Source organism: Sciurus vulgaris (assembly GCF_902686455.1).
Source record: "Sciurus vulgaris genome assembly, chromosome: 9".
NCBI classification, from domain to species: domain Eukaryota; kingdom Metazoa; phylum Chordata; class Mammalia; order Rodentia; family Sciuridae; genus Sciurus; species Sciurus vulgaris.
Window position 1 is genome coordinate 118,594,540 of NC_136469.1, and position 72,089 is coordinate 118,666,628.

Sequence of the window (72,089 nt, forward strand, 5' to 3'; positions counted from 1 at the left end):
ACATGAAAAAGTGCTGGTAAATTAGACCATAAATGAGGCTCACCTCAGGTAATATAAATTATCTCACACTACAAATTCTTTCATGATTCATTTATCTCTGTAATTTTCTTTGTCTTGAATGCACACTGGTTGAAAATTTTGCCTCTGAATTTTACAGTCCTTGAGATTTATATCCAAAATTTGTTATTACAAATTCATATTACCTCTTTCTTCTGTTAACACTCAAAATGTAGTTCTATAAATGCATCTCTGCTAAAGTATGTATATTCAGGTTTATACTGCATCTCCCCCCCCACCTTTGGTTTCAAGGACACTGAAATTATAGACACCTTGCAGGCAAACATTGTGTTTTATGCACCTGAAAATTGCCATAGTGTTTGTCACAGGAGCATGACTATAGTTTTTACATTGAATGGGATTGATCATGTCACAAAATACAACTTCTTTTCTCATGTTTCCCATTAAGACCTGTAACTCCTAATCCACTGAAATATGTACCCTATAAAGATAGAGAAAGTTTGTTTTCAATTGTCTTACAAACATTTCACATATCAGGAGAATCATATTTTAACAATTTATCTAATTAATTTATCTTAATCCAGAGGATAATGAAACTGTTTTTCTTTACAATTTCCACTGGAGAGTCAAATGGTAATAGCCTGAACTTGGTCCCTACATTAGGCCTCAAGGTGCTTGGGAGACTGGGATATTATTTCTTTAAGAATTTACATACCAAAAGGAATGAAGCCCAGAAATTGAAAACAGCAGCAGATTAGAAAAAGGAAGGAGTAGGGGTTTTCTGGTACCTGGCAAGGATCTTGAAGGAGACTTGTTCAGGAACAGGAGATATAGATGCCTTTTTCTTCTTGTAGCAAAGAAAAAACTCACTTTCCACATCCCTTGCTTCTGATTATCTGGATGCTCCTGTAAGAAACGTTTCCATCAACTTGCATGTTGTCACATTAAAGATAAGCACTCAGAGAGCACCCGATCTCTGACAGAGAAAACATCATGTGCCATTTAGAATAAAATAAGGAAAGATGAATATTGAAAGCTCAATACCATCCAGATAGGATATAAATCTGTTTTACTTCAAATTCTGCTGAACAGAATTAACATAGGGCTATATAAGTCTTTTCCTAGTTTACTTGAATGACCTGCTCTTTTACTTTATCAGGTTTTTTTTATGATCCATTTTTGTTTGTTTCTCTTTTACAATGTATTTATCAGTAGGACTCATTTATTTTCCTATTACTTAACTATGTACTTAAAACAGGGTTATTAGGGAGACACAAGTAGGAAAAATGAACAATCACTGAAAAGATTTTTGAAAACAAGGTGTCGTATGTATGCTATACGATACAAATCATCATGTGGTCATATTTTACAAAATTAAAATTGGATGCAACTAAAAATAAAATACTGATCCAGATACTACTCTGTTGATCTCAGAGTATATAAAGCAGTGGGACAATGAATACAATCATGAAATTATTCCATTAAATGTTTTAATCACATCCCTCCCTGACTATTGCCATTAAGTCCTTTATTGCGTTAAATCCGTACTCTCTGAACCTCAAGGGATCCAAAATGTTATAGAAAAAAATAGCTTTCTTTCTAATTCTAGAGCATGGAATCACAATATTCTTTTGTTTATGTCCTTTGATTAGTTCAGTGAAAGAAGCAGAAAAAGTTTCCTCACTATATGACTTCAAGAAGTAACATATTCACAGGGAAATCGAATATGAGGTGAGGTACAAAAGACAGCGAGAATGGAGGACTCATGACATTAAGGAATGAAAAGAACAAATTAAATTAAAGGGAGGAAAGAAATGAAAATGTACAGATTATGAGAGACAGTTGTGTGCAGACTTCTATATAAAAAAGAAGTTGAAAGGACACTTCAATATGAGAAGATTAAGATAGAATATGTCTTGTTCAGCATATTCTATTATAACTTGAGGTTTGAAAAATAATAACTTATAAGAAAAACTGAGGAGATACCTAGAATAAATGCAAGTTAAGCTATTTAACGTATAATTGTAAAAGACTCATCCGTATTTGTGAGCCTCAGTTTAGCAGTCTGCAGTATTACAAAAATATTTGGCATAATCAGATAATTGTCTTTGCCTTTTGATTTCTGAAACAAAGAGGATAACATTGAACTTTGGTCTATCATTAAAGCAATAGAAGTCTTTAATAGACTTTCAAGTTCATACGGCATTTACTTTTCAAGATTTTAATTGCTGTATGGCTACAAGAGATGTAATACAATTATAAATTTTTGCCTTGTGTTCAAAAACACTTCATTCTAACTCCATTCTTAGTATGAAATATGAAAACTGATGTTATATATTGTTTTATTGGTATGACCAAAATGCCTAATAAGAACAACATAGAAGAGGAAAAGTTTATTTGGGACTCATAGTTTCAGAAGTCTTTGTCCATAGGTAGTCTACTCACTAGCTCTGGGTCCAAGAAGGGGCACCACATCATGTCAGAAAGGTCCAGTGGAGGAAAGCTGCATGGCTCACGGAGGAGTCAGGAAGTAGAGAGGAGAGTGGAGGTGGAAAGGGCTGCAGGAAAGAGGAACCCTTCCAGGGCAGGTCCTCAGTGATTCAATTCCTCCAGCAAATTCCTGCCTGCCTACAGTAAAACCAGGGTACAACTCTTGCAATCCAGACATTTCACCTCTGAATATTCTTGCATTAACACAGGAAATTTGGGGGCACATTTCATATTCCAAATATAACATGTATGTATGATTTTAAAACTGCCTTCTGGGTTTCTGATATGTGCATTTTACTAGCAGTCTTAGTTTGGGATTCTTATGTTATCAATGCACTTCAATTCCAACATTTTCTTTTGATAAAGATGGAAAACAGAAAAGGAATTTTATATTATTCCATCATGCTATAAGATAGTTAATGTAAAATTCCTCACTCGAAATTCAGTGCAATAATATAAAAATTTTGCGTTTACTTATTTAGTTGCTTTGTCACTTGAACTTGGTATGTGCTTTTATCCACATCCCTGTCATTTGTTACTTTTTAAAAAATTTTAGCAAATATTCAGAAATAAAGCTTACTCTCATTTTTTCTCCGCAATGATGTCATATTTAAATAGTTATTTGGAAGTTTTCTTTTTACTACATGAAAGTGCATAATTATGAAAGGATTCTAGTTTAGTGTCTTTTCTATACAAGAAGACTAGGGTTCATTCATAAATGATTAAGTTTTGAAAAGCTGAGTGGAGGTTTTGGGGCTCTTTTAAAAGTTGCTTGTCTTATTCTTTAATGCCTTATGAAGTACTAAAATTGACCTCATGCCATTTGAGGCAGGAAAAGGCTTCAGTATGAAGATTCCCAGCCTGGAACCATAATTTAATTATTAATACTTCATATGTAAACTCCACTTTGTTTAGAGAAAGCAAACAGAGGATAAAAGCCTTTAATAAACTTGTAATATATTTAGAAACACTGACAGTAACAAAATTACTATATAAAAGGAAAGGGGAGTCAGAAAAAAAATGTTTAAAATAATTATTTATACGTTTGTGAATGGGCAGGTTTTCAACTGACCTTCCAGATAACAGCACAATTCTTGTTCAAAATATACTGGTTGTTCTCAGCTACATGTCAGTGACTGGAGTAATAAAAGATGCTACACAATATGGCTTGTGTCATTTTGTGCAAACTAATTTGTGGTCAAAGGAGAGTCACAAAGCATCTAGCTGGAATATAATTATTTGGTGATGATTATATAAAGAGTCAGTTAAGGCTATGTCTGTGCAGCCCAAAGAGGAAAGAAGATTTTATAATTTTCAAGCTTATTAGATTGAAGTAAAGTGGAAAAAATCAAATTGAATTGTGTTGGATAGCATTCTTTTTTAAGCAATTACATAGTTTATCACATCCATGCTCTATTATATACCAAAGTCACTTGCACACATACTAGACTTTGGGATATTATTATTATTATTGCTCAACTAAACTTTGGACAATTGAACTGGTCTCAGCTTTTCTCTTAACAAATTTATGCTAAAGTGTGCATTTTGAATACCCAAGTGAGCATACTACATGTTTTTAAACTTTAAAATTTACTAAAGTATGTTTTGAATAATGTTTAAAACATACTTCAGTAATATGCTAAGATTGACCAATTCAGAGTACACTTTTTGGCTTCACTTATTGGTCTGGCATGGAATTTAAAGTGCTTTTTTAAAAGGACTGTAAGAAAATTGAATCTGACCTACCCTAAATTTTTTTGATATTTTGAAACATAATTATCACTTTCTTCCCTCCACACTTCAACTGCTTTCAAAGAAACATCATTAACACTTGCACACAGTCTTCGTCCTTGTAAGAAGGTAGAGATGGTAAACCTAATCAATCAGGTGCACATACAAACATATTCACTAGAGGATAAATTATAAGATAATGCATAGATACCAAAGAAGGGAGTTATTGTGTCTTTTCATTAGATATTATTTTTTTCCCCTGAAGGCATGAAAAAAAGACCAATCATATGAAGATCAGGGTGAATTAGGATTCATGCAGGGTCCAGAAGTTATCTTATTTTAACAGAAAAAAAAATAATGAAAGGAACTGGTTGAACAGACATTTGTGGATAGTAAATATAAAATCAGAAAAATGACATTCAATAACATGAAACACATAATTTCAGAATGATCTTTTAAGCCTGGAGAAACAAAGAAAAATATTCATATGGTGGGATAGTCTTATTTTAGAAGGTTGGTGGAGAGGCACATGGAGGTTTACAGATCACTGAAGATAGAACTCTGCTTGGACAATGTTGTCACCACACCAGCTTGGGGAAGGGACTCTTTGAACAGGGGCTGGACTTCTGAGAACAGTGACTGCTGACGCCTCTGAGGAGGGTACGTTGTTTTTACTTCCTGGATAACAAACTACCATAAACTTAGTAGCTTTAAACAACCCTCCCTTTCTATTCTACATTTCCATTATGACAGAAATCTGGCCAGGCTCAGGTCCTCTTTCAGCCCACAGTGTCACAAGGCTAAACTCTCCCCTACAGACTCAGGGGAAGAATCTCTTCCAAGCTCATTCAGGCTCTTAGCAGAACCCAGTTCTTCTGAAAGTCGGTCTGAAGCCTCATTTTACTGGCCGGTCAGGAACTACGTTTAGCTTACAGATTGCCCCTGCATTTCTTAGCACTTGGCCCCTTCACTCTTTAAGTTAGTAATAACCTGCCAATTCATTTTTCTTCTTCAAATTCCTGACTTTCCTGTCTTCCTCTTCTGCCACCAGTTAGAGGAAATTCTGCTTTTAATTTTTCCTTTTATTAGATTAGGTCCATTCAGATAATCTCCCCTTTTTAAGGTCAACTATGGCATATAACATAACACAATCACAGGGATAATATCACAACTGCAAATTTTAGAACTAGGGCACGGAAATGATGGGAATTCTAATAGTTTCCAGAGACTGTATAAAACACCAAAGCATAAAAATAGAAATCTTTTTCTCTCACAGTTGTGGTGACAAAATGTCCCAAATTGAGGTGTTGTCAATGTTGCATCCTTCTGAAACATTCTAACAGTGTCTATTCCTTGACTTTCTCTTAGTTTCTGGTCCTTGTTGTTACTTGGCTTGCAGCTATACAACTCCAGTCTCTTCCTGGGCCATGACGAGCTGTCTTCCTTATGTCTTCTGTTTCTCCACCTTGTTTACTTCCTCTGTGTGTATCTGTCCTTGTGACTTCTCTCCTTTTTTGATAAGGAAAACATTCAAGTTGTACTGAGTTCCCTCCTTACTATAGTGTAGTCTTTCATCTTAATTAGTTCTACAAACACCCTATTTTTGAATAAGGTTTGGATCAGTGACTCCCTAAGTTCCATGTCCTAAATCACTGGTCCTCCAGTTAATGCTCTAGGGAGGTGGTGGGACATTTGAAGGTGGAGCCTTATGGGAAGTCCTTAGGAAATGGTGATGTGTTCTTGAAAGTTGTGTGTGGGATTCTATGTGTCCTCTCAGTTTCTCTTTTTGTCAGCTTGCTGGTTTATGAAGTGAACAGTTTCCTCTGTCATATATTCCTTATCACCCTCACCCTCACTAGAGATCCTAAGGCAAGAGGCCACTTGATCTTCTACTAGAAGCTTCAGAACTGTGAGCCAAAAAAGCCTTTTCTGTTTTTAAGGTAATCACCTCACATATTTTGTTAGAGTAACATGAAGTTGACTAATGCATTACACAAGTACCAAAGGTGTGGACTTCTACATATCTTTTGCTTTGTTTGGGGGAGGAAAGTCACCAACACAAAATAGAGACTATTTTTAAAAATTCCATGCATGACTGTCAGGGAAGAGACTGGATTTGTAGATATGAAAGAAGCTAAAAAGTGGAGGTCTTGCCAAAGAGAAAGGAAAATATTGTCTGAATGAAAAGATGGTTGTCAAGTGCAGAAAAAACAACTCAGCACACAATTCTATTTTCCATTAGCTTGTACCCCCTTTGCTCCTCATGAAAACTCTATTGTGTATCTGACCTCCTTGAAGTAGTCATGAGGACAACAGTCCAGTCATTTTTCCCACCAGATAGCTCATTGTGTTAAACTGGGTTTCTTTCCTATCACCTCTTCTCTCCTGAGAAGTGGCTTTCATGCAGCAAATATTCTGATCTGAGCCTGGTAACAGTCTGTTTCCTATTTGCTCTCTGACTATAAGTTGAGAGATTTTGATCCACATGCTCTCTGCCATGATGTGCTACCTGCTTCACCCCAGGCCCCAAAACAATGGTGCCAATTGATCATAGACTGAAACTTCCAAAACTGTGAGCTAAAATAAGCCTTTTCTCTCTATAAATAAATTGTCTCATCTCAAGTATTTGTTAGAGTAACAGAAAGCTGACTAACACAGAAAATTGGTACCAGCAATTAGAATTGTTGCTATGACTATATCTGATGATGTGGAATAGAATTTTAATTGGTTTATGGGAAGACCTCAATAAAGTTTGTAGGAAAAAAAAACCTAGAATACTGTGAAGTGAGGGCTCAGAATATCAGAATGCAAATAGACATATAGAAAGTATAGGTTATGCAAATGAAGTTTCAGATAAGATAGAGTCTATAGGAAATTGGACTAAAGGTCATCCTTGCTATACCATGGCAAAGAATTTGAATGCCTTTTGTCCATTGTCTAAGACTTTGTGGGAGACCGACCTTAAAAATGATACACTAGTTTATCTGGCAGAAGAAATTTCCAGGCAGCAAGATACTGAGGTTGTAGCATGGATATTACTATCTGCTCTTAGCCAGTTGCAGAGAGAATCAGTAACAAAAAGTAGTAGAATAGAAAGATTTGAAAACATTTGCAATCTGTTCAGAAACAAACAAACAAAAAAACCAAGTGTTTCTGAAAGTTTGGCCTAGAGAGTTGCAATTACTAAAAAGATTAGCAATATCAAAATGAAACCAAATGCTGTGTACTATAACAATAAGAAGGATGCTTGGAAGACATCTTAGAAATGGACAGGGAAATTGGAGCCATCATAGGCTCAGATACCTGTAGATTGAAATTTGTTTCAAAGTATTTTCAGGGTACCCTCCTTGCCCAAAATTGCCTGTGTACTTATTTCTTCATGTCCAGTTAACAAGGCACTCAGTGGCTGTTGCAGCCATGGGTGAAGCATGCCCAGGTACATCTCACACTGGCAGCTGGCACTGGCATCGTACGCATGATGGTGGCTTTTCAGGATACATAATTTTAGAATTCTGGGGTCATGGAGATGTGCCTTCACAGGGGTCATCAAACATTAGTCATATGTCTGTTACAGTCCCCTATCATTATGCACAATATCATGTCCTGTATCCATCACCACAGGACCAAAAGCAATGAAGTCAGCTGATTATGAGCCAGAATAAAGCTTTTTCTCTGAGTGAGTTATTATCTCAAGTATTTTTTACTTCAGTAGAAAGGTGACTAAAATCAAATGTGGCTTGTGTTGGCTCTGATTCATCATTACGTAGGAAAACTTAGCAGAATAGAAAGAAGGGAGAGAATAACTTATTAATTGGTACAAGTATAAAGAGCACTACAAATCAAAGTATTTTTTTCAGCATGGGTAGCTCTATTCTAGGGGGGCAGTACCCCATTTCTTGCTAAAGGAAAAAGAACACTACAAGTCAAGGTAAGAACTAATTTGTTTTATTTTTAAATGTTATTTATTAATTTTAGTTTCACATGCAGTGGACTATATTTAGACATCTTTATAAAACATGAAGTATGTCTTATTCTAATTATGATCCCAGTGTGTGGATGTACATGATGTGGAGTTTCATTGCTGTGTAGAGAATGGAATGAATCTAACCTAACTTTCCTATGTTCATATATGAATTAATCACACTAAGAACTAATTTAAAGACCAACCATGAGGATACTTTGGTATGTTTGAATTTAAAAAAAGAATAAATAGTATGTATAATGGATGACTAAGAAACATATACCTAGGAGTATATGACTAAGAAATATACCTAGGAGTTCTTAGTAAATACGCATAAGGAACTTGAATTTTACCCTAAATGCTATGAGAAGCATCGGGAAGATTTTAACCACAGGATTTATAAAATATAATTTATATTTTTATGAACTTAGTTTGGCGACTATTTAGTAAGGATAAATATTCATCTTAAATCCTCCATTCTGTTCTTAAAGTTACACTCTAAGTAGAAAAATAATTTTTAAAAATTTTCACCTATTCTTATGCTTTAGATATGAGGTGTCCCCCAAAAGCTCATGTGTGAGAAAACGCAAAAAAGCATAGAAGTGAAACGTTTGGGTTATGAGAGTGGATTAATCTAATCAGTGCATTACTCCACGGATGGATTAACTGGATTAACTGAACGGTAGGGCGTAGCTGAAGGAGGTGGGTCACTGGGGTGTGCCTTTTGGTTTTATATTTTGTCCCTGGTGAGATCCATCTGCTCCCTGGTACCATGTCCTGAACTGCTTTCCTTTGCCACACCTTTCTGCCACGATATGCTGCCTCATCTCAGGCCCAGAACAATGGAGTTGGCCCTCTAGGAACCAAAATCTCTGAAACTCTGAGCCAAATAAACTCTTCTTCCTCTAATTGTTCTTGTCAGGTCTTTTGGTCACAGATGACTAAAACACCTATAGTGAAAAGAAAGTTGAAAGAGAAAGAAACAAGAGTATTTTCAAGACATTTCCTTCGTCCTGAAAAAGAGCGATTTCACATTTGTGTAGCATACTCATATTATTGATAGCAACACTCTTAACTTTATGAGCTTGACTGAACTTGAAACAGTCTTCATCCTAACAGCCAGCCTTGACTTCCATTTTCTTAGAGCATTTATTTTAGAAAACGTGCCATTATAATTCCTTTTAAACCCCTTTGAGATGCAAATCATCTATAACCCAAAAAAGTCTTTCCAAGGGAGCTGGGAGTCATCTCTTTGAAATATAATCATCAAGAAAGATAAGACCCCTATCTCTCTGTGAGAGGACAGGAAGCAAGCTTTGATAAAAGACAATTAGTTAATACAGATAGCCTCAAAATGTTGACCCTTTTCAGAATTGTGTGAATTATAAGTGATGAACCCTTATTCCTGAAATATTGAAAAAGTCCTCTTTGCTTTGTTAACTGACTGGGTAGTTTTTCTCTTATGCTGTAACTAAAGAGATATGATTGAATGGGGATTTTTTTTCTTTCCCACTGTGTGGTGCTGAGGTGGTAGAAACTTTCCCCCCACACATTTTTATTGGTGCATTATAGTTATAACCTACTGAGGGATTTGCTTTTACATATTCATACATGCACACAATATACAGTAGAACAATTTAATTTAGCCAGTATCACTCCCCAATACTTCCTACTCTTTCTTTCCCTTATTATTTTGAAGTTGTTATTCTAATAAATTGAATATACAAAAGAAGAACAAAAACTAGTAATCTAGATTATTGAATTGGACAACTGGGTAAATTATTATTCACTCAGTATAATAAAGAAAAACTTAGGGAATAGATTTGGACAAGATAATCAGCATGTTTCCATTGCCCATTTTAATTTTGAGGGTTTCATTTGCTGTCCAAATATGTACAAATATGATGTAAATCATATTGACAATTGGATGTGTAAATCAAGATTTATGGGGAGAAGCCAGCAACGGGAACATAATTTTTTAATTACCAGCCTACAGATGGTATTTGTAACAAAGAGATGAAATATGATCCCCACAAAACAAGGTTTAGATGAAGGAAAACAATAACAAAGGAAAATTCCTGGGATATTCTTTAAAAGCAAAGATTCCTCAATAGAAAACTTGTCTTTAATAAAGTCAGCAACATTTTTCTCCAGTGTATGGCAAAGCCAGGGGATTATTCTAATACTGTAGAACATGAAGGATTGTGCTTGGTCCAATATATCCATTTTAACTATCATCAGTCAATGTAAGGTGTGATATACTTTGGTGCCAGGAACCAGGCAAGAGGTGAGATTATATCTTTTTGATTTGTCCTCATGTTTTTAATTTTTATTTAGGATAAAGATTTTTTAAGTTTCCTCATCTAAGTAATGTTTACTTTAGAAAGTTCAACACCTCATGTTAATAGTGATATTATTCTAGATATTTAGATACAATAGAATTATATCAACCCCTGTTTAAGGTAGTTGAGTTTAAGTAATTTAGAGAAAGGCTGTGTTATAGTTTAGAATTCAGACCTGGAGTCAGATCACCTGAATTTAAGGACCTGTTTTGCTTCTCATTAGCTGTGTAGCTTCAGCCAAATTAATCTTTCTGATGAAGTTTCTTGACTTTTCAAATGGGAATATTAATAGTACTTCACAGCTTTGCTATGGGATTGAAAACCTGACACTGAGAGCTACTTGTATTAGCTGTTACCATTGGTGCACACCATGCAAATATGAGCACTTCAATTGTGAGCAAACACACATACAACTGTTTTGTAAGCTACTAATATTTCTAAATTTTTCAATCTTTGGGCAACCAGAACTATACCCTTCACCATAATGGGTATTCCTTGTATCCTTTTTCTAACTCTCCCTGTCTGCATGATAAAGTAAAATGTGAATCAAATCTAAATTTTTTACTGTACCTCCTCCAACTTGAACATTGCTATCATAGTATAAGCATTGCTTTTTGTTGATCTTTTTCAAGTTTATTATTCATTAATTGTTAATTATCATTGATTTCTTCCTGATAGTCTGAGAAGAAAATTTCAGATTTTCCTAATATGTGTGGACCAGATACTATGCCAGACACTAGGAATGTGTTGATGAACAGGAGATATGGTTGCAGAGACTGGAGGCGTTCTTAACCTACAGTGTAATAAAGAGGCATTTTCAATGTGACCTGAGAATTGATTTGATGTGGAAAGTTTGGGGGGTTATGGGAACCAGTAGGAAGGTCACCTATTTGCTGAAACAACAACAAAAAATGGTCAATTCTTTCATCTTATTTGAGTTCTTCTAAAAATGAAGAACATGCAATAAGGAACTTTTTTTTCAAATAGTTATTCCACTATCATTTATATCACTCTTGTTTCCTTGTTTGATAAGTGAACCATAATAAGTTCACAGCATTCAATGTACTTTTCTGTACTGATTTTTTTATCTCCCAATTCTTTGAAACACAATAAGGTTGTTGCTTGTAATTGTACATCTTTAGAATTTAGAAATTATTTATTTACTCCAAATAATTTATGAATGATCTGTTGCATACCAGAGTCTGGTCAGATAGAATACAATGAACTCAATGACTTTTATAATTGCTGTACCATAGGAACTCTTTCCATGCACAGAGTACTGCAGATTATGTGTCATCTAGCAATGGGACCACAATTATCATGGATAGGAAGAAGGTCACTAAAGTTGACCTTTGTTGTAGGAAGTGCATGTCTTCTTCATGTGTGAATTACTGAAAAAACTTATTCTCAACTATTTGAAAAGCAGATTAATGGTGTATAAATATTATTAATATTTTGAGGATAATTTTATTACAGTATCTGCAGGTGCTATTTCAGGATGGAAAATACAAAGTGATGGAAATGCTGAAAGCATGTTCTAGGAAAATTTTCAACTGGAGTGTGCCTTATATGTGTATAGAAATTAAAATCATTGGAGGTGGTAGAATGATCACATGAATGACCTTCCTGTGCCTACGTCTTTTGCCATAAAATCTTTTACTCTCCTGCTCTGACATTGAGGTTTGGCCATGTGATTCCATTTGTCTAAATACTTTGAGCAAACCTTACAGAAGCCAGCATATGTGAATATATGCTTTCCCTTTTGCAGAATTGAACCTGCTCACTTTTGTTCTTTACCAAAATGTTTTAGTCAGTTTTTTTCATTGCTGTGACCAAAAGACCTGCCAAGAACAATTAGAGGTGGAAGAATTTATTTGGGGCTCATGGTTTCAGAGGTCTCAGTCCATAGATGGCTGACTTCATTTTTTAGGACTTGAGGTGAGGTCCATGGTGTTGGAAGTGTGTGGTGGAGAAAAGCAGCTGCGAACAATTGCACCATGAAGCAGAAAGAACCCCTCACCACAGACAAAGTGTATACACCAAAGGCATGTCCACAACCACCCCACCTCCTCTATCCACACCTCTAGCAGGACCTGCCTATAGTTAGCACCTAGTTAATTATTATCAGGGGATTAATTCACTGATTGGATCAAAGGTCTTTTAATCCAATCATTTCACCTCTGAACATTCTTGCATTGTCTCTCACATGATCTTTTGGGGAACACCTCACATCTAAGTTGGAAGGCATAGCAAGAATGTGGCTGGCCTAGGTATAGCGGGAAGTACATGCGACTGAATTGAAGTTCACCAACTTTCCCAAAAAAGAATATCTTACATAAACTGTCATGTAGTTTATTGACAAACATAGGAAGGCACACAAATAGAATGGTAGACAACAATTGACTTTCCCAGTTCTCCTGTTCATCTCAAAGTGGTCTGAGATAAAAATCTCAGCATGGGACATAAATACCTATAGCAACTATGTTGCAATTTTGGGGTGCATGATAGTCACTGGCATTCAGTTAGAACCTAAATACCACTTATGATAAAGGATTATTTCATTTCTTGGTCACTGTTTTATCTGTTCCCCTGAGTCCACTTTCTATTTTGAAAGACATAAGTCAAGTTCTGGTACACTTTTAAACCCTAAAGGATAAGTAGGATGAGCCAGTTAGAGGTTTCTCAAAGATAGAATCACATGATAGTAGGTCCTGCAGCAAAGAATAACGAGTGCAATTGAACTCCTGTCAGAAGTAGAACATTATTCTATCCAGCTGGTTGATGCTGCTGGGGCAACAGAAAATATTCCAGATTCTTTTAGCAAATTATTGTTTTGAGATCCTTGCTATTGTGAATGTAAATTCCTGGCTTGAACCCGGGCGTGGTAATCCACACCTGTAATCCCAGCGACTTGTGAGGCTGAGGTAGGAGGATCATGAGTTCAAAGTGAGCCTCCACAACTTAGCGAGGCTGCAAGCAACCTAGTGAGACCATGTCTCAAAATAAAAAGTAAAAAAGGGCAGAGATGATTCAGTGGTTAAAAGTTCCTGGGTTCCATCACCAGTACCGAAAAAAAAAAAAAAAAAAAAAAAAAAGGAAGATCCCGGCTTGAACATAGCAGCAGCTTGGCACTCTTGTAATTTTTGTAGTTTTGTTGTTTAGGAAGGAGCAATTCTTCTCTTTAATAATAAGCAGCATGTCAATCCTGGCATGCCATTCTTAACCTTCCTCATTTCAAAGAGGAAGAAGAGGATCATCCTGAAAAGCAGAAGGGGACATTACTTATTTAACATATATAAATCATGGTAAGGTGAAGAGGAGTCTTTACTCTCTAAAGGGAATTTGACAAGTGGTAATGGATGACACAGTGGCATGTGTGAATGTCAAGACATCATTCTAGAACTCCAGCCTATTTTCCCCACCTTTTGCATTTATCACGTCTTTGGAGATTTATAGTCTCTGAATTTCAGATTCTGGAAGTTCAGTGGCTATGACCATGAATAAGATGCACTGGTATACTAGATATTAATCTCTTGTGCTCCTCTGGTGTCTGTGTTCAGATGATAACACAGTCACTCTGTACCACTTCTCTTTAAAACTCTTTTAATTACTTTTAAAAATAAGTTCTCAGGTTTGTTTGGATATCTGCTCCAGAATTTTAGTAGGTCCATTCTTTTTCTTAGTGATCTGAGAGATTGCAGTAGATAATGAGAAATGTTCATTCTTAAGGGGGAAAAATACTTTCTATTTAAAATGTTAAGAAACTGGTATTTTTCTGAGATGAGGGAAAGGATTACTGTGAACTGCAGTAAAACACAGTAAGGTGCATTAAGTCAATTTTAATATACAGCAGATGGAGAGATATAAATTCTGAATGATTTTAGGTGCACTGCCTAAAACATAATATACTCATAGTTTTCCAAGTAAGATTAAAGTTTTGTAATATTTCTTTAAAAATATTCTAGAATCAAACTGATTTAGATTCTGGTACTATCACAAAGATAGTTTCAACTATTCAATTTATTTTTACTTTTTGTCAGTTATGAACTACATATTTAAATTTCTGTGTATTTAATTCCCATTCTAAGAACCTTCATTTGGCAAAATTAAATATATAATCATACCATTTTAAGATAAATATGGAAGTATATGCAAATTTTTTGCATATTTAAAACATATGATATTTATTAATAGATTTTGGAAATGTGATATAATGACAATGTCCTAAAATTCTATTTCTTCATGAACTTTTATAATTTGAACATTCTAACTTTTGTAGAGAAAAGTAACATCTAAACAAAACAAAATCTAAAGGAATTCACAAAAGTTCATAGAAATATTGCTGTATATTATTTTCCTCATTTAAAGGGAAAACTATTTATCAATGAGTTAGGCAACTTAAATTCTATGACTTTGTATATTGTTTTTATATTTTATATTGGAATTGGTTTTTTTTGCTAGAATTATCGCTATCATTCTTGAGCAACTTCTGAATAGACTTTCAATCAGTATTTGGAGTAAGCTTTATTCATTAAGAAAAACTGACTTAATCAGATCAAAGTAATTTCTATTCAACTATTGCTTTATTTTAGAAGGTAATAAAATTCAGAATTGCTGTTATAGAAAAACATCCCTACTGCAGAGTGAAAAAAATGACAAATGCTCATGTGCCCTTCAATATTTCAGCATCTCCTGTTTTACTGTGTTTTGTTTTTAAACTGGCCCTTGTATACTTAATTTTGTAATGAAAGATTGGGGTTCTGCAAACTTCATTTTTGTCTTTACCAGCTGTTAGGTTCTGTGAACCAGAGAAATGGTGAAAAATGAGAAGTCTTGAGGAAAGAGAAGGAATGTGATCCTTTCTGTTTCCCAGAGAATAACCCCAGCTGTGCTTCTTCATTGTGGCAGGGTATTTCTTTAGAGTAACAGCAGTTGATTTCAGCTTGCATTCTCCCCACGCCTTCAGAGTTAGCTTTATCTCATCCTCTATGAGTTCCTAGCAGCCAACTAGGTTCCCCTCTCCTGAGGTCTACCAAAATCACAGACCCAATTTCAGTACATAATATTAGAAAACCTGCTGAGCAGTATCCATCCTCAGAGAGCCCTGGATGCCCATTTTCTAGGGTACCTCTTGCAATTGTTCAAAACTCTTCTCTTTTTTCAGTTTATTTCTTTCAACTACTTCCTGTGAAATGCCATAGCATACTACTTCTCCTCTTTTGGTTCTCCAACACCTATTTGATTTTAACTTTTTTATTTAGTATAACTGGAGTGAATTCTGTCCTCTGATTGGAACCTGGCTAAAATTATCTGTATGAATTAAGAAATTGCCTATGAAAGGTCTAGCTGAGAATAAGAACATCATGCAATCATGAGTGAACCTTAATGGAATAAGAATCAGTCATTCATTTAATTACCGCTTGGTCACAAATAAAATTTACAAAAACAATTCAATTCAAGCCATCTTCATGGGGGTAGGGGGAAGGAAACTTCACCATAATTGAGACCATACCAGATTAGCAGAAAGAGAGTTTATAGTAAAATGGAGTATTAGGAATCAAGGACATGATATAAGGAAGATGGATTTTTGAGAGAAAGGTACAGAAACAACAGATACTTACATCAGTCCAGTTTCTCAATCTTAATCTTAAAATGAAGATTTTGCATGTGCTCAGCAAGTGCTCTATCACTGACTTACACCTCCAGCCCAAAGATCTCAATCTTAAAAATATATTCACCCCAGTTTATAGAGAAATATAACAAACAAAATTACATAAGGAAGTTAATACATGGGTGGTATCTTGAATCATAATTTTGTTAACACTACAGAGATCTTACACAAGTTGAGGGAGTTGTTATGGTTTGGATGTGAAGTGTCCTCCAAAAAGTTCATATGTGAGACAATGCAGGAAGGTTCAGAGGAGAAATGTTTGGGTTGTACGCATCTTAACCCAATCTGTGAATTAATCCCAGGTGGGATTATTTGAAGTGGTAGGGTGTGGCTGGAGGAGATTGGAATTTGGGTGTGACTCTTGGTATATATTTTGTATCTGGAGAGTGGATCTCTCCCTGCTTCCTGATCACCATGATGTAAACTACTTCCCTCTGCTACCCTCTCCTGCCATGATGTTCAGCTTCACCTTGAGCCCCTAGGAAGCGGGTAGGCCTTCTATGGACTAAGACCTCTGAAACTGTAAGCCCTCAAATAAACCTTTTCTCCTCTATAATTGCATTGGTTAGATCATTTAGACACAAGCAACAAAAAAGCTAACTAAAACAGGAGTAGTGCCTCAAAGTAAATGAAAGGATGGGAATGAAAATTTAGCTGTTCCTCTATGCTAGGTCCTACATTCTAGAAGTTTCCTTCATACATATGATTATAATTGGGTAAAAATTACTTTTGGATTACATCTAGGACTATTTTAAAGCTTAAATTTCTTCTCAGGAGTACATTACTTTGATAAGAGTAATTAAACTCAAATGGAAATTCAAGAATACTAACAATACTTAGAAAAAGAACACTATCTATTGAGCATTTTTATAGGCATTCTTATGAAGTGCATTGCACATTTTATTTCATTTATCTTTATAAGAAATTTATTATTGTCACTGTTTGCATAGGAGGTTAAGATATATGAAATAACTTAAAGATCTGTAATTGACTGAGGCCTGATTGAAACCTAAGGCTATTTTGGATGGTTGCTGTTTGTTTTCCAAACTTTAAATTATATTGTTAAAATGTATTTTGTAATTATATGACTGGGAATAAGTGGCTTTTTCTTAGTTTACGAAAATACTGTATGATTATTTTCCTATGTGTTACCAGTAGTTTCACTCATTCCAGGAAGTACCAGCATTTCTGACAAATGGTCCACTTGTAGTCCTATTTATCTAAATTCAGCCTTGTTTTTAGGTTCTTTCGTCTGAACTCAAAGATTTTTTCTCATTTTCTAAAGTCGGTACTTCTGTAACATCCGAAGGAACCCTTTGTTTATGACACTATATTCAGAGTAGCATATTCAGGTAGCAGCTGTCATGAGTATCTAGCCATCTCTGCAAACCAACCAAAGAAGTAAGCTAGGGTTGCCCATTTATATTTTGAACACAGGTGTCCTAGTGGACCAAATTGCAAGTATCAAAACTAGGTTTTCTAATTTTAGTTAGGATTGTTTAAATATATTCATCAATTAAATACCTATGAATGTAGAGTATACTGGAAACTATGAATTAAACAGCAAAGAATAGAAGTCATGGATTCAAAGAGCTACCATTCAGTTCACTAGATAACAATGGCAAGCCTGTTTGCAAATTAAATGCCATAACTTCCTTCAGAGATGCAAGCAAATGATATAACATGTCAGTAAGATGATTTCCCTTATTATTTGCAAACCTGGGTCTTTTTCAGCAAAATTATAGTTACATTTATTTTTCTTGAAGAAAATATTTTTGATCTTGTGGATAATTGCCACAAGGGAATAATCACTCTAAAAGGGAACTGAAATCCCTTTTATTTGTATGTAAATATACTCAAAATAATTGGCTGGACTGTCTAATGTTTCCAGCTAAGGTAATGGTGACATTGTTGCACCTTTGGCACATGGAGATGCACATTCACACATATCAAAATCAGCAATGTGCAAATGATATGAGCCATTCTTTAATTTTTTTTTTCTTAATCTTAAATAGACATGTTTTAGGAGTGTCCATAGGGAATAGTTGTCCATGCAGACTTAATGGTGCTATTATAACTACTGTCACTACTCTAGAGAGAAGAATACAACATGCTTCTTCCCTATCCTAATTTGGAAATATAAGACATGGGCAATTCATGATTTGTGTAATGTTTTGAATGTGAATCTTCAAAAGGGTTAATTCAAAATTTTATTTCAAATGATAAAACAAGTTAAGATTAACAATAAAATGATTTCAGGACATTTCTCTCAACTGTAAGTAGGAGGTCAATGTCATGCATTTTTCATCAAAGTTTTAATGTCAGTCTGCGTGTCTGTGTGTGTGTGTTTTATTATTTTATAAATTGTAATCCAAACACTCTTTGGAATGGCTAATGAAAAACTATATTCCAGCAAGGTAAGCAGCACCATGAGAATCCATTCACTGGACTATCTTTGTTTACATTCCCCAGACCAGGCACTAAGACAATTGGAGATTCCTCAGTCTACTTCTCTGCTTCCAGAACCTTGGAATTTCTTTTTAATTAGTGATAACTGCCTTATGTTTCAGGATACAACTGAAGCACCTCCTTTAGAAACCATTTTTTTACTTTCCTCAGCTAAGTCTAAAATAGTCTTTCTGTTGACCACTAGTCTACCTTGTATATATAATAACTACCATATTCAAAAGCAATTATTTGTTTAAATATCTCTCTTCCTGACCAGTCTTTCTACTTCTGTAGAGAATGAACAAATCTAGTCCCTATCCATCTTCTTCCCCAGCACCAGGGCACTGCCTGGAATACTGAAAACATCCACTGAAAATGGAATACAAATTCAAGTGAATCAAGTCTTGGTGAGCACATGCTGTATATGAAGCTTTGGAGTATCTTTGCAACGTACAAGAACTATCATTACTTTTCTAAAAATACCAGAAAAGTTCTGGGTATGGTGACACATGCCTATAAACCCCCGTGGTTTAGGAGGCTAAGTAAGGAGCATTGCAAGTTTAAGGTCAGCTTCAGCAATTTAGGGAGGCCCTGAGTCATTTAGTGAGACTCTTTCACAAGATAAAAAAATAAATAAATAAAAATGAGTGGGGATGTGGCCCTGTGGTAAATTGCCACTGGTTTAATCCCCAGTAGCAAAATAACAAACAAACAAACAAACAAAAAAAGACCTGTAAAAGTGATAAAATGAAATGCACTCCCATAAATTCATGATAATTTACTTATCTCATTTTATAACATGCTTGATATTTTCCTTCAATAAATTCAATTGGCATACAACATTTTTGCTTTGATCTGTAGTATGTACCTAATTTGGATCCACTATCACTTAAAAAGACTCATTGTAATAAATCTGCTTCATTTTCACTTTGGGGATCAATAAAAAAGAATATCTGGTACTATACTCTTTTATTCCTGCAAAGAAAACCAATCAATCAATCAATCCTCCAAGGACACATCCTCAAACACAGACAGTATGAAAGGGAAAAAAATATACTGTACCTGAAAAGATTTAAGTCACAATTCTGATTTATTTCATCAGAATCAGGGAAATTCCTACTGATATCCTGTTATAAAGAGTTCATCCACGTTGACTTCCCATAAAAGACTGGTCAGGTTTGGGTGTTCCTGCTAATGACGCAGGGCATCATTTTCATGTTTTCTCTTACCAAGTGGAAGAACTTGTGTAGAGTGAGGTAGTAAAAATCTTTCTTTCTACAAGAGCTATTCAAATAAAAAGGTAGATTCTCTGTCATCTGTTAACCCTTGCCAGCCTCTCTGCCTCTCCCCCAGCCCATCCTCAAAGTTCAATCATCTGCAACCCAGCAGGGTAACTACAAGAAGAAATATTCAATCTACTGAATTTTCCCTTTAAATAAAGAATAAAGGTAAAATATCTAGGGCACATGCAATCACAGTTTTTTTGTTTTGTTTTGTTTTGTTTTGTTTTTGTTTCCCTGCCTTCCTTTTGGACCATCTAAATTAGTTTTTTTAAAATCTGTCCTATTTACACAAATTAGAAAGTAAGCAATAAATGGTAAAGGAAAAAACTTTGCTGCTGGTGAGTTCTTGTAAAGGAGACCTGGCCTCAATTCCAGGCAGAGCTATGGGCAAAAGCAGAATTCCTGTACAGTTTTATTTCATTTGGTTTGGTTTGATTTTGTCTTTTTTTTTCTTTTTTCTTTTTTTTGGTCAAACAACAGAGTGTGACTGAATCCTTTCAAAGTTCTCAGTAATGCAGCAAATATTTCGAATTCCATAAAATTTGCACCCCAGCTAGGAAATATTTATGAGGAATGTACAGGCAGAGGAGGGAGCGCATCTGTATATGAGCTCGTGGAAAAAAATAATGCCTAAGGAGGTACAGAATTCTTAAGGTGATCTCCCATCCAAGAAGTCCACCCAACCTCAGTTACTCTTCCTTTTGCAGATCTGTCTGAATCTTACTCTCTCCAGTGCTATTATCACAGTCTGAGCTGTTATGAAACTTTTCTTCTTTTGCCCCTAAACCTGCCAATGGTATCTCACATATTCAAGTCTTTCCCCATTGCTGTCAGTATTACTCTTCACCTTCCATTTCAGTATTTCTGAAGTGTTGATCCAGGAGGATATGGCACTATGTAAATACTCTTCAGCATCGTGAATAAAATTCATGTTCCTTGATAAGGTAATAGATATCTTTATTATCTAATCCCTACTTCTTTTACCTCTCCTTTCTTCCAAAAATACATTTTCAATGAATCTAGATTTTTTTTTGCTGTTATATTTTTATTCTTAAATAACTTGATTTTTTTTGAATTGACACGTCCTATTTGTACATACTTATGTGCAATATAAATTTTTGATCTTTCCATCTTCTAAAATTTTCTTTAATTTCTTTCTTTAGTGTTCTGTAGTTCTCATTCTAGAGGTCTTTCACCTCTTTTGTTAGATTGATTCCCAAGTATTTTATTTTTTTCGAGTCTATTGTGAATTGGGTAGTTTTCTTAACTTCTCTTTCTGAAGATTCATCACTTATGTATAAAAATGCATTGGATTTATGAGCATTGATCTTGTAACCTGCTACTTTACTGAATTCACTTATGAGTTCTAAAAGTTTTCTGGTGGAATTTCCGGGTTCCTCTAAATATATAATCATGTCATCAGCGAACAGGGATAGTTTGAGTTCTTCTTTCCCAATTCGTATCCCTTTAATTTCTTTGGTTTGTCTAATTGCTCTGGCTAGAGTTTCAAGGACAATGTTGAATAGAAGTGGTGAAAGAGGGCATCCCTGCCTTGTTCCAGTTTTTAGGGGGAATGCTTTCAGTTTTTCACCATTTAGAATTGTGGCGGGCGGAACACGGGGCCCAGGGTTACACCATGTGCATCCAAAGATGGCGACTGGCAGAGAGCAAACGATATCCTGATTATGCCTGGAGAAAGGCAGAATGCATTTACAATTGGCTGTATTATAATCAATTCAGCTGCCTAGCACGTGGACAGATATACTTTACATGTATGCTCGAGCTCGTGATTGCTTGACCTTTAACAGGATTGGATGGACATATCTGGTTACAATTGCTTATGCATGAGACTGCTTATATATTGAGGGTGTTATTTGAATAAATGGGAAGCTGCTTCATGAACTTCTAAAGAGTATGTGTCTTCTGTCCCGCTGGTGTAGGGCTGTAAGTGGGAGGAGAAGCGGCTTTCCATAAGTGGAGCCTCTTGGAGCCTCTGGACAAAGAAGCCGTGGTTTCCTGTAAGAGAAGCTGTGTGGCGAGCTGCTTGAAGCAGCCCTGTCGGCAAGCAGCCGCAGTTTTCCGCAAGTGGTGACCCACCCGGGGAAGAAGCCATGGCGTTCCAGAAGGGTTGGCCCGGACTAGGATCAGACGAGGATCGAACTGGAAATTGGTGAGCGCTCAGGTATTAAAAAAAAAAAAAAAAAAAAAAAAAAGTTTCACTAGCGTAATTAACGAGAAGGTTTCCCTATTTGAGGAAACGGTGGCCTTAAGGTTTTAACAGAAGAGTCCCCTAGAGAGGGATTATTAACAGAAGATTCTCCTAGAGAGAGAATATATTGAAAGGCTGTCCCAAGAGACAGCGAAGGACATCCCATAACAAATATGTGTAAATTAATATTTGTGTTACCTTTTCTTGTTTGGTTTCTGTTTATTGTTTTTGTTGTTGTGACATTAGTTCGTTTTTGTCTGACTTCCAAAAAACCAAAATCTCAAAAACAGTTAAGAGAAGGGGAAAAGATATTAGAAACTGTAGAAAAAGAACAATCAAATCAAGCTTCTGAAAGAGAAAGTAGATATTCAGTCCTCTGTGCCTCCGCCAGAGCAGTATTAACTCCAGAGATGGGAGTACAGCCAATACCAACTTCGGCTGTCAGCCCATTACCAAAAGGAACAGTGGGACTAGTTCTGGGGAAGAGTTCTTCTGCTTTAAAAGGATTAAATATTGTCCCTGGAGTTATAGACCCTGATTTTACAGGCAAAATAAAAATCCTTGCTTCTTCACCAAGAGGTGTAGTAATAATAGCTCAGGGTGATCGCATAGCACAATTGTTGGTCTTACCCAGTTGCTATGATCAATATCCATCAAAAAATATTATTAGGGGAAATAAAGGGTTAGGTTCTACTGGCCAAAATATGATCATGTTAACATGGGGTTTAAAAGATAGGCCTATGACAAAGTTAGTGATAGAAGGCAAAAGTTTTGAAGGCTTATTAGATACTGGGGCTGACAAAAGTATTATCAAAATTACAGAATGGCCAAAAGCCTGGCCACTTCAGCAGGCAGATCAGACTTTAAGGGGATTGGGTATGGCTTCCAATCCTAACAAAAGCGCAGCCATATTAAAATGGAAGGTGGCTAACCAGGAGTTATGTTCTGATACTGCCCGACGTAATGCAGTTGTGGGCAATCCTCAATGGAATCTAAACATGCTGACAGGCCAAGGACCATATGAAGGGCAAGGTAATCAGATTAATTTCCACCCTGGTGTGTATCAACAAATTAACCCTCAACTTTTAATCTATCCTTATATGGATGATATTTTGCTAGCTCATAAGGAAAAACCTGTCTTAGAGCAATGTTATAATTCCTTACTAAAGTCACTTGAAAGATGGGGCTTACATATTGCCATTAATAAAGTACAAATCACAGACACCAAAAACTTCCTGGGATCTATCATAAATCAAACTGTGGTTAAATCCACAAAAATTACCATTCAGGTGGACGAGCTTAGAACTTTAAATGATTTTCAAAAACTTTTGGGTGATATTAATTGGATTAAACCTTACCTTTATTTACCCACCTCAAGTTTGGGCCCCCTATTTGATATTCTTAAAGGTGATTCTGACCCTCTTTCTAAGCAAGTGCTTACCCCTAAGGCTTGAATAGCTCTCAAGCTTGTTGAAACAGCTATGGAAAAGGTTCATCTTGATTGTATTGACCTAACTAAGCCTTTATCATTCATTGTCTTGGCCACAAATAAGTTACCCACAGGAGTGTTTTGGCAAAAGGGTCCTATTCTATGGGTTCACATGAATTATTCCCCTAACAAGGTCTTAGCCTTGTTTACTGAATCTGTGGCAGAATTAATCCTTAAGGCGTTAAAAGTATCTCTTTCCACCTTTGGATCACATCCCTCGACTATCACTACTCCATATATTACTGATCAGATACAATATCTTATTAATAATTCAAATTCATGGGCGGTAGTCTTTACTAGTACTTCTGCTGTGTTTGACAATCATTTGCTATCTGATCCTCTTCTCCAATTTTGGAGTCAACATCCTATAATTTTTCCTAAAGTCACCCGAAAAGAACCTATTACAGGAGCTACCCTTATATTTACTGATGGATCAAAAAATGGTACAGGTACTATTACTGTAGATAATGTTACAGAAACATTGTTGTTTAATACTCTATCTGCACAGCAAACAGAACTATTAGTAGTTATAGAAATATTCAGAACCCACCATGAACCTTTTAACCTATTCTGTGATAGCAAATACGTTGTTAATGCTGTTCAAAATTTAGAATTAACTGGTATGATTTCCCTCACCTCCACTATTACTAAATATTTGCAAAGTTTACAAAAACTTATTTGGGACAGAAGAAATCCTTTTCTTATTGGGCATGTTCGGGCTCATACTGGCCTTTCAGGTCCTTTAAGTTTACACAATGATTTAACAGACATGGCCACCAGAGACCCACACATCTTTAATAAGCTCGAAAATGCAAAAACTTTTCATTCCAAATTTCACGTAAATGCTTCCACTCTACACACATGCTATAAAATTACTAAGGCAACAGTTCGAGACATAGTCAAATCTTGTGCTATATGTGTTACATTTATTCCTAACCCCTCGTTAGGAGTAAATCCAAAAGGGCTTCAGCCCAATCATATTTGGCAAATGGATGTAACTCATTATTCAGAATTTGGAAAACTACAATTAATTCATGTGTCTATTGATACCTTTTCAGGTTTATTATGGCCTCTGTGCTTACTGGAGAAAAAACCAAAGATGTAATAACACACTGTTTATACTCTTTCTCCATCCTAGGAGTTCCCAAACAAATTAGAACAGATAATGGTCCTGGATATACATCCCAGGCCTTTAAACAATTTTGTTCCATGTTTGGTATTCAACATGTCACAGGAATTCCCTATAATCCTACTGGACAAAGCATTGTTGTGTGTGCCCATTTAACACTTAAAAACATGCTTTATAAACAAAAAGGGGGAATGGGGCATCATACAGATCCCCAAAAGACAAATTGTCTGTTGTCTTGTTCATTTTAAATTTTTAAAATCTTGATTCTGAGGGCCAATCGGCTGCTGACCGTCATTCAGAGCCTAATAAAAAGCATCTACCTCAAGTGCTCTGGAAGGACATTCTATCAGGACAATGGAAAGGTCCAGATCCAGTATTAATCTGGACCCGAGGGTCTGTTTGTGTTTTCCCACAGGACGCACAATCGCCAATTTGGGTGCCAGAGAGATTGGTCAAGGCCTCAACAGAGATCCAAAAACAGGAAGAAGATGAAGAGGCTTCTCCCGCTGATGGTGCTGGCGAATCCTCACCAAATTAACGGAGGAGACTTGCGTGAATATGGGGGATAGTAGATGTGGCCTTATCCTGTACCCCTTACCAACTCCTCTATTCTATATCCTCCTAGCTTTACAATATTTGGCCACATTTCTGCAGTCCGCTGTTCTGTGGGGAAAAGTATGGTTTAAGTTTTTGTCCAGGGGAGGTCTCTTGTGTGTTGTATCTGTCCTGTGCATATACAAAATTCATATTCATCCGTGCAGAAAAACAGCCATTATTCGCCAAGCTCTCATCGCAATTGATGCTGGCCCATCCCCCCAATTCTGGTTTATTATGCTGGACCGGTAGCCAATGATGGGTAAGATTCATGGGGAGCTCATACCAACCTAAGACAGGAAATGAGGGCTAGAGCCTCATTGTCCAATGATGGGTAAGGATGTTGTTCTGCCATGGACAACCTAAGACAGGCACGGTCCCTTTTTAAACAGAAAGGGGGAGTTGTGGCGGGCGAAACCCAGGGCCCAGGGTTATGCGACGTGCATCCAAAGATGGCGACTGGTAGAGAGCAAACGGCATCCTGAATATGCCTGGAGAAAGGCAGAATGCGTTTACAATTGGCTGTATTATAATCAATTCAGCTGCCTAGCACCTGGACAGATATACTTTACATGTATGCTCGAGCTCATAATCGCTTGACCTTTAACAGGATTGGATGGATATATCTGGTTACAATTGCTTATGCATGAGACTGCTTATATATTGAGGGTGTTATTTGAATAAATGGGAAGCTGCTTCATGAACTTCTAAAGAATACCTGTCTTCTGTCCCGCTGGTCAGGCCGTAAGCGGGAGGAGAAGCGGCTTTCCATAAGCGGAGCCTCTTGGAGCCTCTGGACAAAGAAGCCGCGGTTTCCTGTAAGAGAAGCCCTGCGGCGAGCCGCTTGAAGCAGCCCTGTCGGCAAGCAGCCACGGTTTTCCACATAGAATGATATTGGTCTTGGATAGGTAAAATCAATATTGTCAAAATGGCCACACTACCAAAAGTGCTATACAGATTCAATGCAATTCCAATTAAAATCCCAATGATGTACCCTACAGAAATAGAGGAAGCAATTATGAAATTTATCTGGAAGAATAAAAAACCCAGAATAGCTAAAGCAATCCTCAGTAGAAAGAGCGAAGCAGGGGGTATCGCAATACCAGATCTTCAACTCTACTACAAAGCAATAGTAACAAAAACGACATGGTATTGGTACCAAAATAGACAGGTAGATCAATGGTACAGAATAGAGGACATGGACACAAACCCAAATGAATACAATTTTCTCATACTAGACAAAGGGGCCAAAAATATGCAATGGAGAAAAGATAGCCTCTTCAACAAATGGTGCTGGGAAAACTGGAAATCCATATGCAACAGAATGAAACTAAACCCCTATCTCTCACCCTGCACAAAACTCAACTCAAAATGGATCAAAGACCTCAGAATCAGACCAGAGACCCTTCATCATATAGAAGAAATAGTAGGTCTAAGTCTTCAACATGTTAGCTTAGGATCAGACTTCCTTAACAGGACTCACATAGCACAAGAAATAAAAGCAACACTCAACAACTGGGATAGATGCAAACTAAAGAGCTTTCTCTCAGCAAACGAAATTATCAGCAATGTGAAGAAAGAGCCGACAGAGTGGGAGAAAAATCTTTGCCACTCATACTTCAGATAGAGCACTAATTTCCAGAATGTCTAAAGAACTCAAAAAACTCTACACCAAGAATACAAATAATCCAATCAACAAATGGGCTACGGAAATGAACAGACACTTCACAGAAGAAGATCTACAAGCAATCAACAGATATATGAAAAAATGTTCAACATCTCTAGTAATAAGAGAAATGCAAATCAAAACTACCCTAAGATTTCATCTCACCCCAATTAGAATGGTGATTATCAAGAACACAAGCAACAATAGGTGTTGGTGAGGATGTGGAGAAAAAGGTACACTTATACATTGCTGGTGGGATTGCAAATTAGTGCAGCCACTCTGGAAATTTCTCAGAAAACTTGGAATGGAATCACCATTTGACCCAGCTATCCCACTCCTTGGCCTATACTCAAAGGACTTAAAATCAGCATACTACAGAGATACAGCCACATCAATGTTCATAGCTGCTCAATTCACAACAGCCAGATTGTGGAACCAACCTAGATGTCCTTCAATTGATGAATGGATAAAGAAACTGTGATATATATATATATATATATATATATATATATACATTGGAATGTTACTGGGCCATGAAGAATGATAAAATTATGACATTTGCAGGCAAATGGATGAAACTGGAGAATATCATGCTAAGTGAGATAAGCCACTCTCCAAAAACCAAAGGACAAATGATCTCGCTGATAAGCGGACGATGACACATAATGGGAGGGGTTAGTGTTAGGGTTAGGGAGGGGCTAAAGAATGGAGCAAGGAAGGACTGTATAGAGGAAAAAGAGGGGTGGGAGGAGTAGAGGGGAAGGGAAAAAATAACAATGAATCAAAGAACATTACCCTATGTAAATTTATGATTACACAAATGCTATGCTTTACTCCATGTACAAACAGAGCAACAACTTGTATACCATTTGTTTATAATAAAAAGAAGGAAGAAAAAAAAACACTACTTCCCTACAAATACAGTTAATTCACTTTAATATATTAGCATAATAAATCAGCTGTTCTTTCCCATGCAAAAAATAAAAAATAAAAATAAATAAATAAATAAATTTTTGATTCATGAGTATATTGGATAGTGATCAAGTAAGGATAATTATAATGTGCAACACCTTAATCTTTTATCATTTGTTTGTGGTGAGCACAGAAAAATCCTATTTTGAAACATATAATGCATATGAGATAATTAACACCAGACATTATTCTCCCTATCAAACAACAACATTGTACCCATTGATCAACTTTTCTTTCTCCACCTTCTACCTGTTCTTCCTGGTCTTTGCTAGCCACATTGCACTATCAACTTCTATAAGATCAAGATGTTTAGATTCCATGGATGCATGGCATCCACATATATTCTGATTTGGTTTAATATTACTTCTCTAAAGGTACTTCATTTTCTTTCATTAGCCAAGTATTCTCTCCTTTTGTTCTTTTGAAACGTAGTTATCCTTCAAGATCTGGGTCAACTGCTAAGTCTTTCCCAGTTTCCTCAGACATCGTCTAGGACTGGTTTTCTTTTTTGTTTGAACACCTAAGTATATTGTTGCAACACTCTTTCAGCTATTATTGTCCTCGTTGTGTTCATCTTCATAAGCATTGTTTGCTTTATATCTTCCCTATTTCATTGCAAAAGTTTTCTCAGCAGAGATTTCATTTAGCCAACTATTACAAGGTGTTTCATCTACAAATGCCAAACCTAGTGCTTTGCATAAAGAAATCATTCAAAATGCTTCATGGAATGAATGAAAATCAACTGATTTTTCATTTTCTTAACATTTAAGGCTTGGCTCAGAAACTGATGGTGAAATCTTCCTTTGTATATGCTCTTAAATATGCAGGCGTATCTTTCCCTTGCCTTTCTCCTCTGGAGGTGCATCCATGGCCACCAGAGTTAGCAGCAGCAAAGACGGCCACAGCAGCGGGTTTCCTGTGTTTTACATTGCAGGCAGCAGGTACAATATTTGGCAACAAGCAGACTCCAGTAGAGCTTGGAGTGGTGCTACTGTGCTGCTGAAACAGATTACCCATCAAAGCATCTTCCTCTTTTTTTCCACTTGGCTTTTGTCAGCAATTGGCAATGCTCCACACAGTAAGAACATGCTAAAAGAAGAGGGAAAGTAATGAGAAATAATTAGAGGTGGCTTGTTGCCAACATATGTCTACATTTGAGGAAAGGAGAAGCTGTTGACAGTATTAGGAAAGCAACTCCATGCCCCAAATCTAAATGAATATTGTTGGGGAGGGTTGACAAGATAATACAGTAAAATCATAAATGTTCTCTAAATTACCATTTACTAATGACTGGAGCATATTTTCTAGAAGCCATAATAAAGTGGGTTGGGAGCTGAAGAATTGACATATGGAACCGAGAACCATGAACTCCCTCTTTCTTTCCCTCTGACAATTCCCTCATTAATGCACAGCCAGGAAACCTGGAAAATGTGCTTTTACTGAGTTGGAGAGAGATGACAGCACTGTCAGCTGCTGGGCTTTTGTTCCTTTGTTTACCCATACTGAAATGATGGAAGGGAAGTGAGGAGTAGGCTTCTTTTTTCCCAAGCCCAATGGTCTACAGGATTTATTGGACATCTGCTTACCTATTGTTGGTTTTGAAAGGTTTCTCCTCGTATTTCAAAGCAGAAACAGACTAGACTACCTTGTCAGGTATCAAGGATATTCGATGATTAGCCAGTTGCTTCTGTGGGTAAAAGATAACTAGCAATAAACAAGACATCAGGAAAAACATCAAATACTTCTTGAACGCAGGAGGGTTTTGTTTAATAAATAATATAACTTCCCACAACTCAAGACACCCTGTCAGTTCACATCAGACAATCATGCTTGGGGAGTGGAGTGGAAAACTCAGGGATGTTTCAGGAATTTTAGGAATTGACTGAATTTTAGAGAGTAAACCGAGACCCAGTTAAACTAAAGGACGGAAATGCTTTCTGTCTATCCACTGTGTCACAAATTAGCCATGGAATCTTCAAATGTGGCTGGATACGCTGTTCCTCACATACTTTTGTGATTTTTTTTTTTTTTTTTACTCTATTGATCTGAAAAGAAGAGACACATCTTTAAATGTCTGTCTCAACAAGGTATTTCTAATCTATGATCATCTCCTTAGGAAGTTGTAAAAGTGAAATAGTCGCAAGTATGTCAATATCTTCACATAAAATTTCACCACGATAAATACTAAGGAAAACAAAGAAAAGCAGCCAATGTAGTGCTCTATTTCTTTCTTGCTCTGGGTCTCTGAGTCTGTAGCCTTCCTTAGAGCAGGGAAGATTCAAATGGTGATTTCTTTCCACAGTGTCACTACCTGGGTCATCAGCACAATCAAAACTGGTTTGTAATTAGCATCTCAAATGGTCTGAGAAATGAAGGCATCAGGTAAATGAGAGTGACTCCTCAGGGACTTACCCTCCCTCTGAATGCACTGCTTTCCTAATCAATTTCCAAATATTTAAACAGATATAAATTAGTTCATAAACTATTTCCAGTATATCAAGTGTGTCACATGAGAGACCAGCTGTAGCAAATCATTCAAGCCCACAGACTCCTATACACATAGGCGCAGGTGAACACACATACATACACACACTCTACCTACCCATCTACCTCGAGATCTAGATAGGAAAAAAGAACAATACAGGTAGAGAAGCTGAACAGTTTTTTGTTTGTTTTGTTTTGTTTTGTGTTTTAGCTTAAGTTTGAAAAGCATGAAGCAATGAAGCATGCAAGGCTCCCTGATGAGGATATAATGAGGGAGATAAAAAATTAAAAGATATAAACAGCAGGTGAGAATATAGACAAATAATGCAAGTAAAATTTTTGGCTTTTTAACTTCTGCTTCTTTTTTTCATTTAGCTAAATGCTCCCCTCACCTCCCAAACACACACTTTACTCTTTGAATGTCATTCTTATTTGAATAAGGCTATTATTATGGTTGATTAAATATCAGGTTCTCCTGGGAAACATTGCCTGTTTGATCCTAATCATTTCACCAAACACTGGTGAAGTTTTCGTTTCAAGAATTGCTTTATTATTAAAACAAAAAAGCAAAAAAACCCAAAAGAACAAAAAAATAAATAAAATAAGAAAGCAAAAGAAACCAGAGGCCGGTCAAATTGTCTGGAGGAGAAAATGATTTATGGTAGAAATAAAAATCCCAATTCCAGGACAAAATTGGCTATTAAAAGGTATACCTCAGAAATTTCCTGAAATCCCCTACCTTCTATGCAAAGGAAACCAGATATGGAGGCACAGAGGTTGTTTATTGAACACTTTTTTTTTCTGACTAAATTCATTTGATTTTAATTTTAAATCAATTGATTATTCATTTTTATTTTTAGTCATTTCCCCCTTAAGTTTCTGTTTCTATTATTTTTATGTGTGACAGACGCTCTGTGACGTCTCTTACATGTGTTACCTCATTAACTAAACTTAAGGATAGGTGCCATTGTACAGTTAAAAAGCCTTGAGGCTGAGAGAGGTAATGTCTTGGTCAACAGTTAACCAGGTGATTACATTGTTTAAATGTGCCTTTGTGTGTAGAAAACATAACATGAAATTCACCATCTTAACCATTTTTAAGTGTACAGCTTACATTGTTAAGTATATTCACATTGTTTTGAATCAACCTCCAGAATGTTTTCATCTTCCAAAATGGACCCTCTACAACCCATAAACCCCTCCTTCTTTTTCTCCCTCTACAGAGCCCCTGATTACAACCATTCTTTGTTATTCTATGAGTTTGACTCCTTTTTATACCTCATGTTGATGGAATCTTACAGTATTTATCTCTTGGTGACTGAATTCATGTAATGTCTTTCAGCTTTTTTTCATGTTTTAATGTATGACAAGATTTCCTTCCTTTTTAAGACTGAATAATATTCCATGACGCCCATGTACCAAGTTTTTTCATCTATTTATCTGTCCACACACATTTTGGGTTTTTCTATTTCTTAGCTATTATGGCCATGCAAATATATCTTTGAGACTCTGTTTTCAATTTTCTTAGATATATACCCAGCAGTGTATCATAGCATAACTCTAGTTTTAATATTTGAGAAGCCTCTGTGCTGTTTGCCATAATAGTTATACTATTTTACAATCCCTCTAAATGTGCATAAGTTTCCTTTCTCACATCCTCACCAACACTTGTGACTTTGCTTTTTAGATAGTAGATGACCTACTATTTGTTTTGTTTATTTAATGTGTGTGTGTTGTGGTTTTCCTTAACTTTTTTCTGATTAGTGTTATTAAGGACCTTTTCATATGCTTATAGCTTATGTATTCAATCTTGAATTGAATTCCGGTAACTGGATGCCAGATTATATCTCAATGTTTGATTGTATTATTAATAATTGACAATTTTCATTTTAATTTAATAACAATAGCTAAACTAATAATTTAAAACTTTAAGGGCCTATTGGTTTTAAGGATCTAGGATCAATAATTTTTTTTCCCTATATCCTCTTCCCTTAAGCTCAAAGATATAAGCTTATTGAAAAATGATGTTTCATTTTTCACTATAACTTTATACATCTTTTTGATTGGGACTTGTAGCTTCTTAATTGTCTTTGTTACCCCTTCCATTCTAAAGACCTCAATTACAAAGGATAGATGTAACTATAATAAGATTACATAGGGAATGGATTCACTATATTAACTCAGGTTCTTTGTTTCCTGCTGTCTATTATCATGTATAACTAATTAGGCAAATAATGAAAAAGATAATATTAATAAACATGGATATTGAAAACTTAAAAAAAGAAGTAATGTCTTTAAGCTATCTGTTTAAACCATAACATATGGTTTTATATACACAATCATTCCTGATCCTACAGTTAGGTAAAATGCTCATCAAGGTTTATGATGTTAATCATGAATCTGTTTATGTCTACTGCAGTTCATTAATTTTTTATTGTAAATATATATGTAGATAAAGCTTGCATAAAGAAGTAAACAAGAACAAATAAATGAAAAGAGCTTCTTTTACTTAAATACCAGGTTGAATATTTTGGAAATATTTAATGAAAGTCAATTGACAAAAAGAAAAATTAAATTTTAATTGAAAAATATGGCCTGAATTGAAAAAAATATGATTCCTAAAATGTTTATATATAGGGAAAAAAATCAAAATTTTAAGATTACATAGCTTTTCAGGTATTTTAAATTTTTATTCCACTTTATGGGAATCAAAATTGAAATTTATATATTATATTTTGGGGCTATAATATATTAAATTAAAGATATCTTAAGACTTTAGTAATACGCAACTCAGAAGTCAGGAAAATGTATATTATGTATGTTTTAATTAAAAGAAAATAAGGCATATGTGAATCATGTTTTGAATCTTCGTCATAACTGACATTTTAGTTTATCAACAACCAAATAGTTTCACTGCTTGCTTCGGATTTAAAAATGGCTTATTTTGTGAATTTTTAAGAATTCATGGTTTTCTTGATCTTCCTGCACTTTTGTATGTACTTTTATTTGTCTTTTTGTTTCTCTTTATCTGTTTAGATGTCTAGCTATAGATATAGCTATAACACATATCTACTTATAGATGCAACTCATACATATGTGAAAATATAGTCAGTCCTTCTATGCTACTAGAATTTGACTATTTTGCTTAGGAGAAAAATGGATAAGTGACTATTCTTTCTTATTATAGTTAATGTATAAACTGCAAAGTTTCTATTAACACAAAATTAAGTTGAAAGAAACAAGCTGGCACTAGTAATAATGTGTTCAAAAGTATATACTGCAGATCAGTCAATTCTGATATTACATTAATTAGTTTTAAAAATATCTGGAACAAGGTAACTTGAAGGAGTTATAGAATTAGCAAAGATTAATTGAATGTGCTTTATAATGAACACTGGTAACCATTTATCATAAAATTATATTTTTTTCTTCCAGTAAACCTATATTTCTTGATTTATTTCTCAATTTTCTCAGGCAAAAATGTCATAAGCATATCCTACAGGATTGTTTTGAAGATTAAATTAGTTAATAGACATAAACAGCATAAACATTATTGGTGAATAAGAAGTACTCTATGTGCTAGGTTATTATTTCAATGCAAGGACATAATACACAAGGTGTACCTTAGACATTCATGTCAAACTGTCAGTTGAAACAAAAATCTTCACCCAAATACTGCACCTCCTTATGCCTCCAAGTATACTAAATTGAAGAGCCCATCTCGTAAGCATCTGTGTATAACAAAAATGATGCATATAAATGAACATTTATAGAGTTATGGTTTGCTAAAGAAAGACTTTCAATTTATATTTGTGTTTTATATTCTTTATAACTTAGGCCTCATTTTTTATTCCCCTTACACAAAAAGTTGGATGAAACACAAATTTTATAATTTTTCTCCTGGAATTAAAAAAATAACAATTTGCATTTTGAAGTGCTTTGAAAGGCTATTTACCTTGATAATAGAAATAGCTACATTTCTCTGAGCCCCTTGTTTATTTTTGTGGCATGGACATTGAATCGTACCATTTCCCTTCTCATCAGTTCCTTCAACCCTGGTTGGATCTGAATCTGTGCTCATAAAATATTCTACCATGCTGCCAGTTTTGATATTGTCTACTTAATTTCTCCAATGGACTTCTGTAAAGTCATCTCTAAACTGTTTTGGAAGTTGCAAATTTCATTTTCTTCCCGTGTTTCTCTCTGAACAATCTGTATAGTTCCCCAGGAACCAATCTCTGGGGATTCCATAGTGCTGTTGCCTACATCCCCTTGTCACCAATTTACCTGCCCAAGTTCAGGAAAAAAAAAAAAAAAAAAAAGGGTGGGAGAGTGGAGGGGCAACTATTCAAATATTGAAACTATTTTAGAAAAATGTGTTAGATACATATTTTTTGAACTCTGAACAAACACAGAAAGAAATTGATTATGAACTGTTCACAAATTAAAATCTGGAAAGGGAGTATATTGAATTTTTTTTTTCTTTTCTTTTCAAAGCTAGGGATTGAACTCAGGATTTTGTGCATACTAGGCAGTACTCTATCATTGAACTTAAATCCCAGCTCGAGAAAACTTGAGCTTGATTACTAAAAATGTTTTCATTTCATGAAATGATCAGATATCCATTTGTCATGTGGCTACTGTAAAGCAATCAGCAGTGTTCCCCAGAACACATGGTTAAGTCCTAATGCCTGTTTCCTGTTAATATCACTTTATATGACCAAGATGATAATGAGTTAAGGACCTTGAGAAGAGGAGGATATTCTACAATATCCTAGTAAAACTTAAGTCATCAGATCTTGTCTTCACAAGAGCGAGCTACATATGTAAGACTGAGTCAGAGTTCAGAGTAATGGAACCCATACCCAGGAACGCTGAGGCAGTCACAAGAAACTGGAAGGAGTAAGGGGCAAAGTTTCTCCTACAGAGCCTGGAGGGAGTGAGTGAGCCTGCAACACTTTGATTTTGGCCATTCTGGTGAAAATGATTTGAGTATCTTTTTAATTATTTAGATTTTTTTTATTTTTTACAGACCGCATTTTGATTCATCATACACAAATGGGGTACATCATTTCGTTACTGTGGTTGTACACAATGTAGATTCATACCATTCATGTAATCAGACATGTACATAGGGTAATGATGTCTGTCTCATTCCACCATTTTTCATAACCCCTCCCTCTCATTTCCTTCTACATAATCTAAAGTTCCTCCATTCTTAGAAAAGCAAAAGTACAAATTTCTCTCTCTCTCTCTCTCTCTCTCTCTCTCTCTCTCTCTCTCTCTTTTAAGTTATGGAGTTTGTGGTAATTTGTTTTGGCAGTTAAAGGAAACTAATAGAATTACTCATAATTACAGAAATATGCAATAAGGCAGAGTTAAAGGAAGCAAGAACAGTGGCAAGGAGCCTCAAAATTTGTGCTTCAGATTTTGCTGTTCTTCTGATTGTACCCTTATTTTCTGGGTCACTTGTGTAGGTGCCCATTTATTCCTCTATTTGTCAGTAATGATGAAAATCCAGGCACAATTTCTGGAAGGCTAGATTAAAAGGTTTTATGGAGTCAGCATTCTTGATGTCTTATATCCTCTCATTTAGACATAGATGAAATCCACTTTTTCACCTGGGTTCAAATTCCAGTCCTACTAATTACTCAATATGTGACCTCCAACAATTTAATTAACCTGCAGAGTTGCGGTTTTTGAATCCATAAATCCGAGATCCTATCTACCTTGCTGATTAATTGTGAGCATTATAGATTATGGCGTAAAAAGTCAGGCAAATAGCACTTAGAAAGTGAAGATTTATCATTTATCCTCGACATTTTTCCTAGCCTTGTTCTGCCTTTTCTCAAGAGTAACCAAAGGTCCTGGTATAAATGTCCACTTTGCTTAGATGAAGGAGTGTTTCAGGGGACACCTGGTCAAGAGAGATGCTTGCGGATTAAGTTCCTTTCCTTGAATAATTTCAGAATTTTAAGTGAGAGTGGAGAAATGACTCCCATCCTACCTGCATCCTGGTTTAAAGAGGGGTTAAAAAAAGTGAAATAAACCTTCCCAATCTGATCCCCTGGGTACAATCTTGCCATTGTATATTTTATTTTCTCATTTAGGACCTGAGGGTCTTATATCCTCAATCCGTTAACCAAAATATTACAAAGTAACAAATAGACACACACAAAAAAACTCATATAACAAGATTAAAGAAAATCTTATACCCTTGTTGAAAATTAAACAAATTATCTCTGGGGCATGAAACAATCCATTACTGTACTTTCCCAGGAGTTTATCAAATTCATTTCCTTTCCTGTATGAAGGCAGAAATTCCATATGGTTAATGGCCCACAGCTTTGGTTGCTGAAGCAAGATTTTCCTATATCCTTCATGATCTGAATATTTTGCAGTCTTATACCAAGTATGGGAAATCCCAAAGAAGCCCTTTTTGAGGGACAGAGTGAGCCTTCTGCTACTTTCTCATATTATATTTCAGTATAATTCAGCTCATCTGCACAATTTCCATCAGGACTGTGAGCCACAGAAGTGCATTTCTGACTCTAAAACATCCTCTGGTACTCTTTGTCAACTGACATCCTCTTCACCTGACTGCCATGCAAACACTTACACGAACATGTCTAAAGTGAACTCACACATAGAAAGATAATCAGCCATTCAAAGGGGAATAGAGGAGTGTTCTAGACAGAGGGCACAGAGTAACAACTACAATTTTCAAAAAGATGGATTTCTGCTGACTTGGAGAGGTTGGAGTCGCCTCATGTGAATGACAATTCTGAAGCAAACCTTAAGAACAGACTTTAAGTAAACAGAGAAGAGGCTTTGATTTTTACTGAGAGGCATGGGGAGAGCTATGACTTAGAGGCAGGAATACTCAAAGAATTTGGGAGAAGTGTGAAAGTCAAACTTGGATAGAAAACAAAAATACGAGTTCATGTAGGGTTTATTTGAGCAGGAATAAAGCTCCAAATGACCTTGGCATTTGAAATTCTCTGAGGCTTGAAACGCAACTTTGTCATTCTCACTAAAACCCTGGGCATATTTCATCTTATTTATTTAGCTACTTTACCTGCTCAAATCTCAGTAAATTCTGTCTCACAATGTTTCGTATACTATTTTGTTAAATTTTATCCACTCCTAACTTTGTTCAATGAATTTAACTTCACCTCTTTCCTGACTTTTCCTGAACATTTTTATTTTAATAAACTCCAGTTCAAAAAGTCTAGCTTATCAAAAATCCAACTGAGTGAATTAGCACCAAGTCCAAGGGCCTTTCACCTTCAGACTCTTAGGCCTTCAGCTGAGAGCCTCATAATCCAAATGTAAATGGGTACTTCCTGCTCCTCTAGTTGACCCATCTGCCCATTCTGCAAAGGTATGAAATCAGAGAAACCCAAACACATTTTAAAATACACTTAGTTTCTTTTCTCAGAAAATGATGAACATCAAGTTGCTCTGTTGCTGGACTCACAATCCCCTTGCAGAAGCAAGGTCAGGCCTCCCTGGATATCCCACACTTAGCAATCTCACCACTTGACGAGATCCCATCAATCAAGCTGCAGTTAGGTTTTCTGGCACTTCAGGGCTGAATCCAGCTGTGCACTTGAGGCTCCATATCTCTTCCCCCGTTATTCCAGGGCTGCCATGACCACCTTGTTTTCTCATCCAGTCAAGAAGTACTGCATACAGAATTAATATAGTTCTCATAATTAAGAAGCAGTCTCTGCATGTCACAAGGTGTTGTACTGTTCTCAAGTGGAATTTCAACCATTTTCAGCTATTCGATTAATGTCATTGGATTTTCAAGGGATAAAAAAGACACAATGGTATATCTTGATATAAATAATTCGCAAACTGGTCAAATGAAACTAATGTGTAACCATAGAAATCATTCTGGAAGTGTTCAAAGTTGTGTGAAATTTTATTGTGCTAATTCGGAACAATCTTTAGTTCTACATTAAGACAACTGATCACTTAAGGAAAATTTTGATGAGGCTTTTAATTCTACCACATTAAAAATTCAATAGAAGAGGAAAGTTGACATTAAGTGAACAAAGTATTCGGTGATAGGTGTAAAAACTTCAGAAATATTTTGTTCATATCTTTATTGTTCAATTCACATTTCTAGATATTTTTCTAATAAGACACTTCTAATATCTAAAGGCATACATATGATATTTTAGTTAATTTTAAGTTATAGTCATAAGACTTAAACTCTATTTATTTACTTATTTTTGCAGTGCTGGGGATTGAACCTAAGGCCTTGTGCTTGTAAGGCAAGCACTCTACCAACTGAGCTATATCCCCAGCCCTTCAACTCTTTATTATAAAGTAATGACATTTTTATTTTCTGCCTTTGAAACATTTGATTGAGACTTAAAGTTTATCTTTGAAAACTGAAGTTCTGTTAGGTCACCAAGAACAATTTAGTAGAATAAAGTAGATGGTGAAGTTTTTCTTGGACTCTCATCTATCACAGTATCTACACATTTATCCATCTCATTCTAATGGTGGGAAAAGGGATACAGAAAAATTTAATCAGGTAGCCTATAATCTATTTTGTGGCAAAAAAAAATATGGGAGAAACAATTTCCAAATTTCACATGTGGGTTAATTTAAAATGCAAATTCACAAGTACTTGAAACAATGCCAGTAAGTATTGAATATACTGTAACACAAAACAGCCTAACATCATTGTTTTGGTGCAGGCATTAAACACATTTAAAAACTCAACTTACTTGGTAGATAAACAAGAAGTTTACAGTTGAAGATTCATTTGGTGTCTTAAGAACTCATTGTTTGCCCAAATTTAATGGCAGATTTTGATTTAATTAGAAGTGAAGATAGCTAGAAACTAAAAAATTATTTTTTTAAACTGAAAATTTGACTTGTGTAAATATTGTCTAACGTGTTGAATTTCTGTTTTCAATATTTGAGTGATGATATATTTCTTTCCATATTCTATGTATGTTTAGGATATGTTATGTAGATACCAAATATCTTCTATGAGGTTTTGGTATTTGTTATTTGCTTAGGATGAGGGAAACAAAAGCAAATTATCCACTAAGATAAAATAATCACTTTTAAGAAAATTCAGTGTACTACTACTGTACTCTTTAGTGTACTGAACTATTTACTATATGCAGGCAAGATACACAGGAATCTTTTCTTTACTAAAGTGATGACTTTTAGTCACTTGTTTTTATTGTTTGTTTTGGTTTAATTTTCTGTTTCAGTTAATTTTTAAGTATCTACCAAGTAAATTAATGATGGCTCAACTGGCTGATTTGGCAAGAATAAGCATGTCAATTAAACAATAGATAAAAAGAGGTTTAGTGGCAATAGGATTGATGGTGTCAAATACTTTTATAGTATCAATATTCAAGGAGCTATATCTAAATAAACACTCTAATTAGATCTTATTTCCACTTTTACATGGCCCTTATTTGCACTGTTTGAGTTCTTCTGTTTAATTCATTTTCTGTTTTAAAAAATATGTTTGAGCTTTATTTCTTTTTATTTAATCTTTCCATGATAAACAGAAAGGAAATATACCAAATGTACCTCTGCTATTCCTTTTGCAAATGTCCTTTGTTCGTGATGTGTGATTTCTGGGTTTGCAGGCTATGAAGGTGGATGAATGTGGATAATGCTTATTATGGCTCCACGCTTCATGTTGCTTACCTAACTTGCAAATGTATTGTGAGGATTAATGCCTATTTAAAGTACCTTACTGTTGCACTTTCCATTAGAGAGAATGGCTCATACACATTACAGAAATCACCCAGTGGAAATAAAATTATACATACACTTAGAATCCTCTGAACTTGCAGTAGGCTAAATTTTAATGAGACAAACACTTTCCATAGCTATGCAGCGGCATTCTTAGTGATCAAAAAGGAATGCTGAAATGCCGTGAATAGAGGAATTTAAGGGAAAATGTTGGAAGCTTTTCATAATTATGATTATTAGTCAAATAACATTTAAAGAACACCAAGTTATCTGCATTTGGATTGTATAGTCAGTCAACCCTATAAAAACAGAAATTTATATATTTAAAAAACCCCTATAGCTAATTTCCCCAGATAATGCTACTTTCCATTATGAACAGCAAATTTAATAGATCATAAAACTACACTAATAAACAGACATTCTGCCTTTTGGCCCCAAAATTGCCACCTAGTGACTATTAAAAATAAACGAATCTCATATCTAGAAAGTGAATGAATTCAGCAAACACAGCACTAATCTCTGCATATTTGCCACTTGCTATTATGTACACAATAAAATGCATTTTCTCAATTCCTTATTTTATTATTTTGGAATAATATCTTCTTTAATAATTTCTAATAAGGTATGGCCACTTTGATAGAATGAAGAGTTCAAAATTCCCACAGCTTTCTGCATAATTCTGGGTAACATGACCCTTCTCCTGGATGCTCTCAAATGAATCATGATCTACCCATGAGAGAGTTAATTTATGTAAGACCATCCTTTTCCAGACACTTCTCCAATACCTTTTAGTTATCTGCATTCATTCTTATTGGTCAGAGACACTGACCTAGGGCAAGTCGATTAGTCTATGATTGGATTTGATTAAATACATTTCTGAATCAAATGAGATAATTTATCTCTTTTTCCAAGATCTCTGGACTAAAAGGAAAGACAAATGAATGGGACATATCAGTCTATCTTTCTCTGGTGGCTCACAGAAAGATTTTAAACTCACTAGCCCTTCATAGTCATGTTTTCTCCCTTATGGGATAAACCTGGTGCAATCAGAGGAAAAGAAGTTCAAATATGGAGCAAGGTAAAGATGATGAACTGAACGAAGGGGTCTACTTAAGTTGAGCTCCAGCCTACATTTTTCACAGTTTAATTGTTCAACATTTGAGTGTGTGAACCACAAATTCAATCTTAGACTGATGTAATTCTAGCTCTTTTGTTCTTTAAACAAGGAAAGATTTTCAAGGGCATTTGTCATCATTTTGAATCATTTGTATGTGAACATTTTTGCTTATTTGTTACTTTGCAACCTCCTTTATTTGATTTAACATTCTTAAGGTATGTTTGAATGCAACCAAAGCTTATGCATCAGGCAACTATGTTGACAGAAGGAAAATTATGTAATCTTTAATGACCACCTATATATTATTATATTATCACAAATAATTCTATTCAATGTTGATTGCTACAGCATTAAGAGTGGAAGAAACTTCTTATCTGTATAAGTTTAACTTATAAATTGTATGAATTAATGCTCAAACTGAGATCTAGAGAAACTAGATGACTTGTTCAACTCTCATATGTTGCCATTGAGTCAGGAAAAGAATTAAGAAAGCATTTCAAATGCCCTGATATTATTCATAATACTATGTTATAATTTATTTTTTAAATGGCTATATCAAATGAATAGCAAATGAATATGTTTGTATACCTTAACACTTTCTTCACACTATTATTTAGGTTTAGTTACAAAACTAATAAAAATTATGTATTTTGTGAGAACTCATGATTTTTATTGTAAGCCACTTTTTTACAACTGAATATTTTATCTGGGATGTAAATGATCATACACATGACATGATGTCAGTGCATATAGTTTTAGTGGCAAATTACCTAATTATTGGATTAATGTGGTGATGGTAGCTATTAACTTCTGCATGGTTCTAGTAGGTGCACCTCTGAGTAACTGCTGAATAATCTGGATCCCAAATCACACAGTGCAGTCTGAGATGAGAGCAGTGGGAGAACTCCAGCCTCCATATTGGATTGCACTGGACTCAGGTGATGTATTTGGGGCACAAAGAAATTAGCAGAAGCTAAAACATTAGCCTTCAGGAGACAAAGAAAGCTAGTCAACAGAGACAGCCCAAATATAGCAAGGAAGATGAGGGTGGTAGCTGGAGTTTTCACCAAATAAGAAGCCAAGAGCAGGCTGAGCCAAGATCATCTGGAAGAGTCTAATTTGTGTGTGGAACACAGGTTAGTTTGATTAAATAATTTGTCATAGTAAGGTAATCTCTGAGTCTTTAATTCCTGGTATTTGGGAACCTAGATCTACTTATGTATAAATAAACAAAATTATATGTAACATGTTTTTTACAGTAAAACATTGAATAAGTTCTTAAAGGAAGAATAGCAAAAGCAAGTCAACTTCCTCCCCTGTTATTGTATTAAATCAGACAATAACAACAGCGTGTATATATGTGTGTGGGGGGGAGATGTGCTCTGTTACAATTGTAACATGATATACTTACTGTTGTTGTCTTACAGTTCCATGAGATTTTTTTTATTTGTCTCTGCCTCATAAAACTCATTGGTATGAATATCTCTCTAATACTGGATCATGTCCAGAAAGTACTGTTTGCAATTTAAATGTCTCCACAGGAAAGAGATAGATATAAATGTTTTCTACAAGTCTTCTATAGACCCTTTCAAAGCTGACGTTGAAAATCGTTGCAGCTTTTGTAAAATGGTTAATTATCCCTTGCCAGTAAGTGACAATGGCACAGTACATCTGACATTACACCTGATGAAAAGTGAGAACAGCTACAGAAGTTGGAAGAGTTTGGGATCAACGATGTCCAGAGAAGTCCTAACAGTGAGAGACACAGTGAGACCACTATTGAGTATAAATCAACCAATATCAGGAAATCCGTCATCTCTTACCATATGATGACTGTGCATATTTGAGAACGATGTAGTAGTTTCTTGTCAGTGGAGCAGGAAGAAGAGCGGGCCACTTCTGATTTCCTTTATGACTTAAGTTATAATTTGTGGTCAGGTGTTACTGTTACATAAAAGAGCAATGACTGATACATGTTTGCTTTATGTGTCTGTGCTTGAAATACTGACACTCTTACCCCATCACTATATACTACCATAGATTTTAGCAAACCTTTTTTCTGTAAAGGAGCACACAATAAATGCTTTCAGTTGGCCATGTAGTCTCTGTTACAACTCTACTCTACCCAAAAGCAATCATAGGCAGTAGATGAAGAAATGAGCATGATCTTATTCTAAGGACATTCAATAAACACAGAACTTTGAATTTTACACAATTTTCATATGTTGTGAAGTGTTTTTGTTTATTTGGTGATTTATTTTCAAACATTTAAGATGTAAATACCAATTACACCTTATGAGATTAGATCATGAGATATATGTGGTCCATAGGGCATAGTTAGCTGATTCCTAGTATATTGATGTCATTTTAGTTCAAATTTCCTTTTTCTCCATGAAACTTTAATCACAATTTCAGGATTCATGCTCTTCTGAAAATATTATTATGAACTGAATGTTTGTATCACTCAAGATTTATATCTTGAAACCTGACCTTCCAATGTGATGGTATTAGGAAGTGGGGCAACTGGTGGTAATTAAAATTATAGTTCATGAGGGGGAAGCCTTCTCAAATGATCTTAGTTTTCTCATAGCAGTCCTGAGGAAAACTGCTCCTCTCTATTGCTACTGTGTGGGATAAAGAGAGAAGTTGACAGTCTGTACCTGCAGAGGATTCTCTCTAGAACCCAACCTTGTTAGTATCATTATCTTGAACTTCCAACCTTCAGAACTGTAAGAAATAAATTTTTATTCCTCACAAACTGCTTAGTCTATAGTTAACTATTACAGTATTCCCAAACTAATACATGGATACAACTTAGTCTATGGCTAACTCTTAGAGTAGTCTAGTCTAATACAAAGGGTACTTTTTTTTTTTTCTATTTTGTACTATTTGTCTAGTGTATAACAATCTTTATGCCATGAAGGTTTGGTAATTGACAGTCCTATACTTTATTCTGCACTAGAGGTTATAATAACTGTGTGTTTAACACTACACTAAATGTTGGAAAATGTAAAATGTGGATTTACAGCATCACTTGAAATTTTGGAAAATGGTCTTTATTATACTGTAGTGCAACTATCAGCTTGAACTAAGGAGCAACTATCAATTTGGACAAGGACATTGGATCTGTGTCTACTTCAGGACCAATTTGTGGTAGGAGATCTCTTAGACTTTTTTTTTTTTTTTTTTTTTTGGATTATGGGGAGAGGGGATGTGAGAATATAGTCTCTACCATGATGAAATTATAGAAAATAAGACTGGGCAAGAGAGACTAAAAAGAGATTCTCTTGCTGACCTTGTAAAATGAAGCTGTCCTATTGTCAGAGAGCCGTGTGGGAGGGAATAAGGTGAATTCCAAGACCCTAGAGTAACACAGACAAGAGTCAGCATGAAGATGAGCACTCACTGTTGTACCCTCAATTAACGGCATTCCATGAAAACAATACAGGTTTGGAATCGCTGAGTCTCACAGTAGATTACAGCTCACCCATCACCTTGTTTTCAGCCTGGTAACACCCTGAGCAGAGAACTCAACTAACATGAATCTGTAATTGTGAGAAAACCTTGAGATAATAAGTCTTCCATGAAGCCACTGTGTGTTCATTCCTTATGCCTTATTGGAAAACCAATACATGGTTATTGGGTATCAGGACACTTCATGAATCCTTATGAACTACCAGACCTGAGAATGCCAAGGCATCTAGACCTAACCAGTACCATTGTCACAAAGTCCCCAACTTTACAAAAGAGAAACTGTGTGTGAACAGAATATTTTTCTCACTATAAAGTTGGTAGCATTTGAAATAGTAAATTTTTTTGTGCTATTAGAAATAAAAGAATACAGAAATGTACTAAGCAACAGTTCATTCATTCTGAGTAAAACTGATAAATTATTCTAGACCCAGATCAACCTTGTAGTCCTACTGATTACCCCTAAATCAGTAGAAGATGGAAATGATTAGAAAAGGGAAAAAAGGGCTGTTTCACCCTCAGCAAGAAAGTGAGTGTCTGTTTCCACAGCAAAGGAAACAACAGCGTAAAAACAGAGCTTACAAAATGGGAGAAAATCTTTGCCAGTTACTCATCTGATGGGAGATTAAAACCTAGAATATATAAATAGCTTGAAAAACTTAACATCAGAAAAAAAAAAAAAAAAAACCAATTCAGAAGTAGGCAAATGATCTAAAAATATTTCTCAAAGGAAGAAATAAAAATGATCAACAAATATTTGAAGAAATGTCCTATATTCTTAGCAATCAAGGAATACAAATAAAACTACACTGAGAATTCATCTCACTCCAGGAGGAATGGCAATCATTAAGAACACAAATAACAATAATTGTTAGCAAGGATGTGGGGGAAAGTTCGTACTTACATTTTGTTGGTGGGATTACAAAATAGTACATGCACTTTGGAAAACAGTTTGGCGAGACCTCAAAAGACTAGGAATGGAACCACCAGATGACAGTGCTATCTCAAGTCTCTATATTTATCCCAAAAGCAATGAAATTAAATTACTATAATGATACATGGATACCAATGTTTGTAGCAGCACAACTCACAGTAGCCAAGTTAGACAACCACCCTAGTGGTCCCTCAACAGACAAATGAAACAAAATTTGGTATCTGCATAAAAAGGAGTTTTACTGAAGCATGAAAGATAATGAAACTATGGCATATGCTGGTAAATAGATGAAGTGGATAATATTATGATAAATAAAATAAAATCAGACTCAGAAAGTCAAGGGTGGAAAGTTTTCTTTCATATATGAAAGCTAGAATAAAAAAAAAAGTGACTCATAAAAATAGGAAGGAAATCAATAGGGTAGGGGGAGAGGATCAAAAGGGAGGGAGGAGGTGGGGGCATGGGGAAGTACTGGGGAATGAAATCTTCCAAATTATGCTATGTCCATGTACAAATATACCACAAAGTATTCTGCTTTTATATATAATTATAATGCACTAATTAAAATAACAAAAATGATAGTAATAATAAAAGGGTGGTTAATAGAATACAGAGAGGGGGTTAGTGGGAGGGAGAAGAGGAGGAAAATGGATGGTAAAGGAGAATGATATTAACCAAATTGCTATGTGCATATACAAATAGGGCATAATAAATTCCACTATTGTGTATAATTATAACGCATCAATTGAAAACAGAAAAAAGAAAAAGTGTCCATTTGCTTGCTGTACACAATCCAGTCCTTCCATTCACTGATGGATTACATAATCCATATGGAGTAGGCTACAACCTTCTCCACTCCATTGACCATACACATCGTGGATCCTGCCTGAATTTCATACTGTAGCTCTGTATATGGTCCTAGAAACTTCAGATCATTTTATTCTTACATAAACCTCTGTGTTTGTTCTATTATTATCTCCAATGTACACATGAAAATATTAAGAAGGAAGAGGTTGAGATACTTGTTCAAGGGCATTATCTTAGAAACTGGCAGAACCAAAATTCAGACCCTTATCATATCTGTAAGTCTATTCTTTGAAACACTATGCTATGCTGTATTCATCCATGTTTCTCCATTTTCAACATTCCAAATCAATAAATAATGATATACTTATTATAATATTTAAAATAGAGTATTATTATACTCCAAAAGTCAAATATATTTAAAACAAACCATTTTAAAGTTAGTTTAAATAGTTCAAGTTTTTCATGTAACCTTACCTAAGAGGGAAATGAGAAGATCCTAATGTATGTTTTTAAAACTAAGTACATTCCATGATGGTATTAATATCACAGAAGAAAGGAGGATATCTGCCTGCACATTAAATTCATCTTAGACAATTTAGACTAAATAGAAGTTGATCGAACTCAAGTCATTTGGCCTGCAGAAGAAAATGAGCAAAACTGAACTAGATGGAGTTTCCATAAAGGTTCCATTTTGAAAATATAAGTCAATTTGAAATATCACCCAAGTGTTGTCAAGTGGGCTTAAGGTTTAGAATTATGTTTGCTCTTTTCTGTCCATCTCTGTTACCCCATAAGTAGTAAAAAGTAATTCTATTTTCCATTTATAAAATTTATGGAAAAGCACGATCTAAAACATAATCTCACATAAAACGGTAGCATAGCTAAAGCTCTCTGAGTAGTTCTCCACAATAATTAAATCTTTTATTAAAAGATTGTCAAGAATAAAATGTATATATATACACATACACATATATGTGCATATGCATGCATATTTATAAATAGATGCACAAGAGAGAAACAATGTGGTATAGTAGTTAAGAACAAGAATTCTGAAGTCAAATTGTCTATGTTTTAATTCTGCCTCTTTTTTCTCTTATTCTGTCTACTTTTGAAAGTTACTTTATTACTCAGGTATTCAATTTCCTAATTTATAAGCAATATATGATATGAAGTATATGCTTTATATAACCCCCCAAAGTATTCAACAGGCACTCAGGTACATCAGAAAATGACTTTATCTCTTCCTACCTCTTCCTGTTCAAACTACACTGAAGTCACATTGCACTATGTCCTTGAATAAAATTCAGGCACATCTTTTGACTTGTCTTGAAGTCTTAAGGTACTAAGAATATTTTATACAATTGAAGGTTAAAATCCTTAATTATGTTAATCAAATGCTTAGATATTTGTAAGTTCAAACATGATATGAAAACTTTTCCCATTCCATAAGTCTGAGGTACTTCAATTTGGGGAAGCTTGAAAAGGGAAGAATCCAAAATAAGTTTCTTCCCACTGTAATCGTCCCTTCCCTTTCTCTGGACTCACCAGGACTTAGTGATGAGGTCAAAGATGGTAGGCAGGTATATTGTAAAAGAGCATCCTTGGTAGGAGCCAGCTTAATTCCAGTTGGTACCCTTCTTTATGGTTTTCAAACTCTCTCTCCTAATTGGGGGAATCTCTCACATACAGTGACCCTGATACTTACATTCTGGTGGGTCCCTTAGAAGGATCTTTGCTCAATTTCTAGGGATTCAACTGTATTTCTGTTCCTTTATATTTTGAAGTCATTTTTTTTTCTTTCCAGATAACTATTGTAACATGTTGCTAAGTAATCCAGATTCATAACATCTATGAAAAGCACCCAGCTTTAATCCCTAATCACTATGAGCTGAGTAATTTTTTAACTAATGTTACTTTTGAATTCATTATCTCAAAATAATTGAGCTAGTCTCTTATTCTTTTGAAGCAATAAGAGGTAAATCACATATCAAATATCATCTTTTCCCAGTTTCAGTGAACATATACAAATTGTCTGGATTTTCTCCCTGAGGTTTGCTATATAGGTGAAGTTCTTCCATCCCTATCTCAGAGGGCTTTGGTAAGACCCAACCCCCACCAATAAATCCCTCTAGATTTTTACACCCTTCCATGATTGTTTGAGTCTTTCTTGGGCTGGGTTCAGGGATGGCATGGTTAGCTACAGGTCACATAATAGGTTGTCAAATAGTACTATTGCAAATCTTACTCAGATAGTTCCTCACTTTTTTGGAGATTTAGTACAATTCATCACCTATGTTTTTACTTGGTACTTTGTATGTAACTGAAAATAACCCTAAAAATGTTATAGTTTGATACCTTATATGCTCTTATATTTATATATACCGAAGTATTTCTATAATAAATAGTAAAACATTGTTAATCTGAAAAATAAATATTTTATAAGGAGAAATTATTGGTAAAATATATAGAAAATGTATTTGCAATGGATTTACTCATTCTGTGAAACAATGGTACATAGATTGAAAAGAAAAAATAATATACTACCTGAATGATAAAGATTAACTAATATTCTTTTAGATTGGTCCAACAATTCCAAGAAGAAATCACAGCTCCCAAACATTGGATGTGTGCATTTTCTTAGAATCTACATGTTGAGTAATTGAAAAGATATTTCCATTAAAATTACAAAGCTACAAATTTCTGCTGTCATTTGTTCTATTTTTTCTTTCTGTTTCCCCTACATTTTCTCTATCAGCCTACCTATCCACTTATCTATCCATTATCTATTCTCTTTCTATGTTGGAAGTCATTCAGAAAAAAAAAAAAAAATAAGATAGAACCTACCCACTGAGATAAAATATTCATTTTTATAGCACTATTTAAAGGCTTCCAGAGCTTTATACATATTACCTCATTAATTTTCACAATATCCTGTGAAGCGAGTAGGTGGAATAGATTTCTCATTTTATAAGTGGATAAAGTAAGATACTGTAAACTTACCAAAGAGACTCATGTAAGAATGAAGTACAATATACCAAACAAAATATGCTTTTGCAAATTACAGATTTTTGTCTATAATCTATGATTTGTCTAACTTTATTCTAGAAATTATTATTATTTTTGTGTTTTATCCTATTCAGAAATTCCTGGAATTTTAATAAAATCAAAGCTATTTGTCTTAATATTTTTATAATATGCTAATAAGTGGTGAATCTTGTTACATGCAATAAATATAATAGTAAAAATAGCCATTGATAATATGGATGGGACATTCATGTTATAACAGGAACTTCCTGACTAATAGAGTGTTACTCACAGTAACCTTAAAGTATAATTTTCTATTGTTTAACAAATTGTTCCCAAGCTTTTCAGCCACAAATAACAAACATTTATCATTTCACATTTTTTTTTTTTTCAGAAATCCAGGAGGGGCTTCTAAGACATACCTCAGTGTTGTAAGGAAATTATTAACTGGGGCTGCAGTTGCATCTCAAAGTTCTACTGCAGTCTGATCCTTTTCTAAACTAGTTCACATGATTGGCTTAATTCAGTTTCTGGAAGATGTTTGCACGGAGACATCTGGTTGGTTGTGGGCCAAAGGATTCCTCATTCCCCTGCTATGCCTCCATGGGCAATGCCACCTTTCACCCTTTGGTCATATTACCGATTATTTTACAGTTGCTCAAAGCTTCACCCTTCAAGTGGATAAAGTAAGATACTGTAAACTTACCAAAGAGACTCATGTAAGAATGAAGTACAATATACCAAACAAAATATGCTTTTGCATATTTTGGTCTTGCTTTAAAAATTTGTCATTTCTTAGAGGCCATAATTTACTTCTTTTATCATCACTTTCCATCTGGAGAGGCTGTTTTCAAAGCCATCAAGATCAGGCTCCCATAAGCTCAAGTTCTTTCTGTTAGATTATCTCTTGACTCTGGTAACGTGGTATAATCAACTGGACTAAAGTAACTGATACCTTTGATATTCTGGCTGAAGAACTTTTTAGCTAGAGGAACTGGTACATTAAGTATAATTTCTATTTTCCAAGAATACCCATTTCTAAGGCTGCCATGACAAAGGACAACAGATTTTTTGACTTTGAAGACATTCACTTTGTCACAATCATAGAGGTAAAAAGTTTGAGATCAAGGTGTAACCAGGGTGGGTTTCTTTTAAGGTCCCCTCATCCTGGTTTGTAGATGGCTATCTCCTGATATCTTTTTATGTTCCTGCCTTTTTCTCTGTGTCCTAGTCTCATGACGATACTTGTTATGTATTATGGGCCCACCTGTGTGACCTCTCTAAACTCTACCACTTTAAAGTCCTTTTATCTGCAACTATTTATCATTCTGGGGTACTGGGATTAGGAGTTCAACATATAAATTTCATGGAGTATACTTAAACCCTTCATGTCACATAACTGCTGCAGCAGTCTTGAAAAGCTTCTGCAGTTACATGAATGATCCTTTTTCTTTCAGTTTCAAATATGACATCCCATTTACCTGCAAGAAATCAACCATTAGGTATCAAAGAGCATGAAACTGCTATTAACAACTTATTTAGCATTTTTTGTCTTCCCCTTATTTTTTTCTTTCTTTTTTATTTTCTTAACATTCTCTCCTCCAAGTCCATTGACCTGTTCAAAACTCTTTCTGCATTTTAGAACTTTCTTCCCAAAGAATGTTACTTGCAAGTAGTAAAATTGCAACATAAAAAATTACCTCAACACTTAACAGCTTTAAGCAACAAATGGTGATTGTCTCACAAAATTTTTGAGGATCAAAAATATGGAAGACACTTGTCTGGTTGTTTCTGGCACAAAGTTTCTCATTGGGTTGCAATCTAGCTGGCCGTCAGATACAAAGTTGCTTTAAGGTTTGACTTCAACTGGATATTCCACCTCTAAATCAATCAGAAGGTTGTTAGCAAGTCTTAAAGCTCATCAAGAAAAATAAATTAATAGCTGAAGGTAATATTGATCGAGGACATTTTTAAATCTTTATTCATTAGCTAAGTTTATACCCAAACTTTACAGCAAAAGATTTTAATTTTTGAAAATTTAATAGTTACTAATGCTACATTTCTATCCAAAATAGTTTGGTGGTTCCCAATTTAACACAGTATAGGGAGAAAGACATAAAAATAAAAAAACAAAACAAAAAAAACCTTGCACAAATCAAATTCACAGTCAATAAAATCACTCTAAGCTTAATGTAATATTTTTGTTTTCAGAGAGTAGATATTGGCCTGGCAGGGAGGCACATGCCAATAATTTCAGCAGCTTGGAAGGCTAATGCAAGAACATTGCAAATTCAAAGCCAGATTGGGCAATTCAGCAAGACCTTGTCTCAAAATTAAAAATAAATAAATAAATAAAATCAAAAGGACTGGGGATGTGACTCAGTGATTAAGAGCCCTTGGGTTCAATTCCTGGTATGGAAAAAGAAAAAGAAAAAAGAAAAAGAATGTAGATGTCAGCAAAAATTCAAAACAAAACAAAACACAAAACTACCTGTTCATTTTGGTGCCAATACCATGCTGTTTTTGTTACTATTGCTCTGGAGTATAGTTTGAGGTCTGGTATTGTGATACCTCCTGCTTCACTCTTCCTACTAAGGATTGCTTTGGCTATTTGGGGTCCATATTCTTCCAAATGAATTTCATGATTGCTTCCTCTATTTCTATGAAGTACATCATTGGGATTTTAAATAGAATTGCATTGAATCTGTATAGCACTTTTGGAAGTATGACCATTTTGACAGTATTAATTCTGCCTGTCCAAGAACATGGGAGATCTTTCCATCTTCTAAGGTTTTCTTTAATTTTTTTTTCTTTAGTGTTCTGTAGCTCTCATTGTAGAGTTCTTTTACCTCTTTTGTTAGATTGGTTTCCAAGTTTTTTTTTTTTTTTTTTTTTTTTTTTTGAGGCTATTGTGAATGGGGTAGTTTTCTTAATTTCTCTTTCAGAGGATTCATCACTTATAAGTAGAAATGCATTAGATTTATGAGTGTTGACTTTGTATCCTGCTACTTTTCTGGAATCATATATTAGTTCTAGAATCTTTCTGATGGATTTCTTTGGATCCTCTAAATACAGAATCATGTCATTGGCAAATAGTCTTTTCCCATTTGTATCCCTTCAATTTCTTTGGTCTGACTAATTGTTCTAGCTAGAGTTTCAAAGGCAACATTGAATGGAAGTGGTGAAAGAGGGCATCCCTGTCTTGTTCCAGGTTTTAGAGAGAATGGTTTCAGTTTTTCTCCATTTAGAATGATGTTGGCCTTGTGCTTAGCATGGATAGCCTTTAAAATATTGAGATGTGTTCCTACTATCCCTATTTTTCCTAGTGTTTTGAGCATGAAGGGGGTGCTGTATTTTATCAAATGCTTTTTCTGAATCTATTGTAATAATCATATGATTCTTAACTTTAAGTGTATTGATGTGATTAATTACATTTATTGATTTCTGGATATTGAACCAACCTTGCATCCATGGGATGAACCCCACTTAATCATGGTGCACTATGTTTTTAATATGATTTTTATGTAATTTGCCACCAAAACAGACAGGTACAGAATAGAAGACAGAGACAAATCCACATAAATACAGGTGACAGGTGTCTCCTACTACACAAAAGTACCAAAAACATACAATGGAGAAAGGATACCTTCTTAAACAAATGGTGCTGAGAAAACTGGAAATCTATATGCAGTAAAATGAAATTAAGCTCTTCGCAAAACTCAATTCAAAACAAATCAAGGACCCAGAAATTAGACCAGACACCCTGCACCAAATAGAAGAAAATGCAGGCTACATCATGTCAGTTTAGCACCAGACTTCCTTAACAAGACTCCCAAAACATAAGAAGTAAAAGCAAGATCCAATAAATGGATGGATTCAAACTGAAAATATTTTCTCAGCAAAGGAAACAATCAATAATGTGAAGAGAAAGCCTGCAGAGTGGGAGAAAATCTTTACCACATGCACTTCAGATAGAGCACGAATCTTCAGAATTTATAAAGAAATCAAAAAACTTTACACCAAAAATACAAATAACCCAATCAATAAATGGACTAAGGAACTGAGCAGATACTCCACAGAAGATCTATAATTGGTCAACACATATAAAAAATGTTTAACATCTCTAGTTATCAAAGAAATGCAAATCAAAACTGTCTTAAAATTTCATCTCACTTCAATTAGAATGGCTATTATCAAGAATGCCAGCAACAATAGGTATTGGTGAGGATGTGGGGAAAAAGGTACACTCATACATTGCTGGTGGGAATGCAAATTGGTGCAGCCACTATGGAAAGCAGTATGGAAATTCCTTAGAAAACTTGAAAAGGAACCAACTTTTGACCCAGTTATCCCATTTCTCGGTTTATTTACAAAGGATTTAAAATCAGCATACTATGGTAACACAGCCACGTTAATGTTTAGAGCAGCTTAATTCACAATAGCTGGATTGTGGAACCAACCTACATGTCCTTCAATAGATGAATGAATAAAGAAATTGTGGTATATATACACAATGGAATATTAGTCATAAAGAAGAATAAAGTTACGGCACTTGTAGGTAAATGGATGGAGTTGAAGAATATTATGCTAAGTGAAATAAGCTAAACCCCAAAAACCAAAGGCCAAATGTTTTCTCTGATAAGTGGATGATAATACACTACGGGGGGTGGTGGGGTGGGTAAGAGAAGAATGGAGGAACTTTAGATTATGTAGAGAGAAATGAGAGGGGGTAGAGGTTGGGGAGAAGGAAAGATGGTGGAATGAGACAGACATCATTACCCTATGTATATGTATGACTACACAAATGGTGTGACTCTATATACAATCAGAGAAATGAAAAGTTGTACTCCATTTGTTTTACAATGAATCAAAATGCATACGGCGGTCATATATAACTAAGTGGAAAAAACAATAAAAAATTTTAAAAAGTTATATAAAATAAGAAATTAAATTTAATACATTTTTTCTACAAAATACATAAACATGTATCTCCTCAGGATTTGTTTTATTTTTATCTTAAAAAACAACATTAGGTACAACTATAATACAGCAATAAAAATATGGATAAAAGAAAAATTAAAAATTTTTGAAGAAAAATACTAGACTTGAAATGTTTTTTCTCTAATGTGGCCATATATTTGTGTTTATTTCTTTTTGTGAATGTATATTTATAGGTTCTATCTGTTCATTGGTATATTACTAAGTGATACCTTGTTGTATTTAAGAATTTTACTTTTTAGAAGACTAGAAATATTAGAAAAAGAAAGAAAAATTAAACCAATTTTATTACTTTGTTTTCTTTTTTGTTGTTTTTTTTAGTTATTCAGCTATTTTTATATAAACCCTTTATCCAATATTTGTGCAGATTTTAAAAATATTTCTCCTCCTCTATGGTTTGACTTTTCATTCTTATATGTTTCATAGAGGAAGATGTTTTTTTTAATTTTAATGACTTCCAATTAATACATTCTTGCACTGACTACACTTTGTATTTAAAATTCATTGCCAAAGTAAGCTGTTCATGATGCTCACAAATTGAAATACTGAACAGTATTGAGTCTCCCAATCTATGAACATGGGAATACTTTCCATTTATTTAGCTTTTCTTCAATTTCTTCAGCAGTTTTGTCATATTCTGCATATGAATTCAGAACACATTTTGTTTGATCTGTACCTAATTATTTCTCTCTTTCAGGTGGTATTCATATAAGTAGTATAGTATTTCTAAATTCAAATTTCATTTGTTCATTGCTCATCTATTGATTGATCCCCTCAGTTTTTCCCCTGGATAGACACATTTTGGCTGACTTCCTCCATTTGCCTATATTTCTATAGTTTAAGTTACCATTTAATAGGCTTTCTTGAGCCCATTCCAACAATGCAGATTTTATCAAATAAATAGTTTAGATGTATATAAAATCCTGATTCATTTGCCAGCTACCTCTTTCAATGGCTGTATTTCATAAATTTAAAGATAAAAAAATTCATGTTCTCAATATTTTTAAAGCTTACTTATATTTTAATGGTTTTTTGCTTTTTTGTATTTAGATATCTTTGGTATACTCAATGTCAGATTTTGCTCTTCTGTTCTGTCTCAGAACATTTTTTACCATGTGCCTGATAAAAATATATTCAACTTTGCACAGATCTATTTTTTAAAAAAACTATTGTAAACCAGTTTTTAAACAAAATTACTTAGGTATGAAAACAATAAATAAGGAAATCAATACTACTTAAGATTTTACATGAAAATGTCTCCTTAAATTTCTGTATAGAAACACATTGTCTGTTCTACAATTTAAAGAATTGTTTTAGCTCATCCATTTGTAGACTAGCCAATTTTCTCTATCTGAATAATTTATATTTTAGAAATAAAATGATTTATTATTATTTGAAGAAAAATGCAGTCCAATAAGTTCTGATAAAAATGATAATTCACCTGTGACTATTTCCCAATACTATCACCACCAGGAAATAACTACATTTTTAAAATTCATTTCCAGCATCAAACCATTTTAGCAAACTATTGTTTATTTCAGAGCACAATCTTATTCTAATTAGTACAGAAATTGAGTATTAGATATATATTATATTATTCTCTTTTCAGTTCAAATACTAAAATATTTATAGCAGAATCATAAAGATGCTGGTAAAATAAAAAATAGCCACCAATACAGTTTTATATTTAAGTTTTAATACTGTTATATCTGGAGCACTGATAAACTGACATGCCCTCATTAAATATCAAATGTGTGGCATCTGGGTATGTTATTACTGTGGATTTGAAATACATCTTCTTGTGCAGACCGAGATATCTATATGATGCTTAGAATATTTGCTTTCCTTTCCTAAACAATGGGTCTGCTTAGTATAAGGTTTTTTTCTTTAAAGAAATAAAGAAAATATCATTACAAATTAAAATGAATGAAAACTATGAATATTTTTTCTTAACTTTGTTATTGATTTTATGAGTATCCACTTTAAAATGAAATAGGAAACATTTTTTTTTGAAATTTAAAAAGGATATTTCTATATAACATGCACAAACTAAAGTAAGAATACAAGAAGCAAGAGTGAAATTCCTTAGCCTTCTGCTCTATCTTCATGGTTTTCTGTCCACAGTGACCTTTTATCTACTCTTTGAATCCAGGAGTATTTTAAGAACTAACTACTCGCTGCTCCCATTGGCCAGGCTGTTCTTTTCCAAGATCTAATTTTATTAACTTTGTCTTAACGAAAATGCTTCTACCTCAATGGCCCAGAGTACAAAAGGCAAAAAAAATAAAAAAGAAGGAATTAATGACATCAAATAAAGATGTTTGTTTGCCATAAGAAGGAAATTAGCTCTTTAAAATAATTTACTGAGATTTTAAGTCATGATTTTATAAACATTATTATATTTGCTTTTATGTATTTTTATTATTTATTTTTGTTTTAATAATTAATCATTTAGGTATTTATGGAACTCTTTATTATTATCACTACAATGTGATTCTGTAGCTTAGTGAATTAATATGTACTAAAAATCTTATCTCCAAGTTATTTGTGCATATATGAATGTTTAATAAATATATACATATACATGGATACAATTATTATTACTTGTGTGTATCTTCACAAAGAAGAAATACAAGTTTAAGATCAAATGAAATACTAATCTTATATTTGTTGCCATTGTACTTTTACTGTATGCAAAAACATATCAATAAAATTTAAGACAATAATTAAAATGGCATTCACTTTTTATTATTGTTGCATCTAAAATATTATGTAACCTCTAAGTAAACTGTGCTAAATACTTCCAACAATAAAATTTAAACATAAAGCCTACTGAATATGTAAATTCATATATTTGGGAATGAAAAAGTGGATAAGATCATCTATATGCAAAAGATTAATAAAAAATATCAAGAAATAATCTCAGTAACATAATCAAAATATCAGTTATTATTAAGATCACAAGAGAAAGTTAGATAAATTTGGAAATAGACTCATATACACTAAACTTTATCAACTCTGAAGTTATATATTTTAATATTCATTAACAAGGACAATCTTTTCGTATACCATTGATTAAACAGAATAAAGTGATTCAATAACTGAGGAAGAAGACAGACATAAAGAATAAAAAAATGCAGATTCAAATATGATCAACTCATAACTTTTGTAGAAAATAATGTTATAACAAATTATAATGGTGGCAGTAATGTGTAAGAAGTTATTAAACATCAATTCAGGAAAAATTATTTAAGACCACATTTTTTCTGAGGTATCAATTTTATTATTAAAATATGCTCTCCAAGATTCTAAGGTAATTCTTCTTAACATGTTTTTTTTTTGAGAATGCTCTTGGAAATCTAAAAAATGAAGACTTGGTCAAATTTACTCTTAATTACCAGGCATTTAATATTTCACAAGGTCCATCACTTTTGATACCTTCTTTTCCCATCAAAATAAGAGAAAGGATTCTGAGAAAAGTGGTTCTCAACTCAGTTGATCACTATTGTTAGAATCCTCCCCATTTCTATAGGAGGATGCAAAGATATCTAGTGAAGGAACTATTTCTATAATTTTAAAAAAATCTGAATGATTGATTTGTTATTGAAGATACTGAAAATTTGAGGGCCAAAATATTGAGTGATTGTTACATGTGTGCTCATGTGATTTTTTAAAACATGACTAATTTTCATTTAAGTAATTACTTCAAATAATTAGATGTGCAATCTAAATGAAGTTACTCTAAATAGAAGGAAAATGAATTTCTATTAAGTTAATCAAACTCTATCTGGTTCAACACATGTAGTTGTGCCATTACCATCTTCATCAATTTTATATGATCAGAGATGGTTCATGAGTCTTTGCTCAACTGCAAAACTTTTATTGACACAGTGCAGTACGAAGTCATTAGGGATACACTGGCATTGTCACCTGAGATAAAAGTTATATATGATGCTAGCTCTGTAATTTTTATCTTTGCCAGTAGAATGTATTGTAGTGTTTTGAAGTTAGTCTCTGAATGAAGTGGTCAAATAAATATACAATAAAATAGTAGCTACTATAGCTCTTGGTCAGCTCCTTTCATTTACTCTGTGACTCCTTATAACTACACTGTTATCTAACAAGACTGCATGAGGAGGCATGGAGTAAATGAAGACAGCCTGGCACAGAGCAAAGTCATCATTATCGTTGTTAAAGAGATAGGAAAACGCAGTCTCAAAGTTGTACACTAACAATTCAAAGTCAATTTATAAGTGGCAGAGGTAATTCAAAGCTGAGTTTTTTGTTAAAGGCAGTGATATATCCTTAATACAGTCCCGATGATTTTGTGACACAATAGAGATTGCAAAATATGAGATTAGCATTTTTCAAGATGACTGTGAAAAAATCTCCTGGGAATGCTACACTATCTCAAAAATTGTAGTTATATGAGAAAGGAATTTCCTCCTGGAATAGGAAGAGACAGAACATCTCAGACACCTGAGATAGATTGACAGCTTGTCAGTTACTTTCATAAGATATTGCACTCCTCTCTGTAGAATTTATAAAAATGGATTTTCATTGGTTGTGTGGAGGAGAATCATAGGACCCTGGCCTTGTATTTGCCACATGAGTTGCCTATAAACTGATGGATTGATTTTAATTTGACCTTGGCAGCTTTTCTTACCCTCTGAGGTATTAGTCTTGCTCTGTTCCAGACCTTTTCCTTGAACTCTGCTTTTGGACACTACTCTTCTTCTAAAGATTTGTCCCTTGGGCCCTAGGCAGGCTGTCAGTCATAACTTTGTTGGCCATGACAGATATGGTGTGTCAAACCCTTTAGTCATTTTTCTAGTTTTATTTTTTAAGATAAGATACCTTAGCTGTATAAAAGAAAACTCCATATTTTATTCAGTTAGTTTGGAAAAAAGAACAAACTCAACACATATAATGATGTTACTAGTTGAAATAATTATAAAATTATTGTTACTATTTTATAAAGAAAACTAGGTTTCTGCACATCTGATTCCACTTTATATTTTATTTTTATAAGTATTGTTCTACATACATGTGATAAGCAATAGTACTTCAGAAATATTTAAACTAAACAATTTTCAGTATATTAGGAAAAATAGTATAATTTTACAACCTAATGTCATAATCAATTATTCTAATTTCTTTTGCCATCATTTCTATAAATGTGAAATTATATATTTGTATATTTATACACTAAATTTGATTTTATATAATATAGTTTCTGTTTTATTATTCTTTTGACATTTCTTCTGCTACTTCTCTTTTGTTGCTCTCATTAATCATTTCAAAACCTCCATTTACCTTCAAATCCAATAAAAATGATGAAATAGCTCTACCAAGAAATAAAATGGGGTTTTATAATATTCATTAGATAATATATATACCATGACTTTTGCCCTGTTGTTTTAATACAGACTATCAAATATATTGGGAAACTTTGAGATGAAAATAATGCAAAGTGCTTTTATTTCTGTTGTAATTATATGAAATCATATGATTTTTGGTATTCCTTGATAACATTTCATTATTTTAGTACATAAAAAATCCACTAAGCTGTTGAGAGACATAATAATGTAAAGGAATGTCCATTAGTCTTACATGATAAATTGATATAGTTATCTTGAAATGCTATGACTGTACCAGTTGTTTCCCACATTTTATGTTATAAAATTTTAATATGTTAGCTGTATATTAGTTTTCCCATTAATTTCTTTTATTCCTGTAAAAAATTCTCTTGAATTTATTTTACTTATGCATATGAACTCTAGACAGATTCTAAGAAAGTCAACATCACTAACATGTATATGTATTTAATAAAATAAATGTTAATGGTAGGAATTATACAGATGTGATGATTTTTTTCATAATTTGTCATTAATGTAGTAAGTGGCTAATCACTCATAAAATAGGATAGGTGGAAAATAGTATTAAAACATTTTTCTTCACTCCATCATTTAGCAGATTTATTTTATGCATAATGTTTATATTTTACAATTCTATTTAAACTTTTTATTGAATAACAAAATCTTCATAATATTTTATAAAAAAGAAGGATAATATTCCTTTTTAATCAGCTGTATGTAAATGCACAGTTGGGAAATATAAAATTCCATACACCTATTCCTAGGGAAGTGGACTTGAATTTGTAGCATGCCCTGACACACAACACCAATGAAATAAGAAGTTTATCCTTAGGAAAGAGTACAACATTGAAAAGGGAGAGAGATTGTTGGAAACAGTAGAGTATAGAAAATAGATTTTCTGTCATAAAGATCTTGACAGTAAATGTTGAAGTAGTAGAAATCATAAATAACATGGGTTTTTATGCTACACATACTGAGAATTTTTATAGTGTTCAACTGGATTATAATAAGATAACAATAAAACTCTCCCAAAGATACTATATATGTTATAAATTTTCTTTTGTATGAATAGTAAAACTACTCACTTTCTACACAAACACGCACACAAAAGAAAACACACATAGATTTTTGCAGTGAAGGCATATCTTGGATCTGCTTTCTTTCTAAATTCTGGCAACTCTAGTTTTTAAATATAAAGTCTAACTTTATGATGGAGAAGATCATAATGAGAGCATTGAATGCCTCCCTGTGTTTAACTGTTCATAGTAACAGCATTGCAGAGGATTTCACATCACATTGCTTTATAAAGCTCTACATCCCAGTGATTGAGTGAAGGGAGCTAAGAAATAAGAAATACACAATAACATAGAAATAGCAAACATATAAACACATTTTTATAAATTATTGTTGCCTTTTATAAACTATGAAGAACAATTACACATGACCAAATATTTTCTCTTTAAGATGTGGCATTCTTTGAGACAATCTTATGACAAAAAATAGCTATCCCACTTACATATTTGCATGGAACTATTCCACTCTTGCTTGAAATTCCACAGACAGCTTTTGAAATTGAACCTCTTATATGACCAGTAAAGATTCTCACACAATCTTCAATGTCAATTTTTTTTTTTTCATTTAAGGAGTATTTATGAATCACCTGAGTTTTTCAAGCCATTCTTCTATAGACTTTGGGTACACAAAAGTGAAAAAGGAAAGACCTTTCCCAGTAGAGGTTCTTTTCCTGAAGGCTGCAGGCAAGAATTACAAAAATAAATAGAAAATACAGGGCAATTGACAATACTTGAATGTTGGTGACTTAACAAGAAAGAAAGTAAAGACAGTGTAGAAGAAATACCATTTTATATAACTCAGTCAGGAAATATCTCTTTGATAATATGGCATTTAAACAAATATAGAAGAAAGCAAAGGTATGAACCATGTAATTTCTGAGAGATGAATGTGTTAGGCTATGAAATGAACACAAGCCATTGCTTTGAGCTCTGCTGAGACATAGTTGGCACCTTGGATCTATCAGAAGAAAACCATCATGTCTGGAGCAAATGGTAAAGTGAGCACAGATCACAGGAGAAAGGCAAGAGATGGTCTAGACCTTTATAAAACTTTGGAAACTACTGTGAATAGGATGGGAATTCATGTAGGGGCTAGACCAGGAGTGTGACACCATTGACTCATATTTTTAAATCATCATGGTTCGGCAAAGGAGAAACCCTGCCAGTGCAGAAACTGGAGACTTCTTAAAAGATTTTTGCTTTTAGAATCCAAGTTATAAATTATGATGGGTTTAATTGGATGAAAAGTAGCAGAAATGTTGAGTATGTTTGGTTTGTATATCTATTTTAAAGTTAATGCTAAAGGCAGATGCCCATAGTTGGATAATGGTATGAAGAAAGAAAGCTTCAGAAACAAAATCAAGGTCAAAATACCCGAAACATTATTCCCCTCTCCAGAACAAGTTCATATTAACATTGGAAATTACTTATCCTGACATGTTGAGACTTACTGACACATAGACTGAGTACATTCTGTTGTATTTTTCAAAGATAATTAATATCAAAAAGAGGATTCATTAGTCACTATTGATAAGCTAACGCAAGTACCTGACAATGTTTACCACTTCAGCATTTGTATTAAAAATTTTAACGCTATTGAACCTGATTCTAGAAAATCCAAACATTCTCAGGAAATATTCCTCCATTATTTAGAGTATCTAAGGATAGTTCCTTTGTGCTTAGGAAATGTTTGGACAATAGGAAATTGAGAACAGAAACCCGAGAACTTGAAAACTATGAATAAGATTTCTTTTTTAAAGTTAATCTAATTAAAAAGAAAATATAAAGAGAACATTCATTTCAGTTTAAACAGTTTGCCCATGTAGAGGTCAGCAGTAAACTGAATGTTAGAATAATGTACAAATAGTTGTACAAATAATGATATTGTATGTATGATGTTACGCATGGTGTTCAAAAATATTGTATTTCTGTCTGTTACATGGAAGTCTATGTGATTAGCAATACTTCTCCAATGGGAAGGCAAAAGGGGGATGGTATTTGCCTTGGGGATGTAGAGTTTATGGAGAGATCAAGAATACAAAATGTGGAAATGTAGAATGAAAAGACTTCTACTAATCAACAAATGTCATTACAACATGAGCTCAATGCTGAAAAAGAACATAATCTAATGAGATTAGGGCCCCCCCTCACTGCTGTTTCCTTGGCATTTTGAAGAGTAACTGATGCTCTAAATCTCTCAAAATTCATTTGCATAATTAATTCAGCATGACATTATACTATGAGAACTTTTTCATGTGGTCTTCTAAGGCTTTCTTGAGTCAATAAGAATGGTAAATTTTAAAACTGCTGTCCAGAGCTTTGCCTCTATAGAACATACCTCCCTACATAGGCAATCAAGCAGTAATGCAATATACTGAACACATTTTATTTAAAAAAAGTTATAAGAATTAATAAAAATAAGGAAGAGGAAGAAGAATGTTCTGTTATCTGTTACCTTAAGGGATTATAATCTAGCTGAGCAAAACCCACAGAGCAGGGATAACTGGGTGCTATTTTAGTTTCCCCATAGCAAATCTCCAAATATAGTATTCATTTAACTGTGACTTTATTTATTGCTTACATAACTTCCTCTTTCACATGACTGAGCTCTCCGTGAAGTGATTAAATAGAAATTCTCTTTGAAAATTTGGTATTTAATGATCCTTGAAAGAAGAGTAAGACTTCTTAATAGGGAGAAGTAAAAAATGAATTTTAGGCGAAAACATAAACAAATACACAGAAATAAGAATGTGACCTAGAAAGCAGGAAAGTCAACTATTTCTTGAATAATAAGATCATGAGAAACAAGAACAAAAAAGTTCATTCAGTGTGAACTTTAAGAGAACCTCCAATGTCTAACAGAGGAGCTTGGGCCTTGGATCCTAAACCAAGGGTCACAAACCAAAGGGAGAGACATGATAGATGCTGTATTTCTGCAAATGAGTTGAATGTGTATTCATCTGATTGATTATAAAAGCAGATCTTTAAATGATAGAAGAACAGTATTCCATTGAACAAATTCAGTAGTCAATTCATAAAATCTTGAATGAGCAAAGAGGTAATGTAAAGACTCAAATGAAAAGAAAAATAAAACAAATGTTAGTGATATAATCAAGGTTTGAAAGTGTTGGTTGGAAATATCACAAATAAAAATTAAAATGTGAGTCATCCTATTTGTGTGTGTTGTTTCATCTCTCTATAATTATAGTGAGGCGAAAAACATAATTATCTTTAACAGCATTTAAGAGGATATGTTTCCAAATGGTTGACTAGATTAATGACAGATATGCCAAATGACCAAAACATACAATGGGGCAATAATCAAACTGTCTCAGTCGGTAATTAGCTCAATTTCAGAATAGGTGACATTGACCAAGAACCAAAATGTTGAAAGTCAACAGAAATGAAATAGACACATTAGTCCAGGTAGGGAGGAACATGTCAAGGCCAATGCTCACATGGAAGAAGATAAACATGTACAAAGTTAAAAGTCATATAACGTTTAGGTGGAAAGAAGAAACAAACTAGAAGCTAAAATGGAAAAAAAAAATATTAAAATGTGATCTGTAGACTTTTCATGAAGTCTGTTTGATTTCTTTTATAATTGCATCAAGAACAGAATAGTAAAATAGACACTGCCTGAGCTGTTCTTAGGTCCAATCATTCAAAGAAAATGTCTTCATATTGAGATATTGCTGCAAAAATTTTAAATATTCTCTAAAAATATTCGTCATTTTATACTTTCATATGGCATTTGGTTAGTTGTCTATCTATCAAGTAGCAATTAAGATCCTCTACCACAAAAAAGGAGTATGAGTCTCTCCAGATTTTCATCTAGTTACTAATGTGGAGAACCTATCCAAACCTGTGCCGTAGATGACTACATGTTATATCTTCCTTAGCAAAAGTCTAGTGCTAAAGTGTCACATGTAATGCTGCCATTTTGAGGAACAAGGGATGGAAGAGGAGTAACATAGGAGAAGTTTGTTGAGATAGGCCTTTATGATGTTATTCTAAAGGTAATTTCATGTCTTTTGTAGATTTCCAAGATGATTAATAAAATATTTTAATTTCAAATTTATTTTTCATCAATTAAAACTTTCCAGGCTTAACAAAAGAATATTGTCTTCCAAACTCAGTAAAACTTTGTACGTACTTCCTTTAAAAACAATAACCCTGTTTCAACATGGATACTCTTTGTAGTTATTTTTCTTTAGATTCATAGTATGTTACTGTTAAAGATATTCACTTGCAAAGCATATTTAATTAATGGTTCAATGACTACAGGAGGAATTAAATGAACGAACAGAGATCAATATGAATTCTTATGAACTTTGCTGGATACAAATTAATGATTATAATTATTGATCATTTAAACTGGATAGTCTTTAAAATCCTGTGAGAATTAAGCAATGTTATAAACTTTTATTTCAAATGTGCTTTTAACAAATGTATTCAATCTGATACCTAAAACAGGCTTATTGGGAAATAAGATTCCACTGCTCCTAGTTGGTAGTTGAAGTGATTAGAGTGCTTTGGAAAGTTCCTTGACAGTGTTGGAGGCTGAAATCTGGACAGTGCTAACCTTGTAGAGAATCTCTTCACTTCCAACTTTACCATTATCTACCAAGTTATGATTATTTCATACAATGGAAACATTGAGCCAGACAGTACTCTTAAATTTGACTTATTCTGAAAGGCATTTACTTAGTCCATAACTCTTCGAATACAAAGGAGAACTTGAATAACAGTCTGGAAGACTCAAATTTCCTGACAGTTTCAGAGTCGACAGCGATCTGGTTGGCTTTCAGCAGAGTTTTCTTTAAGCGTTACTTCACTGAACAAGACAATATATGATAATGCTATTTCACTGACCTTAACCTGCTTCCTGCCAAGGGCTTAAATTAGCCAGGATTTTTGTCAAAACAGTGAAAACCTCTCTGGTATAAAAACTGAACAGAAATATCCTGTAAGAAAAAAATGATAACTTGAGGAAAGTCGGTTAAGTAAAGGGTAGTGTTTTCAATTTTACTACTTAAGAGGAAGAGTGCAGATGTTTGGGGATGACTTTTGTTGGAAAATGAATATAGAAATCACTTTCACATGTAAATTTTAACCAGTAAAAGTTTATTCCAGGGTAAATGCTGCACAATATGTTATTTTTGTGCCAGACTAGAGCTAGATTATCATGTAAAACTATCTCAGGACTGGTGATGTATAATTTACCTTCTGATATTGGATTTTGTTGAACTTAGAAGCCAGGTTAAATTTCTCCATTGTGAATCTTGATGCAGATCAGAGACAACAGTCTATGTTGATGAGGAGATCACATAATTCTGTTTTTCATTCTGTAAATGATTACTATGTTAATATAACAGGGCCCATTTAAGTTAGCTCAGTCCCTAGACATTTCCTAGGAACCTGCTCCTTAAGCTATTTTTTCTATCCCAGCTTCCAGGAGGTAGGTATCTCATACTGAGAATGGAAGCTGAAACTACCCCCAATGCTGGAGCCCAAAGGCACACAACAGAACTCAGAAAACCAGATTTATAACCTGGCTCTGGGTTGCCACAGTCTGACTGAATCTCCATATGTATATTTCCTGGCTTTTTTAATTCTTAAAAAAATATAATGTTTCTGCAGAATGGGTCAAGCATATCAGTTTTGATCAATGATTACATTATTTTTCCTTTTTATATATATTTTTTCTTATTTCTGATTCAACTGGGTGACAGAATTCAGTTGGGACCCCAGAAGGCCTTTGACCTTGAATCCAATAACAACAAATTAGTCAATCTTGCTCTTTTTCTCTTTCCATCTGTCTCTCTCCATCTCTCTGTTTCTGTCTCTTGTTAATTATGAAATATCTGATAGATAAGAATTCTCTTTAGAAGCACAGCTATAAATTGAACATGTATTACAGTAGGAAACATCTTCAAATAAATTAATATTATCAAAACATAATTTTGGACTTAGATATATAGAACATTTTTAATTTAAAGTTGGAGCCAGTTTTAAAATTAGACTTCAAACCTCCATTTAAAATGAAATTTATTTTTATATTTGGGATTTTTACTATGAGTTTGTTTATTGAAATATGTGTATTTATTTGGTGAAGTGATTGCTTTTGTAATGAGAAGTAAGAACATTTAAACCCCATGCACATGAGCACATTTTTCAACAACTACTTCAATGCTCGAATTGCCTTGTGTACATTTCTTTATATGTGGGTGGAAGTCAAGCAGCACGTACTGTTTTTGTCACCACAGGATATTTTCTCTAACTACTTGTTGCAGCAAATTGATGTCTTACAAACACTGCAGTTAATATTCAGATGCTGATGAGGGTTAATGTTAATAATCAAGTCCTAGTTTTAGTCCCCTACCACCTCCATAGCTCAAACACTATTATGTTGATTGAGACATATTTTGGTTTGCCGTTGGAATATTTGGGTTCTGTGTGTTTTATGGAGTTTTAAAAGTAGAACTTAAATTAATAATTGACAAAATTTTTAAAAAAGCCCTACGTCATTCTTTGTGCTAGTGTTTAAAATTGTTATAAAATAATTTGATATTTTTAACACATTGAAAATAGCAGAGGTCTAAACATAGCCAGGAGAATTTTGAATAACTAAAAGAAAAGAAAAAAGAAAAAAAAAAAAAAAAAAAAAAAGAAAACTACGCTGGGAATTACATAATTTTCACTTTAACTAATGGATGAAAGGTAAAGAATATTTGTGAAACATAACCATACAGAATTTGGTAAGACGTCCTTCTCACATTTTATCTCTATGTGTGTGTGTGTACTTACATATGTACATATGTATATATTTTATCTACATCTATGTTGATTTCACAACATTTTTCTAAAAAAAACATCACATGTACTCCCCCTTTTGATGCTATAACAGAACACTGTCTCTCTAGATAAAGGGATTAAAGTTCAGGAAAATTTTCAAAAGAAATTTAGCTTTAGAAACAACTATCTAAATTGGAAATCTCCGTTAAACTCTTTATCATTTTGCAGAGTCGAGGGCTGGAGAATGAAAAGGACTGGCAACCATATGTTGCTATTCTTTTGATATGTTAAGAAATATGCCAGTTTTGTTTCCTATTCCATCTTTGATGTTTTCAGAAGTTGTCCTGTATGCTGGTTGACAAAAGCCTGCAATGTTGATGTTTAAGGGCTCTTGATTGCTGGCAGCAAAGAATTCCAACTGTGCTGGCACTGGAGATAGTATCTCCACATTTTCTTCCAGGATCATCACCTTTGTTCTAAATAGCTCCCTCATAGTGTGAACAGAAGTCATATGTTTTAGATTTTCTGCCTTGGCACCCAGGAAATCAGTATGATTGAGTAAACATATTAAACTCCCCTGCATTTCCAGCCTGAACAGATGTTAAGTACTAGCTGATCCACCTACATTCAACCCGAGAGAGTCCACATCCACAAACTGTTTCATTTTCCTTTTGCAATTTATATAGAAGCGTGGATTCTTGCTGGCATGTATAAATGTGCCATTTAAGGCAATCATAAATGGTTCCACATCTCACTTGATTTCCACAATTGTTCCTGTAACGATGGACTACTGAGGAGAGAAACTTAATTTCCTTGGCAGATCTTCCCACGTTGAAGCAACATGTTCGTGGAGAGCCAATATTCAGTAATTACAGCACAATTCCTCACAATTTCACAATTCACTAACAGTATGCATTTTCACAATGTAAAGCTGATTTTCCTTTAACCAAATAAAACATGAAAAGATAGCTGGAAGCAATGGGCAATCTAGATCATTAGATGATTGATGTAAAATTAGAGGACATTTAGACTGGAATAGATTGCAAACACCAGGGAGCTCAGGAAACTCGTAAGCTCTATAGTTTGAAGAAATACGTTGTTGATGCTCTTGCAGCTCTTGGTAGCAACCTACCAATTAAAAAAGAAATAGGCTTAAAATGATTTACCTACTGGTTACTTCAAGTTACTATTTGCAATTATTTTACTTCACACAGACTTTTCCAGAAAGTTCTCTACTTATTCATTTAACAAAACAGAATTTTTAGTTCTAATTTCATGCCTCCTTTCATACTATGTCTTTCACCTGCTAGCAAAGTACAAATAATGTCAGCTAAGCATTCTTTTATCACCTCCAAATGGGCAATTCATTGGCCCATTTTCATTTCTAAAAACTGTACCAAAAGGAAATAGAAGAAAAAAAAATTTTTTACAAAACAACTTAACTCTTAGAAAAATGGCTTAATAGAATTGCCTGATGTGTGAATTTACTATAAATTGTGACTGCATATATTTATATGGAAAATTGTTATTGACAATAAGTATGTTGTCTTTGGTGAGTTTTAATCCTGATTAAGAGTTTAAATCTGATTGCTGTCTTTTTATATAAAATCTCATTTGATGATGCCCCCCCAAAAAAAAATTATATCCGAGTTATTCTTAATATTTTAATGTTGGAAGGATTGTCCAATCAATGAGTGATAGCATTTTAAAAGCAATCTCTGTGAATAAGTGAAAATATACAGATATACCAAGTCACCAGTTCTGTACTGTTGTGCGATCACATCTTTTATTCCTAAATATTATTAGTTTGTTTTAAATCTATCATTTCCTGAGTATGTAAATATGCATGAATATAATACTGTATTCTTTAGCTATGACAATAAATGAACTAAGTATTAAAATCTATATTCTTTATGCAATACTGGGAGCCAGAACATGGGTTCTTTGAATTCTATATTCTTTACAGCAGAGGAAGGTTAAAGAAGTAGTTGAAACAAAAACAATGCACACACACAAATATCAGGGTAAAAGATAGAATAATATAATGTGATGAATATGTAATAAAGCTTCTCACAGCAAAACACAAACAACAGAGTGGTGGAAAATATTTCTTCTCCTCAGGTGATACTGCAAGACAGATTGATTTTTGAAATTGGGAACAAATTGCACTCCCAATCTCCTAGTGACTTGGAAGACTGAGACAGGAGGATTGTAAGTTCAATGACGACCTTGACAACATAGTAAATGCCGTGTCTCAAAATATAAAATCCAAAGACTGGGTACTGGGTATATAACATAGCTCAGGTGTGGCTAGTACCAAAAATAAATAAAATAAAATAAAATAAAAAATAAAAGAAGAAGACAAGAATCGAATTGCACTTCTTAACCCAGAAAAGGGAAATCTAGCTCAGGTAAGGAAATAACATGCAGAAATTCACAAAGTTATAATATAAAATAATATATTTTATATCAAGGAATATGGGAGCAAGAGAATGAAAAGACATGATTCAAGAGCATAGTAGAACAAAAATAAAGGGACAGAATTGTGTGGTTTAAAATATATATTTGGCAGGAGTTCATTTGGCCAATGAGATCACTGGGAACAAGTAAATAATTTTACCTGAATGATATGTGTGGGAGTATTCTGAACACATGACAAAATGTAACATGTATGTATTTGTCACAGCCCTCTAAAGATTAGGAAGGGCCATGTAATAGGTGATGGCCAAACTGCTGTCAGAAATGATGCTTTCCCTTTGAGTCAGTATAAAGCTATTCAACATTCCCTTCCCCTTCCAGGAAAACCGTGAGACTGCTTTCCGTGGGCAGCAGCTGGATACCTCAGAGACTCACTAGGAATATGGGTGAATTTCTGAAGGCAAGAAATAAATACTTGATGTTTTAAGTTACTGCAATGTTAGAGTCAATTGTTAAATCTGCAAAGCCTAGCCTATCCTGATTAATACTTTGTCAGAAAGACAAATAAAAACAGGAAATGATATAGCTATGGCACTATAATGAATAGATGTGAAGAAGAACATTATCTATAACATTCTGTCCTGTGTATTTGTGAGGATTTGTTATATTTGCCGATGTTTAGAGACTTAGTAGTGTAGTGTATTTACATGGACTCAATTGGATTAACCAGTACATATTCATTTTCCTTAGATGTATTAATTTAAGTAACAAGCCTAACGATGTCATTAAACAAATGGACAAAATGAGCAATGGAACATTTTGTGCTTCTTATTGAAAAATGAACAAATATTATTACAGTAATGAAAGCTACTAGGGTAATACAATGTTAAGATTGAAGAGGTTCTTTCCTACCATTTAATGGACAAGTTCTAGAAAAGACAAGTGCTGTAAATAAAACACTATTGCCATGGCAACGCATACTTCAGCTTTTAACCTTTCATCACACAGAAAGAATTTTAAAACATTTTTATATTTTCATAGTTTGTAATAACAGTGGTGACCTCTGAATTTTCTGGAAGCTAGTAATTGGCAAAGCCCCAGGCCTTCAACTTTTTGACCAATCTACTAGGAGTGCTTTACTGAGGTTTCTCATTACTTATAAAAATTCAGTTCATTTTCCAAGCTCAAAATCTTAAAGACAGTATCAGTCCAGTCACACAGAACTTGAATAATGCATATTTTAAAAATAAATATCTTACTTAAGTGGCAGATATACCTCACTTTTGGTCAGACATTTTATATATGAAATTGATGAACGTTTGTGTATGTATGTACACCTACACATATGTATATGATTTATATGATTCTGTAGATGTGTATATGTAAGTTAATTTATTCTGGCAAATCAGAAAGTCATTGATAAAGTATAATCATAGTAAATGAGACTGTATTGATTCTCTATTCACAAATATCTATATTACCACAAACCTTGAAGATTAAATAACACAAAATTATTACTTTACAGTTTCTGTGGCTCAGGAGTTTGTACAGGATTTAGTTCACTCTTCTGCTTCAGTCTAACATGGCTGTAAGCATGTATCAGTCCAGACTGTGGTCTTATCTGAGTTAAACTGGGAAAGATCCTCTTCCAAACTCCTATGGTTTTTGATGGTTTTCAACAAGTCCTGGAAGGATGCTGTTGTTTCTGGTTGTTAGCTATTGGCCATATACAGTTCCTTGAGGTGTGGTCCTATCCATAGCAAATCAATACAATGGTGGTTTATTTCTTCAAAGCCAAAGAAAAAGAGAATTTCTGAGCAAAGCAGGCTATCATCTCATGTGC